This window comes from Castanea sativa, chromosome 4 (assembly GCF_040712315.1).
Source record: "Castanea sativa cultivar Marrone di Chiusa Pesio chromosome 4, ASM4071231v1".
Classification (NCBI taxonomy): Eukaryota; Viridiplantae; Streptophyta; class Magnoliopsida; order Fagales; family Fagaceae; genus Castanea; species Castanea sativa.
The window spans coordinates 4,212,213-4,284,301 of NC_134016.1; the positions used below are offsets into that span (position 1 = coordinate 4,212,213).

Genomic DNA, 72,089 nt, shown 5'->3' on the forward strand with positions numbered 1-72,089 from the left:
TCTCGTTCTAAATTATATTATTGTGATTTTAGTCTGTATTTATACAAATATTAACTTTTTCCTAAATCTTATTTTTATATCCACTCACATGGAACAAGGTATTATTATTTATCTTTAACAGTGTGCTTTTCATGTAAACTTTTCATTGCCGTGTTTGACTAGAAATTGTTTTTGTCTTTCTTTAAAAAATAACGAAATAGTGGTTGTGGTTTGGAGAAAATATGAATATATCTTGTCACTTTTCACTTGTCACTTGTCACTTGTAACTTGTCAGTCCTCATATGGTGGACCCAATACACATTAGTCAATTACACACTTACATTCTATGGTGGTGAAAGCCCAAGGCCACAAGCACGCATATTGGGATAAAATTATACATACCATATCTTGACCCGCCTTACTTGTATGATAACCCTTTACATTCTATGGTCATGTGGGATTTTGTCACTCTTACTAAATAGTAGAGAAATCTCGGATAGTTTGTTTGGCAGGTTGAGTAGAAATTATACAATTCTCATGCTAGACCATCTTACCTATTCACAATTTAATAAAAATACTTCCACATTCTTAAAATTTCTGACTCAATTTAACAAGAAAGTCAATTTATGTTTAATTTTTTTAATCATAAACTGACTCTGCAATTTTAAACATGTAGGAGTATTTTGGTGGAATAATGATAAGTAACATGGCCACCATAAGAATAGTTTAATTTCTCGTGAGCCCAAGAGACTCCTTGTTTAAGGCTCACACGTAACCAAGGGCATGGGTGAGGACCGTGAGGTACGTGGCAAATATGGTTGCTTTGGATAGTTGACCCCAAAGTGTGTTCCCTTTGATTTCCTTCCCTTGTTACTTATTAGCCACACTTTCATATGCAAAGTAAAAATAAAATCTAAGCTAAAATGCAAAACATACTATTTATACTTCACCATAACTCATTTTAGTTCTTTAACATTGATTTTGTGCCTTTTAGCCTCAAATCTATTAAAACCTCATTTTAATAGAACATGTCTTACCTGTATGGGATATTTGGATTGGCTTTGACCCAATCTAAATTTTACTTCATAAAATATGGACTAGTGATCATCTTCTCAATAAAAATAAAAAAATAAAAAGAATAGGAATGTTATATTTAATTCGAAACAATTAAGGGATTAACAAATATGCTGTATACTGGCCATGTAAACATTTTTCTAGTATAATGCAATTGGGTATTGGCAATTACCATATGAATCCCTTGCATAATTGCATTGAATGTTTGTTTGAACATCCAATGCAATCATGCAAGGGATTTAGACATAATTTTGCACAAGAGATAGGAGAAATTACTAGGTACATCGGAGGATTGCTGAAGTGATCCTCATTAATTGATTGTCCTTGATCCTCCCAACTAATAAAATGTTGTCATTCATGCAGGTGTGACATCACTTGGTGGTTTATTATTTTATGTTGATTAGGAAGTTGACTCACACACTTGCATAGGTAATATCATTTCATTGATTGGGAGAACCACTTCAGCAACCTTCTTGGTGAAACTAATAATTTCTCCATAGGTTGTAGTGGGATTCTTTTTGACTTTTTTCATTGTGGTTGTAAAGTAAACGTTTAACATACATGCCAGCTATAGACTGCATTTGTTGCATTTGCAATTAAACATGTTTTTTCTATCTGTTATGTTTTTTTTCTCAGTTAAAATGTTTGGGATTTTACACTCACTAGACAACCCCATATTTTTATCAAAATCTGAGAACACATCCTCTTTAATTCTTGTACTGTTTTCAAACAGTGGGGAGAAAGGAAGGGTGGGGGTGTTGGAGAGATAGCCATATATGGTACTATGTAACTAGTCAAATTAAACAATCTTTTTTACTTTGCACCCCAAAAAAAGAAAAAAAAAATCTTATGGTATTGAATTTTTGATGAAACTGCCATTGTATTTAAGAACAACCTGAATGGATAACCTCAGTAATTGCCATAGTACTGTGACAATATAATGTTGTAGATCTTGAGGTTTTCTAGTGATAAGGCCTGCCCTCATTTATGATCTTTGCACTGAAATTTTGGAACTGCTCTCATTTGTAATAAGTACATTAAAGCGCTTGCTTGTTTGGTTTGGTCTACAAAATCATAATTAACATACAAAATAGAACCTTCCAAAAAATATTATAGAATAAGTATTATCTAAGTCATTATCAGTTAGAAAGTCAAATCAGATAAGAAAGTACAAGTAGATTATTATTACTTTTTGGACACGTACGTGCGTACTTAAAAATCAACCCAAACAACATCAAGGCCAAGTGGTCAATTATCTAAGTAAAACCAGATGAGAAAGTAATAGATTATTTATTTATTCGGATAAAAACAACCCAAAGTACATCAATCCAACTGAAAGAAAGAAAAACGACCGAAGTACATCAAACCCAACTAAAAGAAAAACAACTCAAACTATAATGTCGATAATACGAAACCTTTCAAAAACCTTTTTTTTTATATAATAATTAGTTAAAATGACAAATTGTGATCAGTGAATGACCACAACGTATCATCCCAACAATTATTATATATATAAAAAAAAAAGTTTTAAAATTTTTGTACAGTATAGACTTATTAAAACCTAAATGCACACCTTGCATATCCTATTAAAACCTAAATACACACCTTGCATTGCATATCCTATCAGTTTAAATTTGATCATCTTCAGGGTCCGGAAGCTCATTCAGATCAGGAATATTACGGACATTCTGGTAGGGCTCCATGATCATCATATCAGCCTCATCAGGAAGCTCATTCAAATCAGGAATATTACGGCAATTCACATGGAGCTCCATTACATTAGTCCTTGGCCTTCTTGTAGAATCGGGTTGCTGCAAGCGGTTGGAATGAATTCTCATGTGGCCATTTTTTGCTTTGATCTTGGAAAACTTTTTTCCACAAACCCCACACGAGAATGAATTCTGATTGCCTTCTTGAACGGCTTGAGGCCTGCTTCCTCCAGCAACAACATCGTTACGTCCACCATTGTTTGGCCAATGGATATGGGAGTGTTGTTGCTGAGAGAAGAATTTGTTATGCTTGATCAACTCCATGGCTGAGAAATGAAAGAGAGGAACTTCTTTATTTTTTGAAGAAGGAAGAAAGGAAACTAGGAGTGTTTTGTGTGACAGACAGTGAGACACTGAGTGTGTATTTATAGTCAAAAAATAAAATGTAAGGAAGGCATGACAATGAAGGGCCTATCATTTTTGACCAAATGTGCCTGTTCATTCATGTATCTTCATTGGAGATTACGTACAATGCTTTCCAAAACCTACATGAGATCTCTATAACTTTTATGTCAAACCACTAACAAACGAACTGCACTTTTTTTAATATATATTAAAAAAAAAAAAAAATATATATATATATATATATATATATATATGGTCAAAGGAGTGTGCTTCTTTTATTAAAAAAGTTGTCTTCTAGATTCAGAGGCGGCTGTACTTGGAGTTGGAGTCCTAATGAACCCCAGAACTGTATGACACAAAGTCATTAAGAAACAAACATTCGTACAAGACTTCATTGCATTATTAAAAGATAGGTACCGGTTTAATGACTGGTATGACCGATACTTATATGGTAGGTATTGACTTCCTTACCAGGGACACTATGACCCAAGTATATCCTTTTCAGCACTAATAACTCCACACTATTTAGGGCTAAGTAAGGACTCAGCCAACCCAACCCGACCCAAATTATTTTTGGCAAGTTTGTTGTATTTAGGGTCAGGCTTTGTGTCCCACTTTCAGGTTCAAGTCAGTTTTGGGTATCTAAACCCGACCTGAGACATGATCTAGGGTTGTACGAGTTTGAGCCATATTAATTCTTCCCCTTTCCCCCGCCCGCAACTACTATGCTCAGTTTTCTTGCCTAACTGTTACGTGCCAGACATACAAATTTTTATGTAATATAAATTTAGAAAAAAATTACATTTGAACCAAATAAATTAGATTCATCACTTTCTTAGAGTGCTTCACATGTAAACATTTCTCTATTTACAGACAAAATTAGAGACTCGTACCACGATTGACTTGTTCTTAAACTTCAAATAGCTAAGAGATTCCTCCCACTGAGAAAGACTTTAAAACCTATCATGATAATAGTCTCTACCATTGACTTTTTTTTTATTATTTTTTTTTATATAAGATAGAAATTTTACTCTAGCATAATCTAATTGTATATGTATATGAAGTTCACTCCTGGAGACTTGAACTTCGGCCTCCCCCCCTCACACCTCACACCCCACAAGTACTTAATACTTGTTGAGTGACTATCGCATCAAGGGTGCGCAGTGATGAATAGTTGTTGTTAGAGTCCGTAGATGATGTAGGAAAAAATCTTCAAATTAATTTATGTAATTTGTTATTTTTGGTAATTTATGTAATTTTCTTTATTTTAGGTTTAGGGCATTTATTTCCTTGTTTTTAAGTACTTTTAACGCTTTTTAGGTTAAACTTGATTCTTGTTATGGTTAGATATTAATTAGGAGATATTAATTGATGCTACTGTCTACGATTGGGTCTACTTTCCAACAGTGGTGGATGACTCACTCACCCGACAAGTTTAGTGGTTATCGTTTAGAATAATATTTCTTGATGCGTAACTTGAATAAGGTGCATTATCGCAGAGTTGTTCAGATTACATTAACAAAATTTATTATCTTTTCAAAAATAAAATATATACCTGCCAAGAGTCATGTAACTTAATTTAAATTCAGTTGTAATACAAGAGTCATGTCATCCTATATGCTCGTTAACTAGTTTCAAACTATAAAAACTTCAATTTAAATAATTTATTAATGATATAGTTATTGATCTTTGATTATTTTTAAGTTTTATAAGTATGGAGAATATACAAAAATAATATAATTTGAAGGTAGGTTTATCAAAATTTACATCTATTTAAAAAATATTTAGTATATATATATATATATATTAGACTTAAAAGTAGGCCAGTACCCTAATTCCGTAACCACATCATGCATCAACCTTTAACCAATATTTGACTTTTTAGCGTACTATATTGGGTGCTTAAATCTCTTTATTTAGAAAATGTTACAATCATCAAATCATATCATAAATGGATCATAAAAAAGTCCAGAAAGAGAAATTGACAGGGTCCCACTTTAATGTGATCTTTTAGTGACATTATGACTGAAAGTGCAAAACGCATGATTGCATGAGATTCATAAGATTAAATCATGTCACCATTTGCAACAATAAAATCAATGGACACATGGTCAAAGATGCCATTTGATCTTAAGACTAGAAAATTATATCTATGTTGAATTGTTGATGACTGAAAAGATATAGCACCTCTTTATCTCACTGGGATCAATTTTCAATTATATTTGGGCTAATGTTTACGACTGTAATTATATACATATATTATTTCTAAGTAGATCTTGAGTATATAATTGATTATATTGCCTTGAATGTAACCTAACGATTCTTTTTGCAGTATAGCCTAGATTTGGCTCTAATGCTTTAACCGTTTGTGGCAAATGGTATTAATGCCAAACAGGTAATAATACCGTGTGGTTTGGGGGCACTATAGTACAACTTGAATGCTAACAAGGAGATTAAGTATTTCAGTAAGAAATTATATATAATACCCCCAATTGTGCGGACTTTATTGGATTAAATCGTATGAGTGTATAAATTGGCTAAGTTTTTTTTGTTGCTGTTAATGATATTATATGTGTGTGAAAGAAATTGTCAAACATTATAAATGATGATGCCGAAAATCGTTAGAAGGCTACAAAGTCCTTACGTGCCCGAAACAACACCTGCACACACCAAAGGGAAAAAGACCTCAAGAGAATACCGGTGTGGTACCGGCTTAATACCCTCTGAAGGTTAAGTCAAAGAGATTATCACAACTCTAAAGTGCCAGAGCCGGGATGAATTATGCGTACCTATTTTCTGTGGGTTATGGCATTTTTATAGTGATGAGGAGCCGACCTTGGTTCCTTGGAGAACAGGAATATTTTCTTATAGAGAAGATCTTCATAAACGCACGTGATTTAAGAGACCCTTTCCATATAAGGGTTTGGTTAATCATGGAGCTTAAGTTGTTGCTATTTGAAATTCCCTTGGAGGCCAAGTAAGCCGCGTCACTACCACGTGGCCTATCTCGACACCGTCGTCATCAGTACCTGTCTGTAGCACTATCCATTTACTGCAGGTCATCCGTTCGTTGATGGATGATTCGTCCAGCTTATATCGTCCATGTATTGAAGGTGATCTATTCACCTTAGATCATCTGTCCATTCTTAAGGAGCCGCGTCGTCTCATGTTTTTATCCATTTCCCTAGTAATGCTACCTATCGTAGGTCTTTGCAAATTCTGACCGTCTACCCTAAATATGCCATCATTAGTTGCCCCCTCACTCCATGGATCCGTCGCCTACTTTGTACGGATCCATGGAGTGATAGTTTACCTCTATCCTTGAGAAGCGTGTGTTGATTGACAGGCTAGCCTAGGGTATTAATGCTGTAGGGACACGTGGCTAGCTTTTAATGGTTGTTTGCTTGAACCGAAGCGTCCTTTCGCCTTCCGCGCCGTTCCCTCTATATATATATATATATATATATATATATATATATATATATATATATATATATATATATCGCTTGCTCCTTTCATTTTTAACTTTTGGAAAAAAATTTATTGATCAGAGCACTTCCATCCACTCTTCTTTGGCCGTCACCTCGTTGATTTTGTACTACCGTTCTTTTTAGCCTTCCATCGTCCTTCTCATACCGTCAAGCTGTGAGTATTGTTTCCCTTATCTCAAGTTTCTCTTTAGTTATTGCGTTCGCTTGTCCGCCGTTAGTGTAGACCTAGAGTCTTAGGGTTTTTTATCCGTCATTTGTAGGTGTCAGATGTCTAGTAAGGCATCAAGTGGTCAATCGTTTGTCTGCGATGGAGCGGGCTACGATGAGGTGTTTCCATCAGGTTAAGTAGACCCCAGCACCTCCAGTGAGGAGAGGGACTCGTCAGCCAACTCTCCTCCCAATATGGAGGATAAGCAGGATGAGGACGGGTCAAAGTATGACTCAAATGATGACCTAGACGGTGTACACCCTCCTATCCAATCCGCCATAGGTCTTGATGGGTTTAGGGAATTCATCATACTTCCTTTGTGAACGGTAAATGACTTCGTCTCTACCATCAAACTATCGCACTTCAACACACTTAGGGAGAAGTACCAGATACTTGACAACATATCTATTTGTCTACCCTTTAAGTCAAAGAAGTGCTACTATAGGGGTCTTGAAGATGTCTGGGTATACAAGCAGATGCTGAAAGCTGGGCTTCGCTTCCCGTTGAGTGCCCTTCACCATCGTCTTCTCCAATACCTAGGATTGGCTGTCTCCCAGATCTCTCCGAACGCCTGGAAGGTTTTCCTGGGTGTAGAAGTCTTGTACGGGGTAATGTCCAATGGAGCGCGACGGCTGACAGTGGAAGAATTTTTTCATTGTTACTGTCCTTCTGAGATTGGGCAATCCAAAGGGATGTATAGTTTTCTTCCACGGAGTTTGGTGCTTAGGCTAATGTGCGAGACCCCATACTCTAACAGGAACTAAAAGGGTTGTTACTTTTTCTCCGTGGGGATAACTGGACGTGTCATCCAAATGATCATGAGTACATGCCTGTTGACACGTCATGGGGTATAATGCCCCCGTCTGGTATGTGTCCGTCCTTATTAGGTTTAATCCTTTTATATTTGTTCAGTTGTCCTAACCGCCTTCTTTGCAGCTTGCGACCATCCACAAGTTACGACCGAGCAATTCGTTTTCCTGGAGAAAATCTTTAAGACTACTAGGCCATCGAAGAGGACTTGGATAAAGCTCGTTACCTTGGATACTCTCCACTGGTACTGTGATGGTCCAGAACCTACCACTACTGCCCGTCGATACAACGCACAAATTCACAGACGTAAGTTCGTTGCTCATTGTGTGTTTGTATTTTCGATTACATCCTTACCCGTCCACTTTTTGTAGAGATGGAGGAAGCTAGGAGAAGGGCATACATCAAGCAGCAGGCTGCTGCTAAGAAGTAGCTAAAGGGGAGTCTTCCCCCCAAGATGAGCTCGACTCACCCATCCACAAAAAGGCAACCGTTCGAGAAAATTGACCGTTAAGGCAAAAAGCAAAAGGTGGTGACGGGACTTGTTGCTGGTCAAGCTTCCGGTGGTTTTAAGCTGCCCCCTAAGCTTGGCTTGGGGAAAGGCAAGGGTCTGTTGGTCAACCCAGACCCCGTCAAGGAGAAACCTCTCGTCCTTCTCCGAGAGGATTCCCAGTACACCTTTAAGCAAATCACCTACACCATCAAGGACAAGGACTACGAGGACCTAGGCAATCACTATACCGAAGCAATGGGGGAGATGACACTGTTCAGCCTTACACAGGTTTGTATCCGTCACTACATGCTCCGTCATATTTTTATTGTTTCGTACTTACCCTTTGTTGCTGGTGTAGGGGGTCCTGATGGCGAAGGGATTGATGGAGCATTGCCTTTCTCATGAGAAGACGCTGGAGCGCATCTATGCAAAGGCAAATGCAACGGAGGAAGAGCTAACGGAGTTAAGGGCCTGGAATGACTTCAAGGCCTGACGAACTGATAGGCTAGCAAGAGTACCTATTTTTGTCATCCATTCGGGCTTGGTGTCGTCAAGGCGCACCTCTTCGATTCCTTTTATTGGCTCCGCTGCCGCCCACCGTTCCTCTATACACATTGCTGGTAAATGGTTGTCCATTTTGAGCATGGCAATGTAGCACTCACGTGCTGCTATCTAATCACCCTGTACCTCCCCTACCCCGTATTCAGTCGGGAACTTAACCATTAGGTGGTAGGTAGAGGTCACGGCCTTCCATGAATTGAGAGTAGGGCGGCCCAAAATAGCATTGTAAGCAGATGAGCAGTCTACTACTGGGAATGTAACATCCTTGGTGATTTGCTGGGGGTAATCGCCAACTGTAACGGACAAGGTGATCGCGCCTGGTGGGTATACCCTTGTACCTCCAAAGCCAACGAGTGGCACGTCAGTTGGGATCAGCATTTCTCTCCCAATCCTCATTTGCTGAAACGCTGGGTAGTAGAGTATATCAGCGGAGCTACCGTTATCTACCAAAACCCTGTGCGTGTTGTAGTCGTCAATCTGTATACTTACGACAAGTGCGTCGTCATGTGGGTGGTGGAGGCATCGAGCGCCTTCTTCCGAGAACCCGATCACCGAGTCGTCCATACGTACCATCCTTGGGACCAATCCTGTCAGCTGGACATTTTGGACCAATCAAAGGTACATCTTGTGTGCTCTCTTGGTTGAACAAGGAGTTGTTGTGCCCCCTACAATCATTCTTATGTCCCCGATGGGTGACTTGGGGCGCTTGTTCTCCCTCCGGGGGCCTTGCTCTTGTGGCGGGTCTCTCTTCTCTTTGCTTACGAACCTTTGCAATTTTTCCTGCCTGATCAGGGCTTCTATCTACTACTTCAAATCGAAACACTCGGAGGTATCATGGCCATGGCCACAATGGAAATGGCAGTATTTATCCCTGGACCTCTTGTTGGGATCACCCTTCAGCTTGCCTTGAAACGTTAGCGACCCTTCGTCCTTTATTTGCATTAGTACCTGATCGATTGGAATGTTCAGCGAAGTGAAATTTGCAAATCTCGTCGAGGGGGTCTTGAAGCGTCTATCTTCTCGCCCGTCACCAGTCCTCATGACCTTCCACCCTCTCTGCTGTCTTGCATCTTCCTATCTTTCTCTTTTTCTAGGCTTTTCTTCTCGCGCAAGTAGTGCGTCTTCCGCGTTCATGTATGTGTGTGTGTGTGTTTTTTTTAAAAGTGATAACATGTAGTCTAATCGGTGGACCTACCATTTTTAAAATATTTACAAAAGTGTCATTGAATAATGTTATTTGAAAACTAAAACTTGGTAAGAAGAGTTTTCTAAATTCAATGTTTAAACACCCTAAAATGAGAAACGTAACTCAAATACTCTTAAGAAAACACTCATACCAAACGTGTTTCTATTGTTTAAATTACGTTACCAAACAAGCCCTGAATGTTTAAAAGCAACTGTTCAATAAAAATAAGAAATGAAAAAAGAAGAAGTAAACATTCCTACACACATCCTATTATCCACAATTTTATCCAAACCCATAAAATACACTAGCCCCATCACACATGCTACGTACGTGCAATGAGGCACTTTTTTCATTTTGAGTTTAATGTGATTTTTCAATTTGAATTTATCTATTGTTAGTAAGGTTACGCAGGAAGGAATTTTTAAGAAACTTAAATTTAGGATTTGAAATGGAGTAAACTGCTGGGTTTAGTGTGGGCTAGTTTTTAGAAGAAAAAAAAAAAATATATATATATATATATATAGCAAACATGCGTGAGATATATTTAAATAAAGAGTGTACTAATTTTAGGAAAAAATTTCTCTAGTAGCTTTTTTTTTTAATTATGTTGAATTACAATTGATTATGCGAAGAAAATCACTAGACTGGATGTTTCGGATTTCAAAGATCTGGTGACTGTCTTGAAGGCCTGAAAAAGAAAGAAAAATTATCAAAGGTGACCGGGGTTGCCAACGAAAAACCCTCCGATACCAAAGTTAGTTTTCTCTCTTAGATTTTGGAGTTCCAACTTTTTAGGAATTGTAAAAACATACCTTTGTCTGGTCTGAATTGGCATTTATATAGTGCGCCCCAGAAACGGTTATTGGATTTGTAACTTCCCCTATATTTGAGGAGGTCTATGGGTTCAGAGATAACTTCCACAACCGTTTCGGAGTTACTCTTTTTCATATAACTGTCATTGGAAGTTATGCCTGTGATAAGGAGTTGTAGCAGTGAACCTGGATTTCACTCATGTCCTAGAACACTAGCATGTAGGCAAGTTCACGCTTGGGTAATTTTCCTAAGTGTCAGGAGCTCGTCTAGGAGCCTTCCTGACGAGCGTACCTTGTTCCCACAGAAGGTTGTCCTTCTATGGACGACCTTCTCATGGACAGTCATCCTTACATGGACGACCTTCCTATGTGGGATGTTCCTTCTGTTCTGGACGCCTCTTTTGGATGAGATGGAGTTGGTCAGAGTTTTAGTTCACCATCAACAATTTTAACCCAATTTTTTATTTTTTTAAGAATAACGATTATCTAATTAGATTAAAGTCATTTTTGACATTTTTAGAAGTCATAATTAACTTTTTTTAATCCTCTTAATATATAGAGATTAAAATTGCAACTTCAAATCACAATTTTATTGTATTTTATGGGTTGGGAGGAGGCTCTTTTGAATGAAAAAAATATTTTGTATTAAATTATATTATGTCATCCATATTAGAAATCAAATAAAGGGAATATATATGTGCAAAAAAAAAAAAAAAACTACCTACTAACATATGTTTTCATTTGCTAATAGGATAGTTATTTTTTTTGCAAACATGTCTCTCACTTATTTATTGAATTTTTTATACTACTAAAGTAATAAGTGACATGATACGTGATGTGTGTAAGGTGTTGTGAAGTGAAGTGTTGTGTGTAAGGTGTTGTGAAGTGCAAGTACTAAGAAGTGCAAGTGCTGAATTAGATTGTTGAGCTGGAGTTAGTCAGAGTAGTTACTGAGAGCTAGTTAGTTAGTTGCTGAAAGTATTGTAAGAATTGAAATATAAGGATCAGTGAGAGGATTGAAATGGATCTTGGAATGAATAAAGTTTGCAGTCTTCTCTGTGATTTCCCCTCTTCCTCTTATTTTTTTTTCCTTTTTTTTTCTTCTTCTTCTCTATTCTACATTCTTCTAACCTTGGAGGCCTCGTTTCCCTCGAAGAAAACTACCAAATTGTTCTTCTTTCAATAAGAATAGCTACTTCCTATCACAACAGTCGATAACAAATACCTTCTCATTTGATGCAGTGCAATAGTTTCAAAATACTGAATTGGATATTCCCTCTGATGCAATTCATAGTAAAATGACCGTCTCAAAGGTTTAGAGCATTCACACCAACAAATGTAAAATACAAAAGGTGTCCAACTTTGTATATTTAACCCCAAAATTCTTCTACATCAACTAGACTAAAGTTGTGTAAATTTACACAATTTCTAATTACATGGTTACTATAGCTGTGTATTTCATTATTATATATATATATATATATATATATATATATATATATTTATCTCACCTCCTTTCTTTCTCCATCTGATTTCTCTCTCTCCCTCTCCCTCTCTCGCCCTCTAAAACGGACAGAACTGATCAACTACCCATCACTATACAACCACTAGCGCAACACCACCACCCACCACTGCAACTTGGCATAGTAGAATTTTTGCCTCAACCTAGAAAACCTATTTCATCTCAACCCAACTTCATCTCGAACCATTTCACCTTAACCCAAAAAACCCATGTTTGGGTCATGGGTGAGATCTAGCAATAAAAGCTATCAACCCAAAAAATCTGTGATTCCGTGCAGTTGCCAATCAGATCAAAAGAGAGAAAAGTAGGAGTCTTGGTTGGGTCAGATCAAGAAAAAGGGTAAAGGACAATGGTGGGTTTGATGGTGGTTCAAATTGAGAGAGGGAGGACGATGATGGCGATGGAAAAGAGTAGATAGGAGAGAGATGTTTGAGATGAGGGTGCTAAGAGATGAAAGGATCAAGAGAGTAGAAAGCAGAGAGGAGAGGGACCATTGAGATGAGGATAGAATAGAGAGAATGGAGAAAACAAAGAGACTTGGGAGATGAGAGAGAACCGGAGAAATTAAAGGTAAAAAACATAATTAAAAAAATGATTATTTAATTAAAATGGAGTGTAAAATAGACCGCCTGATATGTTTGTTTTGTAATAATGATTGTGTAAAATAAAAAGTAGGTTTTTTTTGCTAAAATAGACAAAAAAATTTAGACAAATTAATGTGAATGCTCTTACAAGTAACGTGTAAAATGGATGTTTATTAAAGTATGTGGCCCTTGGCGAATGTTAGCTTTGGATATTTGGCGAGTAATGATGAATGAATTATCCACTTTCTTTAATAGTCGTGAATCATAAATTAGGACTCTTCATTTTTCTTAATTTATTTTATTTGAAAGATTTTTTTTCCTCATAAAGCATAAACAAATAAACAACATGGTGAACTTAACATTTTATTTTGGAAAAAATTTAGCTACAAAATAGGTTGTAGCATAATACTATAGACTCACTCAATAAAATAAATATTACTACATATTTTGAAAATCTAGCCGTGAAATTTTATGTTCTTTATGCTCTTAATACACATGTCAAAATTTGTGTTAATCAGATATTATTTACTATATGATCTATAAGCTTATATTTTATGCATAATTTTAAATTATAAAAACTTGCAATTTAAAAAATTTATTGATGATATAGCTGTAAGGACCAAAATTGGACCTTCAACCCACTGACAGTTGATGATGGCCTAACAAGCCCAACACAATATATTTGTTAGAGAGTGAATTTTACAAAAAAGAGTGTTTTAGTGAATCAAATATAGGCCTTAATTGAGAGGGATTAAACTAGTTAGAAAACATAATTTAAGAATGACACACCTCGGTCAAGTCCAATGATGAACTGTTCTTATATTTACTCAAATTTTGTATAAGTACAAGGTGTTATTTCTTTTTCCTCCTTTTTTCCCAAAGATTCCATGCCCCCTTTTTTCTGAGGGCCATCTCCTTATATAGTCTTCTTTTTCTTTATCCCAGTCTTTCACTTGTTGATCTTGTAGGTGATCTATTGGATGCTTGTCCCATCCAAAACTTCCTGGAAGATTTATGCATAGCTGTAAATTGAGATATCACTATTCAGGTGTTATTTACGTATAAATGCAACTAGTTGGTTGGGTGTAGAGTATTTAATGTGGTGGTAGCAGCCTTCTTCTCAGATATTTTTTCCTTTATAGTAGGCTTCTTTCCCCCAAAGCTTATCCTCCAAAGAATGGTTACTTCTTGCACAGTATTCTCTAAGCGTCCGAGTTCTAACGTTCCACAATGCTTTCCAGAGGAAGCTCGGCTCCTTGGGAGGTACCATCAGCTCGGTATCATCTTTCCGTGTCCTCGGCTTATTAACCCTTAATGCTCACCAATTCTTTTGACCATCCTCAGACTCCTACCTATCCTTGGGCACGGCCCAAAACCAACACTCCTGCTCGGCTCGTTTATCCTTACAATAACCCCTCATAATTCCACCTTTTTTCTCTCCTGAAGAAAGCGGGGTTTTGATTTTTGCTTCCAAACTTCACACGCTCAGTGAACATTCCCACGTGATAACGTCTCTTCACCTGCTCTGAACATGCTCTTGACGCTTCGGCATCCGCGACGCCCTATTAATTGCTTCATACGGCGTTCTATCCCCCACGGTCAATAGTGCAATGAGAATCCTATGGTGGAGATCTTCTATGGGAATTCGAGCAGGAAATTTCCCTCTCCTTGTGCCTTCCTATATAAATAAAACGGGTGGTTCATTTATTCCATTTCCTGAATCTTCATAACTTCAAAAAAGCGGTCCGAGGTGCTCCTTTCAAACTTCTCTGTAAGTACCACTTAGAGCATATAGTGACTTTAGGTTCCTATTCTTCCTCGACCTACTATCCCTACTTTTTTCCTTAGTATTTTGCAGTTTTTTTCCCAAACTCTCAGATGGGTAGGTTTGCTAGTTTGGTAGATACTCTCGAGGGCATAGAAGCTTTTAAAACGTGATATAACATACCACTCAAGGTCACCATAAAGCATTGTCTTCTAGGGGATTGGCATGCCCTTAGGCCAGAAGGGGCTATGGTGATCTCAATGATAGCTTTTATTGAGGGGGGAACGCAAATCCCTATGGGAAGGGTGACTAGGGGCTTTTTAATTGCCCATAGACTCTGCCTGACCCAATGTTCACCAAATTTGTTTAGAATACTAGGTAGTGTTGATACCCTTAACCAAAAAATGGGAGTGAACCTTACCCACCACGATGTCAACTGGGTATATAATTGCCAATACCTTAAGGACATAGGGTACTATCTCAAAACTAGGGTCACCTCAGTCAGACTCATTTCATGTCTTCCCGAATCCAACAAGGGCTTGGACCAAGACTTCTTAATTGTCTCGGGTGAATGGCACGATGGCCTACATTGTGCAACGTGAGATGAGCAACCAGGTGGGGTTTCCTAGGCTTAAACAACCCCTTTAGAAAGTAGAAGTTTTCTTGAATCCCCTCTTTCTTTTTAGCTATCACATTTTTTCTTTCTTTCTTCTTTTAATTGTTCATTTGTTTTTGGATTTCCGCAGACAAGAACTATACTGCCCCCAACTTCAGCCTGGTTAACGAGGCGGACCTAACCAGGATTCTTCAGTTTGAGATTTTTCTACACACGGAAAGAAAACTGCGTGCCACTCACATAATCCTTGGGTATAAGCCAATTTCATCCAGTTTTCAGTCTCCCAAGAATGTCATCAAGGCAAAGGATCCTCGGCTGAAGCAAATATACGTCGCAGTACCTGGATTCCTTACTAGTCTACCTCCTAAAGGTACTCATCAAGCCGTGCTGCCCGTTCAACCCACAGCCAAGGAAGGAGCGACCTCTCCGGGTTTAGCGCGAGAGGAGGAAGTGGTCAAAATCATCAAGGTGACAGACTCTGAGGAAGACTTTGAAGTCTTTGACCAACCAGACCTTACAGAGTCTCCAAGCACTACTTCCAAATTTCTACCTTCTGCTCAAATTAGTGTCGACCAAGAGACAGCCAACATTCCCGAAGCTATGGTACTCCAATGTAGGAAGGATATCAGTCTCCTTGAGCTTCTGGAGTCGCACGTAGGAGGGTCCACCCCTGAGGTAGCTATCTAACCTCGACCCCCAACTCCTCTTCCTACTCACACTTCTCCTTCTGAACAACCTGACAAGAAAAGGAAGAGGGATAGAAAAGGTAAAGAAATAACCGAGGAGGGTAAAGTTGTTCCCTCCAAAGACTATCAAGAAAATAATACCGAGGCTTTCCTTTGCAATAGTCGGTCGTAGTAAATTTTAGTTTAACAAAAATACTATTTTCATCTTTATATTTTTGGGTCATATTCAATTTGATCCTTACATTTTAGAAATAATTAATTTGGTCCATATTATTTTCAACTTACTGTTAATTTAATTCTTACGATTATCTTGCTAATGAAATATAGCTACGTGGCAAATGAATTGTATACTTGGCACACTTAAACTAGCATGACAAAGTAAAATATTACTAAAAAAAATTATTTTCCATTTAAATAACCAAAAATTAATTTCTTAATTTTAAAGGAGAAAATTAAAAAAGAAAATTTGAAAACAAAAATCATTAAAAAAAAGAAGTTAACGGATCCTTTTTTTTTTTTTGGGCCACTGTTTAATAAAGAAAAAAATTAACATGGGAGAAGTGTAATTGGCAGTCGTTTAAAGGGTCATCATACAAGCAAGACAAGTCAAGATATGACATGTATAATTTTATCGCAATATGCGCGATTGTGGCTTTGTGCTTTGACCGACATAGAATGTAATTATGTGTAATTGACTTATTGCGATTGAGTCCACCATATGAGGACTGACAAGAAAGACAAAAACACGGTAGTGATATTTTCTCCAAACCGCAGCCACTATTTCTGTTTTTGAAAGAAAGACAAACTATTTCTGGTCAAAAACGGCAATGAAAAGTTTACAAGAAAAGCACATTATTAAAGGAAAATAATAATAACTTAATACATCTAAAGTGAAGTAAAAAAAAAAAAAAAAAAAAAAAAAAGGAAAAGGATAATATTCGTTTACCTACCGACCAAAATCACAATACTGAGTGAAATTTATAACGAGAGAACAAATGAATATTTCATATCGATTAATTAATTAGAATAAAAAATTCCGAACTAAACGGAACAGAATTTAAAACAATGCTTTTCAATACAAGAAATAGGATTTATCTCCAGGGTTTATACTATTGCAGCATCTTAAGTAGAGTGATTAGGGGGGCCTTAGAGATAGTGAATAATACTAATATTTTCTGCTGAACGACTTTAACATTGTCCTCTTATTTTTATTTTTATTTTTTTTGTTTTTCCTCGGCAAATTCTGATAACAGATATTCTTAGTCATGAACATGACTTTAAAAATCAACTTTTGTTTTTGTTTTTGTGCTTCACGTGTAAAACAACCCTAACCAACAGTCACAAATTGGAGTCGAGGGTCGATTGACTAATTCCCGAACATCAAGAAGTGGGAGATTTGAAAAAAAAAATTTCTCCATTTATGAAGTAAGAAGTTCTAAGAACCCCTTTGATCTTCCTTTTCTTGAGACAAAAGTTTGGTAAGTACTGTCATGAAAATCTTCCTCTCGGTTGTACTTCATTTGTCCAAAGCAGAAACTTTTTTAGGTTGACCATGTATCGTTGTGCGCGGTACAAATGTCTTTCTTTTTTTTGGTGCATGACAGTATGATACAAAGTCATTAAGAAACAAACATGCGAGAAATTTATGGGATCCCTTTTTCACTTCTTTTGGTTTGGAAGATGTTAATTAAGAAAGGGACTAATAGTGACATTCTTACCAGACTTGCATTGCAGTGGGGTCAGCCTAGTCTGGCCCTTTATAATAAGACTTCACCTATTACATTATCAAAAGATCAACCCTTTATAAGATGATGGAGAGAGACGAATTATTAGGACTCTTCTTTTGTTTAATATTTTTATGGATCCCCCGTGCATGCAAACTTGGCATTTTGTGACATGATAGTGGCTACATGAAGAAACAAAGTTGGGAGTATATTATTTGTTGGATTCTTTTTTGACTTTTTAGGTTGGGTACTTTGTCAAAGTACCAAATGGATTAATCATAACATTCATGCCAGACTTGCCCCCTGTAAACATAGGCATGTATAGTCCTATTACATTTCATCATTTCATGTTTGTGCTTGCAGACCAAAAATTGTTATAACGTTTACTGCTGCGTCCACCCTTTGGGGATTTGATTTATATATAGGGCATCTACTACACATTAATTCAGTAACTATATATCTTATATGTGAATACCATAATAGTCAATGTTTCATTTACAGCATTTGATGTAAAGATATATGTGCTTCATCATCAACAAAGACACAAAGCTTATATGCCTGACATTTATTTTTATATTGAAATTAAGGATGACAGAAACTGTCTCCAATCAATTAACTTATAACCACACACAAATAAAATCATTGATCTATGATGTGACCGTGTTGGTGTAATTGTAGTCATCATCATGTTTGGTGGACTCTTCACTTGTTTTTTTCTTGAGAAAAAGGATTTTCCGCTTGTGATTACGAAAGGATATTGTCATTGTCTGCCGACACAATTTTCTTTAGACACATACTTCCAAACATTTATGTCACATGCTACTTCTACAATATTTTCACAACATGATAATGTTGTTGTTAGGCTACCCTTTGCCATGATGTTGACTATGTTGTAATACTATGTTTTTGTTTCAATGAACTTCTCTAAATAATCAATAAAAAAAATAAAAAATAAAAAAAAGGTGCCAAATCGCTAGAAAGTTTCACAAAGAGTTTCATTTTTATTCTTTTCTTTTGAAGTTCAATATTAAAGGAGTCATGCCGTACTCGAAAGAAAACAAAAGGCAGTACTATAGAAATTTCACTCTTTTTTATTTTTATTTCATTTCTCTTTTGAATGATAGAATTTTTTTAGATAGAGGGTATTATAGAACTATTATATATATATACACACACACTAGCTTCATTATGCGCAAAGCGTGTGCGATAAGATTTTTTTTTTTTTAGAGGAATTAGGGTCATAATTTTTCTTTTATATCAATTTGAAGTTTACATAATTTTTTATTAATATTACATATTTGTGAACCATTAGTACATCCAAAAGTACTAACTCCAAAAAATAAACACTGAAATGGCATCAAAAATCATAAGTTCCTATGAGTCATAACATTAAGATAATCATAAACAATAAATAAGAAACTAATACATCATCCTTTTCGAATGCACATGGCATTCTTTTTAACTTAAAAATTCGATAATAAAAAAAAGAACAATTTAAACCATAACTCTCCTTATAAAGGAGTAGATAACATGACCAAATTGTAAGACTCTTAACCGCACACAATATACTGATTTGAAAAAAAAAAAAAAAAACACACACACACACATAGACAACATACTTAGAGAAGCCAAAATCGCAACATTGTGACCCAAAAGCGGCAGTTTCAACCATCAACTCAAATTACAGAGTCCCCATCCTCAGGGTATTCATTTAGATCAAAACGCACCACATTTGATCGAGGCATTGGCCCCCTCCACGGACGGTAGCGATGCTTTCTCATGTGGGAACATATATCTTTTAACTTATCAAACTGCTTCTGGCAAACAAAACAGTTGTATGGTACTAGATGCAGATTCAGATCATTAGCTTTAACATTGCCCCATCTAGCAACAGTGTGACCCCTAGTCTATTGACCCCTAGCGCTCATGGTGTTTTCAGCACTGGCAACTCCACATTAAAGCCAAGGTAGCCACAAGACCACCTGACCTGGAAAAAAAAAATTATTATTATATATAAAATTTAAAAATTGTATGATTTTTTTACCCTTAAAAAAATGTGAAACAATCTAAAATTTTTCACAGTACAAACAAGCGAGACAAATTTGTCTCTCTCACCGTCTCACGCACTATAAAATGTCTCGCTGCATGTGTACGTGAAAATTTAAAACTTGAAAACGAAAATTATAAAATAAAGTTGCATGTAAAAATATGACCGTACGTATAGGTATCATTTTCCGATAAAAAATTGACGTTCACAAGAAAAAGGAACGTATCACGTGTACGAGCCTGGTACGGTGTTACAACTGGGACCACGCATGTGAAAGATATGTTTTCTTTGCAATTCAACCCACACGTCGTACGTACATGCTTTCAAGTCCATCATATGTCAAGCGAAACAGAATCTACCTCTTTCTTTGGGTCCAAAATTCGAATTCCTATGATCCTATGACCTATCCCAAAATAATGTAACATATCTGCATAGACCAGAAAGCACCTCTACTTAATCAGAGAACATTAATAGGTTGATGTTTTCAACCTTGTTACTGTTCAAAAAAAAGACTGTTCCCAGAATTACTTGTTTTCTAAAAATTGTTTACGTCAACATACAGAACATGCCCTATTTCTTGATGTTAATAAGTTTTCAAACTCCAACCTCATGCATTTCGATCTATTTTTATTGAATTTTTGATCCATTAGGAAGTAACAAGCAGAATTTCCAGATGTTAAATATAAATATTAAAATATTTGAAACTAGGATAGTCGTAACCCAAGACGAAACTAAAAATCTTTCCTCAAGCTTGGGAGGCCAACCTCTAGTAACAAAATAAAATTGTACAAAACTCAAATCAAACATGCTCATATTTATTTATAAGTTATTACCTTGTTATTTTTAAATTGTGCTAGAACCACTTAATAATTTTCATGTATTATTTTCACAAAAATTATAAATTTGAGTGGGTTTTTATTTTATTTTACTTTATTATATATATATATATATATATATATATATATATATATATAAATTGAATGTTCTATTTGTAAGCTTGTAAATTTTATGAGGTACTACTTTTTTTTTTTTTGAAAATTTCACAAAAGATTAAAAAAGTCTAATTTGTGGGGCCGGAGGGCCATGGCTCCCTTAGCCTAAAGGGATATCCATCCCTGTTCCTAACCCACACCCCTAATCCTTCCATTGCTGGGGCTGCCCTTGCCAGGGTACGAGCACAGCGTCACTAAGCATAGTGTATATGTCTATAAAACTCTATTCTTAATACTTGAAATTTAATTTTTGCCCCGCACACCTCATAAGTACTTATTCTTATGAAGTGACCATCATGTCAAGGATAGTCGACGATAATAGTAGTATTAATATTTGATAAATCATGGGATATGAACGTAAATTTAAGGGTTTTTTTTTTTTAGTTTGACAATTTTACCTCTTACATTTTTGTATTTATTTTATTTTGTTTTTTTAATCGTTTGTAAAAAGAGATGAACTTTTTTTTTGAAGAAGAAGAAAGAAAGGAAACTTGGAAGTGTATGCGTGAATGTGAGAGTGTATGAGTGGTTGCGAGATTGAGGATAGGAGAGCATTTTATAATTAGCTAAAACTTGTTGCTAAAATGTATACATTATTGGTACTCCAAGCAATGCCCACCCCTCATGTATGAGAGGGAGCGTTGCTCCTACAGTACAGTACACTCTTCCCCCTTTTATAACAGGAACTGCCAATGCCTGATATGGTACAAACTCCCAAAAGACAGTTGTTCCTCTTAATGCTATGTAACTACATGAGATCACTAAAGAAGCAAACACATATTTTGGAACATATAACTGCACTTAGGGTAATTGTTAATAAATTATTTTATGAAATTTTTAATACAAATTTTATGAAAAATATGAAAAGCTACCAAATAATTGTTTGGACAAGCTCAAAGCCATCAACATATTGAAGCAATGGCTTACAGTGGCGACGCCACGTTATGGTCAAGGTGTTCTCAGGAACACCCTGATTTGAAATATATATATATATATAATTTTTTTTACCCTTAAAAAAAAAAATAGGAACACCCTCAGTAAAAATTAGGAATACCCTCAAAAAAATTATTTGTTCTACTTTTAAGCAAACAAAAAAAAAAAAAGGCCAAAAAAAAACAAAAAATTTGTAACAAAGCAATATATATATATATATATATATATTTGTAAGAGCAAAAAACAACGGACGGCATCACGGCAAGCCTAACATCAAGCCCACGGCAAGCCCAACAAATGACAGAGGAAGCAAACCCACGGTTTCTAAAAAAAAAACCCATATACAAACCAGAAACCTCAAATCAGTGAAATCAGTAGTAAGTACATCAAAAATCACTAGAGCTTTTCTCAACAAAAAAAAAATATCACTAGAGTTTTTCTCAAAAAAGTAAGCTAAAGCAAACCTAAAAAGTAAAAATAGAGAAACAGCGCCTCCGGCCTCCCCTTAGAAGTTAGATCGGACATCATCGCCGTTGCTCCAGTCGGACATCGTCGCTCATCGTCACCGTTGCTCCAGTCGGACATCATCGCTCATCGTCACCGTTGCTCCAGTCGGACATCGTCGCTCCAGTCGCGCATCGCTCATCACATTGGAGACAGAGATCGGTCCACCGTCCACATCATTGCAATCGCAGTTCCAGTCGCCGTCGCACATTGCCACCGTCACACAAGTATTTCTCTCTCTTTTTCTCTCTAACTCTCTCTCAGTTTCTCACTTTCTTTTATCTCAAATCTGAAATCAGTGAAATGAAATAGGAAATGAAATAATGAATGGGTTATTTATGACTTATGGCTCTCTCTCTCTCTCTTTATTAACTTTATTTGAACTAGTTAGTGAATTGTGATTGGCTGAAGGCTGAAGCACTCGGTGAAAAGTATAACTTTATTAATTTTTTCACTTTTCGAATTTGGCATTTTGGCTTTATCTTATGATTCTTATTCGTTGGTTGGTGTGTGTTGGTGTTGGTGACTTGTTGGTTGGATATATATTGTCTTTTAGTGTTATTGTGATTTGTAAAATTGTGATTGTGAAATTTTTTGATTGGCAGTTGGCTTTTGTGATTGGGGAAATTTTCTTAATGATTAATAAATAATACATAATAATTTAATTAACCAATACATTATAAAAGACAAACAAATTAAATTATGTTAGGCTAAACAACAATTAATAATTTAATAATTAATGAAACAATAATACAACAAATTATAGTTTATAAAATACAAACAAATTAATGAAAGAACTAAACAACAATAATTAATAATTTTAATAATATTTCAAATGAACTTATAGTTTATTGTATAGGTACCTTTGTTCATTTCTTTTCTTTTCATTTTTTTTTTCCTTTTGAGGTTTTTCAGTGTACAGAATGCAAATTTGTTTTGGTTTTAAGATTTTTTTTTTTAAGCACAAACTCCATGCCGGCCAAATCTTGAATTTCGGCCAGTATTTTCCGAAATACCCGAAATAGACCGAAATGACCCGAAATTTTTTCAAAATAAAATAGGAACACCCTGGACAAAATTCCTAGAGTCGCCACTGATGGCTTATCAGTGTACTCATCAGATTTCTTGAACTTCTCCACAGCTTCTGCAGCCTCTATCCTAGCCAACTCAAAATTTTAATTTGTTCGACCTGCAGAAAAAATTGAGTAGTTGATTCTAACCTATGGTCATATATAGTTGCCTGAATTTGGATTTATTTTCGTTATTATGATAAAATGGGTATGGGTTTTACGTACATACAAACCTCCTAGTAATTTTTTCTTTTAGGAATACCCTAGCCTCATTGTCATCCCTCACTCTTTGTTTCCTGAATCTTTTATATATATATATATATATATATATATATATATATATATATATATATATATATATATATATCTTAAGGTCTTTTCTGGTCAATGGCCCACAACCTTTAGAGATACAATACAAAATATACTATAACCATCCTTGGGGAGAACTAATACAAATATTAAATTTTCCTCAAAAAAAAAAATTACAAACATTTAATAAGAAACAAATACATCGTCTTTTTGTGCGCATGGAATTCTTTTTAACTTAAAAACTAGATAGTAAAAGAAGGATTAAATCATAACTATCCTAATAAAGGACGAGATAACACGGCTGAACTTTATTAAGACTATTTAAGTCTTTACCACACATAGCATACTGAAAACAAGCCAAATCGAGTACTGTGACCCAAAAGCGGCAGCATATAACATTAGCTCAAATTTCACTAATCCTCATTCTTTGGGATCTCATTCAGATTAAAACTCACCACAGTTGAAGTAGGATATCTCCCTACCCATGGACGGTTTCGATGCTTCTTAAGGTGGCCATCTAAAGCTTTTCCCGATTTGAAAGATGTTTGGCAAACGACACATTCAAACAGTATTGGTGGGAAATTAAGATCAGGGACACTAAATTGAGACCTGACATTGTCCCCTTTAGCATCAATGTTACCCCTACTCTGCTGAGCCCCAGCCCTCATGGTGTTTTAAGTCTCTGGTAAAGTTGAACCAGTGCGGCGGGCATTGTTAGGCCCACGGTTGTGCTGTGTCTGATTGGCTGGGTTTTCCATGGAGTTCCTGTTTGATGGTTTGGAAATGGAAGAGAGAAAATTAAGTGTATGGAGGAATGGGAGGCTGTCTGGGTATATTTATAGCCTAGGCGAAGCCCCAAGTAAAAACTATTAATGTATGGCCAAATGGATTTTCTTCCGTTTGGAGCCACATACTTTTCTGCATTTCTTTTTGGAGAAGTCAACACTCAATTTGAAAAATAAATTTTAGACTCAATGAAGTTTACAATTCTATGTCCATTTTATGAATTCAGAACACATCGGGCCACAATCAATGAAAAAAAACAAAGAAGAAAAGTACTCGACCACCTAACATTCTATCACAATGATTTGATAGAAACACCACATGTAGGATAGTCGATCGCCCTTATGTCTTGCGTTTGGTTAACATATGTTTTATGACGTATATTAATTATTTATTTTTAAAAATATATTAATAAAAATTGAAAAAATTGTCTAAGAAATTAGTAATTTAAAAAAAAAATTTATAAACATAAATTCTAAATAGTTTGCTGATATATGCTTTAAAAAAAACATGTCAATAAAGTTTTTTTTTTTTTTTAAAGGATTAACCATAACATTCTACCATATTAAGAGCATTTGCAGCAGTGGAGCTAAATAGTTAAATAGCTATTTTAGCTCCACCAAAACATAAGAAATGACCTTCCAGCATTGGAGGTATAGGTATTTTTTTTTAGCTTTGAGCTACAGTACACATGTATCTCTACATGTGCATTGTAGCTCAAAGCTAAAAAAAAAATAAAAAAAAAAAATTTATACCAGTTGAAGAATAAAATAATACCACTTGCTCAATTTTTTTTTCTTTCTTTTATCACCGTGCCTCTCTCTGTCTCTCATTCACTTTCATCTCATCTCTCTCTCTCTCTCGAGCTCACTCTCTCAACTCCGGTCTCCTCACTGTGTTTACCGCCGCCGGACTAACTCATTGTCAACGTCGCCGCCACCGATTAGCTCAGACCCACGCCGTTCCAAGCCGTCGATTAGCTCAGACCCATGCCGCCGATCCTTCTGAGTTTGATCTGGGTTTTTGGTTGAGTTTAACCGCCGATCCTTCTGAGCTCACCGCCGATCCTTCTGGGTTTTTGCTCCATTTTTTTTTCCTTTCTTTTATCACCGCGCCTCTCTCTGTCTCTCATTCACTTTCATCTCATCTCTCTCTCCCTCAAGCTCACTCTCTCAACTCCGGTCTCCTCACTGTGTTTATCGCCGCCGGACTGACTCGTCGTCAACGTCGCCGCCACCGATTAGCTTAGACCCACGCCGTTCCAAGCCGCCGATTAGCTTAGACCCATGCCGCCGATCCTTCTGAGTTTGATCTGGGTTTTTGGTTGAGTTTGACCGCCGATTAGCTCAAACTCTCAACAAAAAAAAAAAAAAGAAGAAGCAAACATCGGAAAGAAAAGTACAGAAGAAACTTAAAGAAACTTAAATAATGATGAAGCTCAAGCTAGCCATGGAAAGAAAAGTACAGAAGATTGAAGAAATGAAGCGGTGGAGATGGGAGGTTATTGAATAATGGAGAAGGAGATGAGGAGAAAAAGTAACAAAAGATAAAACAATGAAAAGAAAAAGAAAGGGTTGAAAGTTAAAAGGTGTGGCTGAGGGTGGAAGAGATTAAGAGGAGTACGTGTGTGGAGGAGAAAAACAAAGAGGAAAAAAAAAAGTGTATTTGGATGAAACCAACAAATAAGATAAATAAGAAAAATAAAATAAAGAATAATAAGAAATTAAAATTAAGAAATGTTCCATAATATTTTTGCAATAAATTTTAAGTGGTAGATTATTACTATTTAATATTGGTGAGAAAAAAATAATTTTTTTGATAGTGGCGGTTGCAGTGGTAGTGGCAGTTGCAATGGCGGTGGTGGTAGTGACAGTGGTGATGGTAGTGGCTGTGATTGTTGTTTATTGTAGAGAATATATTATTCTATTACGTGGCGGCGGTGGCGGTGGAAGAGTCGGTGGTGGCGGTGACAGTGGGCGGCGGTAGCGATTGCGGTGGCGGTGGAAGAGTCGGTGGCGGCGGCGATAGTGGTAATGATAGCAGTTGCGGTTGGTTGTGATTGTTGTTTATTGTAATGAATATATTATTTTATTATAGTAAATATATTATTTTATTGTAGTGAATATATTATTTTATTGTGAGGTTTATATTATTTTATTGTATTGAAAGTTAAAATAGATCCGCTGCAGCAATATGTTTTGTAAAATGTGTAGGTAAAATAAATAAAGTAACTTTTTGTGGAACTAAAAAGTTAAATTTTTAACTCCATTGCTGTGGATAATCTTACACTAGCTAGTACCGCAGTGGAGTCAGCCTAGTCTGGCACGCCCTTTATAAGATAATCGAGAAGGACAAATTATTAAGGAATCTTCTTTTGTCTGTCTTCCTTGTATGTAGGACTAGACTTACAAAGAGTCAAACAAAGACAAAGAGTCAAGACATGCCTTTTCAATTTTCATCCTCTCACAGCACATGTAATACCGATGATGTACAGTAAAGATTTCTGGGACTTTTTTTTTTATAAGGGGTTTGAATGAGGTACTTGTTTTATTTTTTACGTGTAGAATGTATGGATTTTTTTTTTATAAATGTGTTATTTAAATAAATGTATTATTCAAATGTAAAGTTTTAGTAATGTAATAACAGGTTACAGGTTAATATCAAAGCCATGAAAAAAATAAATCAGAAAATAAGTTTTAGTGATGAAATATTTCGTCACAAAATGTAGCAAAATTTTGTAAGAAATGGTTTTAGTGACGAAAATTTTCGTCACTATATGTGCATGGATTTTTTTTAAAATAGTTTTAGTGACGAATTTTTTTGTCACTATATGTACCCAAAAATAGTTTTAGTGACGAAATTATTCATCACTACATATGATTTAATAAACTAAATTGTTTTTAGTGACGAAATATTTTCGTTACTGAATGGTGTTTTTAGCGAGGAAAATATTTAGTGACGAAAAGTTTTCGTCTCTAAAAGTTTAAAAAAAAAAAAATCAAATCAGACTTTTAGTGACGAAATTTTTCGTCACCAGGACTTTTAGTGACGGGGTTTCAGCGACAAAATGAGTTTCGTCACTAAAGGTTCTTAGTGACAAAAAACTGGACTTTTAGTGACGAATTGTTTCGTCACTGAAAATACATTTTATTATAGTGATAAGAAAAATGTTACACACTTACTCATTTGTTAATAAATTATTTTAAGAAAATTTTAATATAAAAAAATTAATATTTTGATAATTATTCTTTTTTTTTTTCATAAAAATAGAGTCAAAAACTTTTCTAGAATGATTTATTAATAATTGCATTAGAAGCACTTGTTAACACTATTTTTTTAATAATCCCCTCTATGATATGATTTGATGATCTATCATATATAGGAGTCGCTTTGTAATTGTAGAGAATCTTTTTCTCAATAAAGAGAGTGAGAAAAGTTCTCAATCTTTTTCTTTTGATCGAATAAGGTACACTACAAGAAATTTGGTCTTTAGCGACGGCATATAGTCGTCGCTAATGCATTAAATATCGTCGCTAATTATATTAGCGACAAAAAATGTCGTCGCTAATTTTCGTTAAACAAAAGTGGTAACAAAAAAGATTTTTTGTGACGATATTAATCTCGTCACAAATACAATACTATTAATGACGACAAAGTCGTTGCTAATAGTAGCAATTGTCGTCATAAATAACTCGAGATCTCAAGACGAAATGTCATCGCTACTAGTTTAATTAGTAGTGATGAATTTTTTTGTCGTCGCCATTAGATTATTATTAACGACGAAATTCTTGTTGTTGCTAATATGTCATTACTAGCGAGGACACTTGCTGTCGTCACAGATAATGATATATAAGTGACCACAAACATGTCATCACTAAAAATTGCATATTAGCGATGATATTGTTTGTTGTCACTAATGATATGATAAAATATTAGCGATGACACTGTCGTCGCTAATAATATTTTACATTTTTTTTATTTTTCTTTAAAATTTACATTCTGAATTTTACATGGGTACCTGTTGGGAAATAACAAAGCACAATCCTATGCACATAAAAAAATTTCAATCACAAATACTCATATAAGCATAACACCTGCTCAATCAATAACTACTAATAAAGGAAAATAATACCCAAGTTCAATATCATATACATAATAAAAGCTCCAATCTATTCACTCAAATACTAATCAAATGATAACGAATTCCTCATGAAGATATGCAACCAAGCTGAAGCTTGTTGCAATGAACAAATCACAAAACAAGAGCCAACAATGAACAAGACAAAATTCCCTATCCAATTTCTCAGTATTTCCAAACTAGTCTCCTTTTAAAAAGTACTCCATAACTCAAATTAAATTAAGACCCCTTTTACAATTCACCAATTAGTTACACCCAAACCACACAAAAACTCCAAAATCATTCAAAACCCATGAAACTCACAACTTGTTTACCAAAATTAAGGAATAGTCAGAAGGTATAATAAAGAGAGATTACCAAAAGTACCTCAATTTAACACAACCAGGAAATATGTGAACTTTGACACTCCCCAAAGTTTCAGTGTCAGACTTTGAGTTTAGTTTCTTCTTCAATAAAAAATAAAAATAAAAACATTGTTTCTTTCGCAGTGTTTGGTAAACCCCTTGGACTTACAAGTTGAACAAAAGAGTGAGATTGTGCTTTTTATTGATCACGTTTATGCCTTCAAGATGAGCCACCACTGGTACTTTCAACATAACCTTCAAAACAAGACCCAACAGAGATTAACTCTTCAGCAAATGACTTGGAGGCAAATAAAAAATGAGAAATAGAAATTTGGATGCGATGTTTAATTTGTAAGTGTAAGAAAATTAGGGGCAACATAGAAGTAAATGGTAAGCATCCTAATAAACAAGAATATGTCAGGATTCTTCATAGTTTTACAAGGAAATGGCATCCAATGACACCTTTAAAATTTTAGATTTATACGAAATAATTTACAATAACATTGAATTATAGAAGTAAACACAAAAGGAGGGAAAAGAAAGGGAGACTACTCACAGCCTTTGAAGACCAGGAGACTCGAAACCGAAATGTTGGAGGGCTTTGACACTTCACCAACCAAATTGTTCAACTCCACAATAGCAAGCAGAAGCTAGTTGTCTTGCTTAGAAAACCTCTTCAACCAATTTTTGATTCTACACACATAACCCACTATTCTCCTCTGAAAGCTAAACATGTTCCAACTTAAGTTTCTCATTCTTAATCCCCTATCCAAACAAACAAACACAACAATGAGTTCCAAAAGTTCAGGCACTTGTCAAAATGTACAATGACACATAAACAATGTGCTTTAATACCAGAAAATTGTGTAGTATATTTTGCAGATGAATTAGGAAGTTTCACAGCATGAGTGGGTCAAGCAGCTGGATCTTCTACAAGGATCACATGCTAGCCATTTGTGAATGCTAAATGGATTGCCATGATGTAGAAGACAAAGTGTTATTTGCACGTTATAAATAGGAGTTTTAAATTGGGGCAAAAAAGAGGAACTCATGATAAGAACAATCAAGTCACTACCATAATAATCCGACTTTAATAAACCACAATTCCACACATCACAAATTTCCAATGACAAATACTCGTATAAGCATAACAACTACTCAATCAATAGCTACTAATAAGGAAAAACAATACTCAAGTTCTATATCATATACATAATTTAAATTCAAATCTACCCTCTCAAATAATAATAAAATAATGACAAATTCCTCAAGAAGATATTCAACCAAGTTTGCAATGAAAAGTATCACCTCTCAACATCATCAATAGCCCAAGGCATGTGACATTTTAACCTGAAATAAAAAGAATAAACCAATGTAAAGGTGAACTAAAGTAAATGACAAAATTGTGAACAAAATAGTTTTAACATCCAAGTAAAATTTTAACATTTTTATTTTTCAAAAAAACCATAGCTAAGAAGATATGAAAGCTTTATGTACTTAACAAAACTTAACCTGCTTCAAAACTCAACTTAATCTTCATCCCCAAGATCTCCACTAGATTCATCATCGCTAGATAAATCTTTTTCCTGATCTGAGCTTGAAACATCGTCATCACTATATGTTTCTTCTTCATTGTTAGAAATCGTATCCCATTCCTCATTAGACAAGTCATCATTGATGAACATACTTTCATCAAGTTGCACATATACATTATCAACGGGAATTAAGTCCCCCAAATCTATTGCTGGCACATCATCTCTATGTAACAAAGTTGAGTCTTCATCATTTTCTTGTTGAACTGTTGCTTTAACCCCAATACATTCACTTTCTTGGTATACCGCATCACCATTATCTTCTTCATTTTCTTCATGCACATACTCTCGTGCCTATGGGAATATCATACATGTTTCTTTGCGTCATATGTTGCACCACGCGCCAACTACTACCCAATTTAGTATCATTCAAGTAAAAAACTTGTGAAGCTTGGCATGCTAGGATAAATGGGTCAGAATGATACCATGTACGAGATGTATTTACACTTGTAAAATGCTCATCCCTTTGCATTCCTGTTCCATCCCTAGTATCCCACCAATCACACTCAAATAAATATACATGATTATTGCCCAAGTAGGTTAGCTCCAAAACATTCTTCAACTCACCATAGTAGTCGAGTTTTGTTCCACCATCTTCACCCGAAACAAAGACTCCGCTATTTTGAGTACGACGAGTATGTTCACGGTCTTTTGTGTGGAACCTAACACCATTCACAATGCAACCTTGGTAAATGGCAACTAGAGCATCAGATCCGCATGCAAGACTATATAATTCTTTTGACACATTTGTTGCATTACTCCCACATACACGATTGTGGAACCAATTTTCGAATTCAACTTCATGCTTATGATCAATGTCAATGATGCCTTCTCCTGGATCTCCAAATAATGCTCACTACATTATAAATACATAAAAACACTTCATTTTTTTTTTGAGTAACATGAAAATTTTCTTTAAAAAAAATCACCGGATCTTCGTATAACGCTTACTACATAATAAAAACATATAAGCACTTCATTTTATTACTAAGTAACATGTAAATTGAAAGAAAAAAAAAATCAATGAAACACTTACGTTTTGTACGAATCAATTTCTGAACAATTGCTAAGCACATACCATCGAGCCCGTGTGAGACGCGTATCATCAAGTCTTACATATTTTGGTGCTCCTAAAGGACGTACTGGTTGTGAAAAAACAGACAAGCCTACATCCCTTTCCCCCTGGCACCAGTCGCTGTTCGCTCCTCACAACTCCATACTGTCTCAATCTCATGAAGATACATAGAACAGAATGTCAAACATTCAATAGATAAATATCCCTCAGCAATTGATCCTTCTGGGCGTGCTCTATTTCGCACAAACCGCTTTAATTTACCAAGAAACCTTTCAATTGGATACATCCAACGAAATTGAACAGGACCTGCAAGCTCTACCTCTCGAGGTAAATGAAGAGCTAGATGTACCATTATATCAAAAAAAGCAGGTGGAAATATCATTTCCATTTTGCATAAAATCACAACAATGTCTTCCTTCATTTGATTTAAGACATTTAACTTTATTGTTCGTGAACACAAGTCCTTAAAAAATAAACACAATTCAATCAATGTTGTACGTATATTATCATTGAAATATCCACGAACTGCAACAGGAAGTAATCGTTGTAAGAGTACATGAAGATCATGGCTTTTCAATCCTGAAATTGTACCCTCATTGGTGTTCACGCATCTACTAATGTTAGATGCATACCCATCAGGAAACTTAACATTTTTCAGCCAATCACAGAATCTTGTATTCTCAGCTTTTGTCAATGTATACTTTGCTTGTGGCATTTTCGTAGATGTACCAATTTTCTGTAAGTGCAAATCTTTACGTATGCCCATATCTTCTAAATCCTTTCGTGCATTAGAAGTGTCTTTATTTTTCCCTTTCCCACGATCATTCATCAGTGTACCTAAGACACTGTCACATATATTCTTCTCAATATGCATGACATCTAAGTTATGTCTCAGTTTCAATGTTGACCAGTAAGGTAACTCAAAAAAAATACTTTTCTTTGTCCAATTCAACTCGATCTTCGTGCGCTTTCTTTTTCTTGTAGCTTCATCATTTCCAAATTGCACTTCTGGAACATTCATTAGTTGTTGTAACAGTTGATCTCCTGATAATTCATTAGGGGCTATCCTATGCTCTTCAGTTCCATCAAAAAATTCTTTTTTTTTGCGCCAATTATGCTCCTGAGGTAAGAATCGACGATGACCCATGTAACACAATTTGTGACTAGACTTCAAATAACTCGACTCTGTATTCTCGTTACATATGGGACATGCTAACTTTCCCTTAGTAGACCACCCAGATAAGTTTGCATATGCAGGAAAATCATTAATAGTCCATAATAATGATGCATGCAACTTAAATGAATGTTGCATTGATGCGTCATACGTCTTGATGCCTTCATTCCATAATTCTTTTAAATCATCTACCAACGGCCGCAAATACACATCAATTTTGTTTCCAGGTGCCTTACGTCCAGGAATAAGTAAGGACAAAATCATATACGGATCCTTCATACACCTCCATGGAGGTAAATTATACGGCATAAGTACTACTGGCCACATGCTATATGATGTACTCATGTTACCAAATGGATTGAACCCATCGCTTGCTAAACCAAGTCGCACATTGCGAGAATCTGCAGCAAACCAAGCATGTTTTTTATCAAACTCTTTCCACACTATTGAATCGGCGGGATGTCTAAGGTAATCTCCATCTTCAAGTCGCTCATCTTTGTGCCACCTCATGTCTTTAGCTATATCTTTCGACATAAATAATCGTTGCAACCTTGGTTTAATTGGGAAATACCTTAAGACCTTCCAAGGAATTTTTTTACCTTTACCGTTGTCATTTTTCCATCTTGAAGTATGACATTTTGGGCATTCTTCTTTATCGGCATGTTCCTTCCAAAAAAGTGTACAGCCTTTTTTGCATACATGTATCAACTCATAGCTAAAACCCAAGTCTCGCCTAAACTGCTTTGCTTCATAATACGATTTTGGTAATGACTCCCCATCTGGGAGCGCTTGCTTTATCAAGTCAATCATCAAATCAAACGACTTATCACTCCAATTGCAAAGTGTCTTTATATGAAGCAGCTTCATACAAAAAGAGAGTTTAGAAAACTTCTTGCAACCTGGATAAAGCTCACGTTGGGCATCTTCCCACAACTGATCAAAGGGTCTTGCTTTGTAATCATTGTTTGATGAACCTGGAGAAGTGGAGGATTCACCTATATTTGCATCTGGAAATGTCCCCCTATAAATGTCATCTAACATTTCCCCAACGTCATCAATGTCCTCTGCTTGTGAATTATCATCATTATGCTCAGCTTGCACATGTTTAAAAAATGGATCTTCTTCCCCATGAAATATCCATTCGGTGTAATTCAAATCAAATCTATTCACAATCAAATGAGTCTCTACCGCGTCTATATGGTGATAATACCGATTTGTGCATTTACGACATGGACACTTAATCCTACCAACTCGATCCGCATGACCACGTGCCATGTTAATGAACTGCTTCACACCTTCACTATATCGTGTACTAGTTCTATCAGTTTCATGCATCCAACCTTTATCCATCTTGATGTCCCTATCATAATTTCAATAAACACATTCTTACTTGAGATGCAGTGGGTTGATGAGTTAAACAAGTTCTCTATTATGATGTCTCTATCATAATTTGTAAATATAAAAGAAGTGAACTACTTACCAAGCATAACCCAATTTTCTTCAGAAATAAAATCAATTAAAAAAATAAGCCCTCTTCTCTTTTACCTTTCATTCTTAAGGTGTAAAAGTCCCACACTGGTAATTTACATAACAATGACTAAAAAGTCTTTATAAATCCCTCTCCTCAGATCAAAATGGAAAAGAATCTCTAAAAATATTTGGGCTCACAAGATAATAAATTGAGAAACACATATCTAATTAGATTTATTTATTTATTTATGAGATGATACAACCATTGATCAAACTCTAATCCGACCACAAAACCGAAATCACCGTATCTGGTTCTCTGTTCGTAATGGTTTCAAAACAATGTGACAGCCAAAACTCATACCCAATTCTTAGTAACTGCCTCATTTATGCATCAAAACTTTAAGCCGAGACTACCAACTAAACAATTTAGAAACAAACAGAGAGCATGAGATTTTCCTCAACAAAGCCTTTTTCCCATGTATTTGATCAGTTTAATGAAATGCATTTAGTCATTCCATCTAGAAAGCACCAACTCAAAACATGGAACACAAGTATGATAAAGATATGGACACAGTACAGGTAGTTCTTCAAAAACTAGGAACACAATTAACTCTTTTAGGTCTACTTTATGTTAATTTTAGGATTAGAAACAAACAAATATAAAAATATTTGACAATATTTCAGGAACAAAATCAAAAGCAATAATAAATATAAGATAGTCCAACTAGTGTAATTGAACTCCCTTCAACCACAAAATAACTACAGAGATAAAAACAATACGAATATCTAACCTTTACACGCGTTGTAGCGGCAACCCAATTATGTTTCCCAAATCACTAACCTGCAAAGTACAACAGTAAAATTGAATCTCAATGCTCAATTATGTTTCCCAATTACGAATTCAAGGGTTGAAGGCAAAGAAGCTGAGGGAAATAACTCATAATTAAGTAAAAAAGAGAACATACCCAAAATAAAGAGAGAGGTGGAGAAGCAGCGGCGTCCGTGTCACAGAGAGAGAGAGAGGAGTCTGTCTTGGGAGAACAACAACAGTTGAAGCGAATGAAAGAAAGAAAAGAGGACGACGTAGTTTTGATAAATAACAACAGAAACCCATAATGATGTAGGTTTAATTTGAACGATGTAGTTTTGATATATAACAAGAGAAACCCAAAACGACGTAGATTTAATTTGATATAAGAAGAGAAACCCAAAACGACAAGAAGAGGTTTCTCAAACAAAAACAAAAAAACAAAACGACAAGAAGAGGGGAAGAAAAAAAAAACATACACTTTCAGCAGATCAAAACCAAAAATAAAAAGTAAATAATATATATATATATATATACACACACAGCAAAAATAGTTATACTAAAAAGAACATAGATCAATCACAGGCTTTAGATAATAGAACTAACACTTCATTTCTTACTCAAAAACTTCATCATCTACGAATTCAAAGCCAAATTTGATTCACATAGCAAGAACTGATACGATTTTTACGAAAGCTAACAGTAACTGAAAATTTAGAAGAGCTACAGAGACCGATCCATACCTAAAAATCAGAGAAACGATAGTACAAAAGAACAAAAATCACGAAAATCTCACTGTTGCTTGAATCAGTGTTGCCATTTGGAGCGAGCTTCAAGATCTGAGCTCCGAAGCTGTACAAGTTGTGTGCACGCTAAGCAGAGACAGAGTGCACAGGTTAAAAGCACTTCTAGACTTTGAAGTCTAGAAAATTGAATTCAACTCTGCACAAACAGTAGTGTGGTAGTCAAATTTTTAAAAGAAATTAGGGAAAAAGGAAAAAAGAAAAAAAAAACACCGTGTGATGGTTTATATTTTTTTGATGGGACCGTGTGTTGGTTTGGTGCCATTGGTGAGAATGAGAAGGAAGAAAAAGAGTGGGTGTGATTATGGGTTAGGTGTTTGACTGTGGGTCCGTTCTTAATTTTGTCTAAAAAATCAAATTCTAATTTGGCCACTAGTTGAGCTACCCTATCATATAGCTTAAGAAGTATAGCTGTATCTTTTTGATTAGCGGGTTTTTTGATTGAGACCATAGTCTTCTAGAGAATATATATATATAGCTAGTGGCCACCCTATCATATAGCTTAGAAGCATAGCTGTATCTTTTTGATTAGCGGGTTTTTTGATTGAGAATATATATTTATATATATATGAAAGTTTGGCTTGCTTGTCCTGTGTCAATGCTAACTTTACAATATTCAGGCTTTATCATTAAGTTAGATTGAATATTATTATTCTTAAGGAGGTCGAACAGTAATTGTTTTTGACTTTATTTTTAAGACGAAATATATGTTCCACCTGTTTTCTAATGAGAAAAAATATATATATATCGGGGTCCTCCAGCTAACAACTTTTGGGCAAGTTTCAAGGACAAAATGACTAGAAAGGCTCTTTCTTTTTGAAATATCACAAAAAGGTCCTTTTTAGCCCTAACAGGGTCTTACAAAAAGGTTAGAAATGTACAAATTAGACAACAAAGGACAATTAAGTCGGCCATTTCATCATAGTAACTATGATTTTCAGGGTTCTTACCCTTTTCGAATTAGATTCATATTTAAATAGTTACTTATTTAAGTATCAACATTTGCATCATAATTTCAAACTCTTTGATGATCTTGTATTAAGTATGAGGATTAAAGATCAATTACAAATTAAATCACTTGATTCTAGAAGGAAAACATTAATGAGAAGAGTACTTTTTAAATCATTTTCAAAATTTTCAAGACTAAAGTGGTAGTTTATGACCAAAATTTAATTTGAAACTTAGTTTTTCTTTTTGATAATTCAGTAATTGAATATAGAACATGAGAATTTGAATCTAGGATATTTTTATTACAAGTATCTTAAAGTGCCAGCTGAACTACAAAATTTTTGGCAACTCTAACACGGAATATGAAATACTAAAATCATAGTTAGCAATGTTTATGCTTTTGGAATTGAAAAGTAGTATATTTCTGTCACACTTGCTATATTCTAATCAAACAGCGGACGGTTTCAATTTGATTCAGCCTATAACTTAAAACTAATGACAGAAATTAAGAAAAGGGGATTGCCCAAATAAGTGGCTCGGCATAATGACATTACCTGTCAATAATAAGATATTAATGGAACAGAGCACATTGGACAATTTTTAATTTATTTCAAGTACAATAGACCCTTTTTTATTTTCATTGGAAGAAATAAAAATATTTTCATCCAACAATACTAATGAACCACAATCCACTTGATCTAAATGTTCAGAAATTGTAATAGAAGTAAATAAGTTGTTCTAAATATAAATACGAACTTCAACAACTATCGTCAAAGGCTGAAAATTACAATGCTATTAAGTTTGTTCACTGGAAAGCAAATATATGCCTTTTCAGCTTTTCTTAATTTGAAGCAAAATAAAACAAATAAATATTGCTTCCAAAGCTAATCATAAAGTTGTAGTTACTGCAATATAATTCATCTCTATACTCGATCATATTGTATTTGGTACCCAACAAGAAACCTAGTAATCAGTAACAAAGCTAATCATAATTAGAAAATCTAATCAAAAGTTTTAAAAAATACCTCCTTATTTTCCCTTTAAGTCTTTCAAATTTCAATACTTCTATCAATGGATTTAATAATTAGATTGGTCTAACAAAAAATTGAAAAAAATAAAAAGAGTGATTCCTGCTTCGATGGCATTATAATAGTTATTTAGTAATTTCAAGAACTCATAATTATATATTTACTATACATATTTCCTTTTAAGAAATCTGCAAATATTAATTAAGTGACCATCTATTAGATAGTGTTTCACTGTTTTGTGCATATATTTGACCGTAAAAAAATGGTTGCATGGCCACATGACGTGGCAATCTATCAATATATTGATTTTTCTAAAAAAATAAATCTTAACTAGTAGCAAAGTAGAACGTGTCATTCCAATTAATTTCTCCACCTATCTCAATACTTCTTTCTATTTTGCTGTTGACCAACTAGTTTCAATTTCAATTCAGGATATACAAATACTCATGAAGATCTAAGCAAAAATATAAAATTCAGTAATCGGAAGTAGATAGGTTTTCTAGTTTAAGCATGATGCACCGTTGAACATTAATACTCCCTATAACTTAGGGATGGCATTAAAATGATTGTGAACTGCAGGCATGCAAAAATCCCTTTCAAAAACCTCTCAACTCCACTTCTCATATCTACAAAATACTTTTACCTTGTAAACTAAGGCACAAAAGTGAAAGGTTTGTGCACTGAGTATGACTATAAAGCCTCAAACTTGCAAATAATAATAAATTCCAATCCATTGTCTCAAATACTAATAAAGTAATAACAAAGTCTTCATAAAGTAATAACAAAGTCTCAAATACTAATAAACTAATCACCTTATAGACTAGCTACCAAACCTTGCCATCAGTGCAGCTAGTTGTTGACGTTGTTCCTCTACCTGACTTTGTAATTGTGCCATTTGGTTCTGTGTTTCAGCAAGTTTTTGATCCGACTCACCCTGTTTTTGCTCCGCATCAGACAGTTTCAGCATCGTATTGGACAAATCTTGCTTGCAGGTTTCCAACTCCATATTCAAGCTTGACTCATACCGCAAATGAGAAGAAGGGGTTGGGGTCGGAATCACAAATTTTCCCATCCCTCTTACAAAGCCTCGCCTTGTCCCTAGCACTTCTGTAAAAATTTCCTCCTCAGTGCTTTGGTTCTCTTCATTAGCTACTTTTTCTCTCATTAGATTCTGCACAGGTGACATAAAATTTTACTAAATAATTTATGCAATTAATTCAAGATTTACTCTATAAATTATCAAAATGAAACTTTCATAAATATGAATACAAATTGGAATATTAATTACGTAATTTTCTTCACTGGTAGTAGTCACAAAAGAACCATCTTTCTTTGTGCGGGTCATCTTATAAAAATCCACTTTTCCAATCTCTTTACCACCTTGTTTCTTCTGCACATAATAAAGATAAAATTAACATGTATACACTAGCATTATTATAAATAATAAAGAATTAAATTGTTGCAACCTCTTCATAGTAAGCAACAAATGATTTGGATCCACAAGTGTGACCAGTATTGTTCTTTCCTCTGTTGTGCTTATTCTTGTCTGACTTTTTCTAACAAGTATTAGATAAAAAAGAAAAAAGTTAATTAAAACGAAGAGAATTAACAATCATAATAAAAAAAATATCAAAATATACTTGTATTGAAAATTATTAACATTTTAGAATGAACAAGATTTACCTTCCAGGTGGGTGTTTCATATAGATCACATAAAGCATCCCATTTGTCCTGTGTCAAATCTGGTGGAACATTGGCCCTCACTTCCTCCTTACTAAATTTCAAGAACTCCTTGTAAAAGTTACTCCGAACATTATTATAGGTAGTAGACAATGAAATCTCCATACATTTCTTATCCTCAACACGATTTGGGTCCAACGTGAAATCAGCCTAAAACATAATAATTAAAAAAACAGTTATCATTCATTTTTTTACACAAATTTTAAATACCATAGCCTTTGTAGTAACAACTTACCACCAAACGATTCTTCAACATTTGTCGGTGTTCTTGTGGGGCCTTAGACCAAGATTGATAGCTAAGGTTCGCATGTTCACGAACGATGAAGCCCACCCTTCTTGTAAACACACTAGCATTTTCGCCCACAGGTCCTTGGGCCCCAGGAGGGATGGTTATTGGAACAAGTCCATTTTCCCTCAGTTTTTTAAACTTGGTGCATAGATTTCTACCTCTTTTCCGTTTGTTGGGCATAGGTGCTATTAGGAAAAATAAGATAGTTGTCAATATCATTTTGGCAAAGCAACTTTTTCAAAGTCTAAACAATAACAAAGATAACTACATGAAAGATTAGATTTTCACTCACCAGATGCAGTAAGGACTACCATCTCATGCGGTGGTCCATCAGGTGGAGACATTCTCTTAAGGGGGCCAAAAACTAATATATATTGATAGAGAGAGAGGAAGACAACAAATAATATAATTGACAAAGAAAAATAATCATTGTAAAGAAGATAAAGTAAAAGAATTTAAAGCAAATGACAACCATTAACTTAAACGAAATATCACTTATCTAAAAGCAAGTCATTCATAGTGAACTTAAAGCAAAAGAAGTTAAATGGATACACAAACAGATTGTTAATTAAATAAACAAAAAGAAGAAAAAATGGGGAAAAAAAACAGAGACATTCTAATCAATTCATTATTTCTATGAAAGTTTGGAACAATACACTAAAAGACTTTGGCCCTAAATCTTGAAATTTCAAAACAAGTTTAGAACTGTTTTTAGTGACCAAAGAACTTTTACCAGTGAACTTTTCCATCCCCATGAAAAGGAACTAGACAAAATTTTTCTTTAATCATTGAGCCAACTAAATAAAAGTTCACACGATTAACATTTTCGGTATTATCATTTTTGGTAAGAATAAAAAGTAATATTTAGAATTTGGATATTATATTATATTGTTGATCAAGTGATGTCAATTAAAAAGCTATTGTCAGGGATAAAGAAACAGAGATTTTGAAATTAAAATGCCAAACCTGGAGGTTAAAATGCCGACTGCAAAGAAGGGGTTCAAAGGTCCAAAGCCGACTGCAAGGAAGATTTTAGATTACCATTTTTCTCTTAAAATGAAAATTTCTCAGTTATCAAAGACATATTAATCCATTATTTATTAATTTAATGACAAACACTAAGAACAAAACCAGAAGTAAAGAAAAAGAAAATACCTGAACAACGGCAGTGGATCTACAGGTTTAGTGGGTATGTGAGAAAGAATGAGAGAGATGATGGGTGATATATATAATTGGCGGTAATGACTGAGAAAGACATGGGATCATGCTTATCATGGGACTTCAAATTCCGTTATGTTTGGTTTTTTTTTTTTCCCATTTTCCCTCCAAATACAAACAATCCTGACCCATTTTCCCTCCAAATGCAAACAATCATTTCTCTCAAACATCCCTAAACTGCAATAAATAAATAAAAAAAAAAAAGAAAAAGATAAGCACATACAAAAAAGAATTTTGATACGCATTTTCCCTCCAAATACAAACAATCCTTTCTCTCAAATATTTCTAAATTGCAGTCAAAAGCAATAAATAAATAAATAATAATAATAATAATAATAATAATAATAAAAGTAATAGAACCCATCCTTCATGCGGCAGACTCTAATCCAAATAATCCAGATAATTATCACTGCCTATAATCCAAATAATTATCACAAAAGTAAGCTACATCTGAATATTTGAAAAACTGGAAAGGATTAAACTGAAACATACCACAATCAAAACCAAAACACAAAACCCAATCGAAATATTTGAAGCACAAAAACAATCATTCTCATAAGTCTAATGAAATCTGAACAATAAAATAAAACTAATCAAACCAGAACAAAAAAAAAATGTAGAATGCTGATCTCAACTTCTCTGCCTGTGATCTTATGCATGTATGAGAGAGAATTTGTTTGTGTGAGAGAGAGAAAGAAAGAGAGAGCTTCTTCAATGCTCTGGAGTAGACAAAGAGAAGAAAAGAAAAAAGAAAAAAGGAAAGTGAAGAAGCTTCAGTGGAGTAGACGAAGAGAAAAAATGAAAAAAAAAAAATTAAGAGAGCTTCAGTGGAGGAGTAGACGAAGAGAAGAAAAGAAAAAAGAAAAAAGGAAAAAGAAAAAAGGAAGCTGAAGATAGCTTCAGAGGAGACGAAGAGATGAAAAGAAAAAAAGAAAAAAGGAAAAAGAAAAAAGGAAGGTGAAGACTGAAGAGAGCTTCAAAGGAGCAAACGGAGAGATGAAAAGAAATAAAGTAAAGTGAAACAAAGTTCAGACAACAAAAGAAAAAAGAAAAGTAAAGAAGAGATAAGGGAAAGGTGTGGAGGAGAAAAAAAGAGGAAAAAAAAAAAAAAAAAAACGTGAAAGTCAAAGCACAAATTTTGTTAAAACCATATAAATAGTATATGAATCTTAAAACTATAATAATAAAAGAAGTAATATATTTACAATATTTTCTCAACAAATTATAATGTTTAGTTGTTATTAGTTTTAATTTAAATCTAGAATTAAAATTACATTTTAGTTTACCAATAACAGCTTATATCAACTTATTATCTACAATTTATTGTGTAAGTATTGTGAAAATATTACGGATATAACATTTTTTAATAATAATTTTTTTAAAAAAATATTAATATTAATATAAAGTTATAAATTATTGTATATAAGAAAGACTTTGCAGTTAATGAAATGAATAAATTATATAATTATTTTAGCTCTACCAAAACACCAAAAAGAAACATGCAGAATGGAAAGCTAAATCTATATTTTTTTAAATTCATTCTTCTGATCACATCTATCTTTACATGTGCTCTGTTCATGAGAGCTAAAAAAAAATTAATTTTTTATTTTGTGTTCACATTACCTTTTTATTGTGTTGTTTTTATTGTAGTGAGATGTATTATTTTATTGTGGTAGATATATTATTTTATTGTGATATTTATATTATTTTATTGTGTTGAAAATTTAAAATAGATCCATTTCTTGAGATGTGTGTAGGTAAAATAGATAAAGTAACTTTTGGTGGAGGCTAAATTGCTAAATTTTTAGCTCCAATGTTGTAGATGCTCTAAAGAAGTGTAAGTATTGTAAAGTTCTAAACTGCTTTTGGTCCTCACGTGATGGGTCAGAGAAGTTAAATCAATAGAAGACACCAGTTCCTAAAAAAAATAAAAATAATAATAATAATAAAGAAGAAGACACCACCTGTTCCTAAAAAAATAAAAATAAAAATAATAAAATAATAACAATAAAGAAGAAGACACCACCAGTTCCTAAAAAAAAGAAAAAAAAATAAAAAAAGAAACGTGAAAGTCAAAAGCACAAAAGTTGTTAAAACAATATCAATAGTATATGAATCTTAAAACTATAATAATAAAAGAAGTGATATATTCACAATATTTTCACAACAAATTATAAGTATTTAGTTGTTATTAGTTTTAATTTAAATCTAGAATTAAAATTACATTTTAGTTTACCAATAAAAGCTTATATCAACTTATTACTTACAATTTATTGTGTAAGTATTGTAAAAATGTTACTGATATAACATTTTTTTAATAATAATTTTTTTTTTAAAATACTAATATTAATATAAAGTTATAAACTATTGTATATAAGGGAGTGTAAGTATTGTAAAGTTCTAAACTGCTTTTGGTCCTCACGTGATGGGTCAGAGAAGTTAAATCAATAGAAGACACCAGTTCCTAAAAATAATAATAATAATAATAAAGAAGAAGACACCACCAGCTCCTAAAAAAAATAAAAATAAAAATAATAAAATAAAAAGAAAAAAAAAGAAACGTGAAAGTCAAAGCACAAAAGTTGTTAAAATTATATGAATAGTATATGAATCTTAAAACTATAATAATAAAAGAAGTGATATATTCACAATATTTTCACAACAAATTATAAGTGTTTAGCTGTTATTAGTTTTAATTTAAATCTAGAATTAAAATTACATTTTAGATTACCAATAACAGCTTATATCAACTTATTATTTACAATTTATTGTGTAAGTATTGTGAAAATGTTATTGATATAACATTTTTTAAATAATAATTTTTAAAAAAAAATATTAATATTAATATAAAGTTATAAACTATTGTATATAAGGAAGTGTAAGTATTGTAAAGTTCTAAATTGCTTTTGGTCCTCACGTGATGGGTCAGAGAAGTTAAATCAATAGAAGACACCAGTTCCTAAAAAAAATAAAATAAAATAAAATAATAATAATAATAAAGAAGAAGACACCACCTGTTCCTAAAAAAATAAAAATAAAAATAATAAAATAATAACAATAAAGAAGAAGACACCACCAGTTCCTAAAAAATATAAAAAATAATAATAGAAAAAAAAGAAACGTCAAAGTCAAAAGCACAAAAGTTGTTAAAACTATATCAATAGTATATGAATCTTAAAACTATAATAATAAAAGAAGTGATATATTCACAATATTTTCACAATAAATTATAAGTGTCTAGTTGTTATTAGTTTTAATTTAAATCTAGAATTAAAATTACATTTTAGTTTACCAATAACAACTTATATCAACTTATTATTTACAATTTATTATGTAAGTATTGTAAAAATGTTACTGATATAATATTTTTTTAATAATAATTTTTTTAAATAATATTAATATTAATATAAAGTTATAAACTATTGTATATAAGAAAGTGTAAGTATTGTAAAGTTCTAAACTGCTTTTGGTCCTCACGTGATGGGTCAGAGAAGTTAAATCAATAGAAGACACCAGTTCCTAAAAATAATAATAATAATAATAATAATAATAAAGAAGACACCACCAGTTCCTAAAAATAAAAATAATAAAATAATAATAATAAAGAAGAAGACACCACCAGTCCCATCCTCCCACTACCTAGTAAAATACAATAATAAATTTTTTACTTTATTTTTTTATTTTTATAACTTATAAAAGATTTCCATCCACAAATTTTTAATTTTTAAATCATTTTGTACCATTTCTTTTTTAATGTGGTCTTGTCTTTTCTCAAGGTCTTTTCTTTCACTTTTTTTTTTTTAATTACATATATAACTTATAAGTTTATTGGATTAGATATAAACTATGTAGTTACTTTTTTGCTGAATATAAACTAATTAGTTACTATTAGCATTTATAAAGATGCATAACATTTTATATAGATTTTTACAAAAAATTAAATTTATAAAAATTCAAATAATATATATATATATATACACACACGCACTATGAGTTTCATTAATATTATAATTATATAATTTTTTAATTTAAAAATAGCAGTAATTTTGAAACAGATCAAAGACAACAAAAACACACATTTTTTTTATGAGAAGTGCTACGTATAGAAACTAAATTAATTTATTCTAATCCTAGTTTGTATTTCAAGTTTTCAAAGACAATAAAAAAAAAAAAACACACACTTTTTTAATGAAAAGTTTTACATTCACAATATTTTCACAACGGATCATAAGTGGTTAGTTGTTATTAGTTCAAATTTGATCCTAACACTAACGTTACTTTTTTACCCCAACAATAACAATTAGTAATAACCTACCACTTAGAATTTGATGTAAAAATGTTGGTGAAATTTTAAAACAATTGGATAATCAGATTGAGAGAAGTTAAACATAAAGGTACACAACTAGTAATAACCTACCACTTAGAATTTGTTATAAAAATGTTGATGAAATTTTAGAACAATTGGATAATCAGATTGAGAGAACATAACCATAAAGGTACATAACACATGTCCATCACGCGCCATCCTTAGATTTGAAATCTAACGGTTGGATTCAAAGATCATAATGAAAGGTTAATTCTAGTAAATAATGGTCACAATCAAATGGTTGGATTTAGAGAAAGGCAAGGTTAAAGTTTAGTTAAAGTTGGTCAAACCCGGTCAAACTTAAAAGATGGTCCCAAGACCACTAGACTTTGTAAAATTCATATTCAAATCTTGATCATTGCGATTAAAGAGTATGGTGACATATTGGTATTGGTGAAATTTGAGAACAATTGGATGGTCAAATTGAGATAATATAGTCATAAAAGTACATAACATACGACCATCATGCGTCACCCTTAGATTTAAAATCTAACCGTTGGATTCGAAGAGTGTAATAAAAGGATAATTCTTATAAATTATGGTCATAATCAAACGGCTGGATTTAGAGAAATGAGCGGTCAAAGTTAAGTTAAAGTTGGTCAAACCCAGTCAAACTTAATAGATGGTCTCGAGACCACTAGATTTTGTGAAATTCATATTCGAATCTTGATCATTGGGATTAAAGAGTATTGTGACATATTGGTGTCGGTAAAATTTGAGAACAATTGGATGATCAAATTGAGAGAACATAGTCATAAAGGGACATAACATATGACCATCACGTGTCATCCTTAGATTTGAAATCTAACCGTTGGATTCGAAGAGTGTAATGAAAGGACAATACTAGTAAATTATGGTCATAATTAAATGGCTAAAATTTAGAGAAAGGCGCGGTCAAAGTATAGTTAAAGTTGGTCAAACTTGGTCAAACTTAATATATGGTCTCGAGACCACTAGATTTTGTGAAATTCATATTTGAATCTTGATCATTGGGATTGAAGAGTATGGTCACATATTGGTGTTGGTGAAATTTGAAAACAATTGGATGGTCAGATTGAGAGAACATAGCCATAAAGGTACATAACATATGACCATCATGTGACATCTTTAGATTTGAAATCTAACTGTTGGATTTGAAGTGTGTAATGAAAGGATAATACTAGTAAATTATGGTTACAATCAAATGGCTGGATTTAGAGAACGGCACGGTCAAAGTTTAGTTAAAGTTAGTCAAATCCGGTCAAACTTAATAAATGGTTCCAAGACCACTAGATTTAGTGAAATTCATATTCGAATCTTGATCATTGGGATTGAAGATTCTGGTGACATATTGATGTTGGTGAAATTTGAAAACAATTGGATGATTAGATTGAAAGAACATAGTCATAAAGGTATATAACGTATGTCCATCACACGTCATCCTTATATTTGAAATCTAACCGTTGGATTTAAAAAGTGTAATGAAAAAATAATTCTAGCAAATTATGGTCACAATCAAACGGCTGGATTTAGAGAAATGCAAAGTCAAAGTTTAGTTAAAGTTGGTCAAACCCGATCAAACTTAATAGATGGTCTCAAGACCACTAGACTTTGTGAAATTAGGTTCAGTGGGAAGGTTTTCATTGGATTGTTGGGTATTGGAGTAGTTGTTAGAAAATGTTAATGAAGAAATAATTTTGAAAGATGATGAACATCATGTTAATATTAACTTAGATAAAGTTGATTAGGCAAAATGATGAAAAAATTTATAATTTTTGCTCATATATCATGTATTACAACTTTTGATTTTAATTAATTTGAATAAGTATGTTATAAATATATTTTAATTTGATTTATTTACTTTCTTTTGGTAAATATTATTACATAATTGATTATTGAATTGGTTATTGGTTGAATATATTATGAATTTATAATGAATATACCTTTCATATATTTATAATGAACTTATTAGTTTAGTAAATATTGACTAATACCTTTCTTATGACACATGATACAGAAAAATCAAAAATTGATTCACGATACGATTCACATTTTGATAACTATGAGAATTAGTTAGTATTTTGAGTGGAATCGGAACTTTTTCAATTTTTATTATTTTATCGATTTCAAGTTTCAAATGGGTAACATTATGATTTGAGAGTATTTTGAAGCAGCAAGCCCTCCGTTGTCATATTTTTTTCTTCTTCTTTTTTTTTTAAACGGATTTGAAAGTTTTAAGTTACTTTAGAGGTTTTAAGTGTATTTTGGTCATTATATGAGTTTGGGGGTATTTTGGTCATTTTGATGAGGTTAATGGTATTTTTATCATTTCAATTATTTTAAAGGAATTTATGTCATTTTAAATATTTTAAGAGGCATTTGGAGGATTTGATATAAAAAAAATCATATTATATCAAAATTGTTTTAGAAACATATTAGTGACGACAATATTTGTCTTCATTAAAAGATCCCTTATAGTGACAACCTAATTCGTTGCTAATATATAATCTGCTTCCCTCCAATAATTCCCACCACTTTTTGAGAGTGAAAATTTTACCCTCCATAATATTTAGGTAGATATATTTGCGATGACATGTTGTGTCCTCGCAAATAGGCTTCTAATAGCGACCACTAATGTGTCATCGCCGATAAATAAAGCATATATATAATTTACTTATTATATATTTTTGGCCGCATATCTGTGATGAAACATAAAGTCGTCACTAAAGATGATTATTAGCGACGATAGATATCGTCGTTAAAATAAACCTTATTTTAGCGACGTAAATGTCGTTGCAACAAAATTTATTATCGTCGCTAAAAGTTTCCCTCCATTTTCCAAAAGTAAATAAAATTCCCTCCATGACGTTAGCGACAACTTATTAGCGACTACCTTAGTGTTGTCGCTAAAATACACTTATTTGCAATGAACATTTATTATCGTCGCTAATGTATGCCTAATAGTGACAACTTTTTGGTCGTCGCTAAAACATTGGTCGCAAAAGACTAAAATTCTTGTAGTGGTAATATAGAGCTTGTTTGGTACTGTTGTTTAAACAATAATTTTTGTTTAAAAAATAGTACACGTATTTTTATAATACTTTTGACTTACACATATTTTCATAACACTTAAAAAATATTACCAAAAATTTCTTACTAAACGGGCTCCTAATCACTATAAAATTAGATTTTTGGCCACTCCTATAGTTTACACCAGACGCTAAAAAGTCAAATATTGGTTAACAAGGATTCGATCTCACTATAAAAATTTTCACAGTACAGACAAGCGAGACAACTTGTCCATTTTTCTCTCTCACGCACTAAAACGTCTCGCTGCATGTATACGTGAAAATTTAAAACTTGAAAACGAAATTATAAAATAAAAGTTGCATGTAAAAATATGAGCGTACGTATAGATATCATTTTCCGATAAAAAAATTGACGTTCATAAAAAAAAAAAAAAAGGAACGTATCACGTGTACGAGCCTGGTATGGTGTTCTAACTGGGACCACGCATGTGAAAGATATGTTTTCTTTGCAATTCAACCCACGCGTCGTACGTACATGCTTTCAAACTCCATCATATGTCAAGCGAAACAGAATCTACCTCTTTCATTGGGTCCAACATTCGAATTCCTATATATGATCCTATCCCAAAATAATGTAACATATCTGCATAGACCAGAAAGCACCTCTACTTAAGTTGTCATCATCGAATTCCATCAGAGGATTGCTGAAGCGATCATCATTGAGTTTTCTTGATTTTCTCAACCAATAAAATGTTGTCATTTATGCAGTTATGACATTACTTAGTGGTTTATTATTTTATGCTGATTAGGAAACTTACTTACACACTTACATAAATGATATCATTTCATTAATTGGGAGGATCACTTCAGCAATCCTCTTGGTGAAACTAATAATTTCTCCATAGCTTGTAGTGGGATTCTTTTTGACTTTTTTCATTGTGGTTGTAAAGTAAACGTTTAACATACATGCCTGCTATAGACTGCATTTGTTGCAATTGCAATTAAACATGTTTTTCTATCTGTTATGTTTTTTTCTCAGTTAAAATATTTGGGATTTTACACCCACTAGACAACCCCATATTATTAACAAAATCTGAGAACACATCCTCTTTAATTCTTGTACTGATTTCATACAGTGGGGAGAAAGGAAGGGTGGGGGTGCTGGAGAGGTAGCCATATATGGTACTATGTAGTCAGATTAAACAATCTTTTTTATTTTGCACCCAAAAAGAAAAAAAAAAAAAATCTTATGGTATTGAATTTTTGTTAAAACTGACATTGTATTTAAAAACAACTTGAATGGATAACCTTAGTAATTGTCATAGTACTGTGACGGTATATATATTATACAAGAATTTTTACTTGACCTCAGGCCCTTGTCTCATACTTTACAAATATTTATATTTGTGAAATGATCAGTGCATCAAAAGTGGGGTGTACTGTAACAATGTAATGGTGTAGATCTTAGGGTCTTCTAGTGATAAGGACTGCCCTCATTTATGATCTTTGCACTGAAATTTTGGAACTGCTCTCATTTGTAATAAGTACGTTAAAGCGCTTGCTTGTTTGGTTTGGTCTACAAAATCATAATTAACATACAAAATGGAACCTTCCAAAAAAATTTATAGAATAAGTATTATCTAATTCATTATTAGTTAGAAAGTCAAATCAGATAAGAAAGTACCAGTAGATTATTATTACTATTCGGACACGTACTACTTAAAAAACAATCAAACAACATCAAGGCCAAGTGGTCAATTATCTACGTAAAATCAGATGAGAAAGTAATATATTATTTATTTATTCGGATAAAAAGAACCCAAAGTATATCAATCCAACTGAAAGAAAGAAAAACGCCCGAAGTACGTCAAACCCAACTAAAAGAAAAACAACTCAATCTATAATGTCGATAATAAACAAAATCTCATGATCCAAATTCATGGAACATGAATTTAGATGCATGACTAACTTGCTAACCTTACTTAATTTAATAAGCATAATTTATTTAATCATAGTTTAGTAAAACTCCAAATAAACAATGTTACTGATTAATCTCTTACAGTATCTAAAATCCACAATTTATAATAGTCGCCAAAATATTGTGAAGTCTAAATGGAATAAAATAATAATAATAACTAATAATCTTTTCAAAACTCCACAAATTGGAAATAATCTCCACTATATAAAACGTGAATTATAAAACAAAGGTAACTAAAATTCTATGAGTCTTCAAGTAATACTGAAGTCTCCTACAACTTCCACACTCTACCTTGCACCTCACAAAGCGATCCAAGGGTTCTATATTCCCAACTACACTTTAATCTGAAAAATAGTAATTGATGGGGTGAGCCACACATCTAGTAAGTAATTATACAGAATACACAACGGAATAAAGTCAATCAAGGCACGAGTGTTTTGATTTTTCACAAACTCATTCAATGATATCAAATATAATTATTCCAAAATATATAATGAATCACTTAATACATATTTAATCACATCTTAAAATCATTTGTAAACACATACACATAATTGATCAGAGCACAGTGACATATATACACATCACATATTCTTACATACAATCCTGTGAGCGGATACCAACATCTAACTCCTGCTGGTGAGGGATCAACACATATTCTCACACACAATCCTATGAGCGGATTTACACATAAATCTGATCAATTCTAAAACACTCATTTTGGGTCACATATCACAAAAAATAAAGTTTATACAACATATAATAATTTTCTCAATATTAACAATTGTTCCAACAATAAAGGCATATTGAATATCACAATATCAAATTGAAACATAAATCAAAAGATGCTTGACTCTCTTAGGGAACGAATAGGAAATGAAGAGTTTATATAAATATTTTTACAATTTTTGAGTAAGTTTGAAAATCCAGTTTGCTAAAAGAAACGTCTTAAATACCGTTTGAAAAACAAGAATATGACTTCAAAATCACTTGGTTTGAAACAATTTAAAGAACAAGAATCTTTTCAGAAAACTTACTTTGAAACTCAATTATTTTCGGAAAATAATTTAGTTAAAAATCATCTTTTAAATGGGATTTGGACATTCAAAACGTTATTTAAAATTCGAAATTTCTTTTAAAAGATTATTTAAAAGCCAATTAAAATTTCTCTTTCAATAGTGTAAAAATGTTTTTTGATAAACTTTTAAAACGTAAGCTAAAAAAATATAAATTTTGAAAATCTTTAACTTCTAAGAACCTAAAAATCAAAACTTGTGCATATTATGCATAATTACTTACAGCGCTTGAATCACTCTGAAAAATCCAGCCAAAACAACCTCCAAAGAGCCTCAAAACACTCTAAAATAGGACCTATAATCAATCATGAAAATTACTTAATATCCTCCACAAAATATAAATTTTACTAAACTATACAAACTGACTCACTAGTAAAATACTTTGCTGAACTAAATGACAACACTAATGCAAAGTATCTCTACCCAAAATGTGTTTTCCTTGAATTTATCAAAACTCAGAGGCAGCCGCTAATACTTTAGGGTTTAAGTTGATATACATAACCCCAAAGACGTTAAAGCCACCTAAGATATATATATATATATATATATCCACCATAGAAGACCTTACAGCTCTCCTAATATATATTTATATAACCACAATGGCATAGCATAATCTCAAGGAAAGGGTCCTAGAGCCAATGAAAGCAATGGCTGAAATCTTTGACTTCTTCTATATCTATTATATATATATATATATATATATATATATATATATATATATATATATATATATATATATATATATGTACAAATCTGATGTAAGAGTTAAGCCAAAATCATGAATCTCTTGCAATCCGTGGCTCAATCTATGATTATATATATTAATATCCTAATGAAAACGAAATTGTGATGCTTTTGTTCATAGATACATAGCAGCAATATCAATCCGTAAAAATATAAATAGAGTTTTAGGACCAAAATCCAACTTTTGAACAATCTAATATCAACACTGATTTCCAAGTTATTCTTATAAACTGTTAATTCTTTGTTTCTAATTGTGAGAAATCATACCTTGAACAATCTGATTGCCTTTTCAATTGTACATGCTCTAACTCCAAGGAAAAACCTATTAGCCTCTTTGGTGATGAAACCTTCTTATTAAAACCCTAATTTAACTTTTCTTCCACCTTATATTTAACACATCATAGCTGTGGGCTTAGTGGGGTCGTGGGCTGTAGTTAAAACCCACTTAAACTTATTTCTTTAGTCCCCAAAAGGCCCATAAGCATCTTCCTCTTTTATTGATTTATTTAATTACTTTAATTGCCACACCAAATTGTATGCACTAAAACTTTAATTTTCTCACCTATTTGTAGCACCGCAAAATTGTCTACTCCTATTTTACTATGCACACACATATAGTACCTCAACTATATATTAAAAAATGACAAAATATGATGATAATCATAAAAACAAAATTGGGGTATTACACAAGACCTTTCAAAACTTTTTTTTTTTTTAATAATTAGTTAAAATGACAAATTATGATCAGCGATTGCTTTCAAATAGACACAACTATTTGTTCAATGACCACGACGTATCATCCCAACAATTATTATATATATAAAAAAAAAAGTTTTAAAATTTTTGTACGGTATAGACTTATTAAAACCTAAATACACACCTTGCATATCCTATTAAAACCTAAATACATACCTTGCATTACATATCCTATCAGTTTAAATTTGACAGACAGTGAGACACTGAGTGTGTGTATTTATAGTCAATTATACATAGGACTGCTTTTTTAACGTTTTCCTACTCATCACGTAAATGATTAATCACTGGTTTTCATGTCTTTCATGAAAGAGACAAACGCTTTTAGTTGTAATCCCATTCCACGTTCACTATTTTTCCCTCAAAAAATAAAATGTAAGGAAGGTATGACAATGGGGGGCCTATCATTTTTCTTTTCATACAAAGACCAAATGTGCCTGTTCATTCATGTATCTTCATTGGAGATTACGTACAATGCTTTCCAAAACCTACATGAGATCTCTATAACTTTTATGTCAAACCACTAACAAAAGAACTGCACTTTTTTTAATATATATATATATATATATATATATATATATATATATAAACATATGGTCAAAGGAGTGTACTTATTTTGATAAAGAAGTTGTCTTCTAGATTCAGAGGCGGCTCTACTTGGAGTTGGAGTCCTAATGAACCCCTGAACAGTATGACACAAAGTCATTAAGAAACAAACATTCGTACAAGACTTCACTGCATTACTAAAAGATCGGGCCCTTTATATGATAATGGAGAGACTAATTACTGAGGAATCTTCTTTGATTTGTTTTTCTTCCTTGTAGGGCAGGCCGTTTGAAATTTTTATGAATCCCACGTGCATGGACGCTTGCATTTTGTGACATAAAAGTGGCTACATGAAGAAACATTTATTTTTACGTTGAAATGAAGGAAAACAGAAACGGCCTCCAAGGCTCCAATCAATTAACTTATAAGTTATAACCCCACACACACAAAATGAAATAAGATAAAATAAAACCATTGATCTAAGATGTGACTATGTTAGTGTAATTGAAGTCATCATCACGCATCGTGGAGTCTCCTCTTGTTTTTTTTTTTTTTTTTTTTTTTTTTTTTTTCAAAAAGAAGGATTCTCCACTTGCGATTACGAAAGGATATTGTCCTTGTCTGCAGACACAATTTTCTTTAGACACATACTAGTGACACTATTATAGAACTATTTTATATATAGACAGTACTTAGGAACATCATCTAAGTACAATAAATGACAAAAGCGGCCTAAATTTTATTGTATCATGAATAACTAAATTACGAGTTCAATAGTGAAATAACCTCATACCAGAGAGAGCCAGAGATGGAATTTGCGAGTTTAAAAAATAAAAAAAATAAAACCCATAGAAAATGACTATCCTTTATTGATGGAGAAAATAACATAAAAGTACATTGGTTTGACGAGACAGAAAACCTTAATAAGAGAAGCAACCAGAGACGCAAAAGTTATAGCAAAAACATAACAAGACAATAAAACCATGCACTCGATCAGATAGAAAGCATGCAGTGATAGAACTAGAGATCCCATTATTATGAAGAAACCCAAGCGCTTGTCAGGTCTCAATATATCTATATTCACTCCACTGGTGCTGCAGGAACGTTCAAATCTGGTAGAGGGGGCTGGATACCACGCCAGCTACGTTTATGCACTCTCATATGACCACCTAGAGCTCTTTTGTTGCGGAATTGTTTACTACAAACCACGCAGACCTCAGGGCTTGGAGCATTAAGAGCAGGAGCCGGCACTTCATTAATACCCTGGTTGTTCATTGTTCTTACTTGAGATAATCCTCGTTTGAATCGTGAAGGCTAAGAGCACCCCATGCGTCTATTTATAGCACTGGCGGAGCCAGAGGGGGGCGAGGGGGCACCTGCCCCCCTGGCTCTTAATTTTTTTTTTTTTTTGTATTATTCGTCACATGAAGGAAAAAAAAAAATTTTATTGTTGAAAGTGATCAAATCATTGCTTTTGTCTTGTCTACATGTAACTTGCTCCTATTTCACTATTTTTTTATTTTATATCATTATTTACACCATTTGTACTATTTATGATACTTTTTATAGCATTTTATCTTTGAATGATGCTAGAGATATTACAAATTTTATTACTTATGTCTTACAAATTGACATGTCACCAATCACAAAAAATAATTTCAAACATTTAGTCATTATATTTCTTAAGTAACACTAATCATTTTTTTACTCCATCAATATGTAAATTTTTTAGTAGCTATGAATTGTTTGTTTTTGTTTATTTATTTTAATAATATGAAATATATTCATATTTGCTTACAATTGTTTATTTATTTTGTTATTATTGTTGATTAATATTTTTTAGATAAATTTCATTTTTAATATCGTCTTTTAATTTTGCCCCCTCTAAACTAAAATCCTAGCTCCGCCGTTGATTTATAGTAAAACATGCAAATACTGATCCCACTTTTACTTGAGAGAGAGAGAGAGAGAGAGAGCAGTAAAGAAAAAATGCCACGTTCCGTAGTGAACATTGTCGCAATTGATGTTACTGTCTACGATTGGGTGTACTTTCCAACAGTGGTGGATGACTCACTCACCCGACAAGTTTAGTGATTATTGTTTAGAATAATATTTCTTGATGTGTAACTTGAATAAGGTGCATTATGGTAGATTACATTAACAAGGTTTATTATCTTTTCAAAAATAAAATATATAACTCCCAAGAGTCATGTAACTTAATTTAAATTCAGTTGTAATACAAGAGTCATGCCATCCTATATGTTCGTTAACTAGTTTTAAATTATAAAAACTTCAATTTAAATAATTTATTAATGATATAGTTATTGATCTTTAATTATTTTTAAGTTTTGTAAGTATAGAGAATATACAAAAATAATATAATTCGAGTGTGGATTTATCAAACTTTACATCTATTTATAAAATATTGAGTAGTATGCTATATCTGGTGTAATTTGAACTCAATCATATATATATATATATATATAAAAAATTAGACTTGAAAGTAGGACAGTACCCTAATTCCGTAACCGCATCATGCATCAACCTTTAACCAATATTTGACTTTAATGTGATCTTTTAGTGACATTATGACTGAAAGTGCAAAATGCATGATTGCATGAGATTCATAAGATTACATCATGTCACCATTTGCAACAATAAAATCAATGGACACATGGTCAAAGATGCCGTTTGATCTTAAGACTAGACAATTATATCTATGTTGAATTGTTGATGACTGAAAAGACATAGCACCTCTTTCTCTCACTGGGATCAATTTTCAATTTTACTTGGGCTAATGTTTACGACTGTAATTATATACATATATTATTTCTACGTAGATCTTGAGTATATAATTGATTATATTGCCTTGAATGTGACCTAACTATTCTTTTTGCAGTATAGCCTAGATTTGGCTCTAATGCTTTAACCGTTTGTGGCAAATGGTATTAATGCCAAACAGGTAATAATACCGTGTGGTTTGGGGGCACTATAGTACAACTTGAATGCTAACAAGGAGATTAAGTATTTCAGTAAGAAATTATATATAATACCCCCAATTGTGCGGACTTTATTGGATTAAATCGTATGAGTGTATAAATTGGCTGAGTTTTTTTTTTTTTTTTGTTAATGATATTATATGTGTGCGAAAGAAATTGTCTAACATTATAAACATGTAACTTAAAAAAAATATTCTCTGTAATTAGTTTTTATTTTTGGTTTTAACAAATATTAATATCCATACCTATATTTATCACTCACAATACATTTGAATAGTATTCATGAATACACACACACACACATATATATATATATATTAAACAAAGCATGTTATGAATATCAACAACATATTTCTTCACAAGATTGCTATTAGCAAGTAATATTAAATCTACACCATGAAAAGTAATAATTTTCCTTATCAGTTATTACTATTCATTAAAAAATATTATTAGGGTGTATGATAAAATTTAGTTTAGTATAAGTTATCCCAATCATTTAAAATATTTTAAAAGAATATATCTACATATTGTTGTGTATTTTGAAAGTTTAGAGTTCAAAGTATAATTTAGAGTATAATTTAAAGTGATAAAGTGTAATTATCTCATTTTTCACCTTACAACTTCAAATTATTACTAACAAAGAATAATGAAATACTACACTAAAAAAAAAAAGGAAATTGAAAAAAGATTTTCTTGTCCCACCACCATGAGAATTTGCATAAAGTAGATTTTAAAGGTTTGGGATTGTGTCATTTGTGTCCAGTGCAATAATGCACCGGACACTAGCCATGTTTGATTGTGAAATGCCAACCCTTAACCAAGCATCTTTGTAAGCATATTCCAATTCTCAAGGAAAAGAAAAAAACAGAGGAGATAAAGGAGAGTCTAGGTTTGTCATTATTAATAACTGACAGCTTTTAGGCACGTGCAAGTCATTTATAAACTATAAATTATTCTTGGATAACGTATGCGTATGCATTAATTAATTATTTTATGAAATTTTTTATAAAAAATTGTCAAATTAATCATTTTTTTCAATTTTTTATAAAAAGTTTCATAAATAGTTTATTAATATATACTCTAAAAGCGTACGTTAGTAAAACTGTCAAACCCAATATTTAATATAACAACAATATGATGATGATTGTATGTCATACTCCTTTGGCTATAATTAAAAGAATAAGGACTAATAATATATTCCCAATAAAATTAATTCTCAAGAGTTAGTCCATGTGGATGCTAAAAAACATAATTAAAAGTTTATAGTCCGTGTTTTATAATGAGAGTGTATAATCTTATCTCAACCAAAGCAAATTGACCAGTCACGGTAATTAAAAAAATATAAGTTAATTTTTAGTTGAAACATCAAAACTAAAAAAATAAATAAACAATTCATTAGTTGAGGAAAGATTGAAAGTTTAGGAGCATTACAAAGATCACTTTTTGAGAACGTCATCTTCATATTTGGTAAAAGTTTATTATAATTACAACTTATAATTGTAAATATATATTAAAAAAAGAAATTAAGTGAATTAACAATATTATCGATATTATTCAAAAATAAAAATCTTATTGATAGAAAGATAAACGTTTGTAAAACATGAATAATAATTTTGCATATAAAAGAGGTATCAATTTAAATTTTCGCCATAAGCCTAAAAAGGCTTAGAGATAGCCCTGTGTCTGTGGAGAAGTGATAAGTAACAAAAGCATATACAACTATACAAGTAGAAAGTAATGCAAATGAGGCGATGTCTCTATAGTAAAATTATAATTTATTAGTTTCATCAAATTATAAGATTTCAATCAATACTTAACCCATGTCGGGCAAGCCCAAATTTATGCTATATATTAATAGTTGTGTTTACAATTAGACAATTAACAAAAGTGTAGACAAGGGGAAGGCATTGGCATAATGCACACACGAGGGTTGAGGGACATGTCTCTATTTTAAAATAGGAAAAACTTTCAAAATGCCATGAATAGTACAGTGACAGAGCCAGGAATTTGTAGTTGGGAGGGCCGAGTAATAAATAAAACTATTAAATTTTTTCTTAATATATATTACATCTATACTATGTACAATTATCTAAAATAGTAGTATCATAAACACAGTTCAATAGATAATGCATTTTTTAATACATATATACAATACAGTTAAGTGGATTACTTTATAACTCAATATAGTTTTCATAACTCAATATAGTTTAATTTGCATATCGACTTAGGATTTCAAGTTAAATTATAACACATTAATTATAATGATTAAGAATTAGACAACAATCATTGAAATGCATAAAAATAAATTGAATCAAAATAATTAATAATATATTTTGTCAAATTAATAATAATTTATTATATTTATATGTTATATAATATATTTATCGATTAAAAAAAAGAATGAAAGAACACAAGCCACACACCACAGTGGTTTTAGAACCATAAATTATTTTACAACTTTCTGTCGCAACTCTAGCATGATAAAATGTAAGTAGTTGCCTATTATTTTCATATAAACCCACTATTTTCTTTTTCCACAACTCACATTCTACTACATCTAGTGGCAAAAAAGTTGTGAAATAAGTTGTAGTTACTAGTAATATATTTTTTACACACCACAGGAGTAGACTAAATTGATATATCGTGATTTGCTCTTCATGTGTATGTTTTTTAACCATACATGTGGTCCTTTCTTAGTAGCTTTATTGTATTGGAATTGGAGCAAGAAGTAGTGTAGAAGTCTTGGAGTCTTGGAGTTTGTATCAATTACTTGAAGTAAAGAAGGGAAGGAAAAGGCAAATGGGATAGAGAGAGGCAAACGAGAAAACAAAGAGATTGTAGACTGCAAATCTACAGGTGGCAGTGGCATAATTTTTTGAAGATGAAGAAAAAACAGTGAGTGAAACACAGCCTCCTTCAACTATCAATACCAAAGTAAGCCAAAAGAGGTTTTTTTTTTTTTTTTTTTGAACAAGATAGGGGCATTTTTTTACTATTTTTCTTTCTTGAGAAAATTGTTAAACCAAAAGAATTTCTCTTAACAACAAACAGAGGATGGAGGGGCCAAAAAGGTACCTTCTTTGAAAAATATTCTAAAATTTTGGGATATTTCATTTATGAGTATATATATATATATATATATATATATATATATATATATATATATATATATATTTCAATTAAAAAAAAATTGGGGGGGGGGCCATGGCCCTCTTCGGCCCCAACGTGGCTTTGCCACTGGAATAGTAAGTAAGATGTAGAAACCCTGGTACAAGATGAATGTTGTTTTTTGACAAAAGTGATATTAATATATCATGCTTAAATCCCATTTAAAAAAATTATGCTTAAAAAAAACAAAACAAAAGCAATAGTGATTTCGTTTGGCTAAAACTTAAACAGAATTACTACGTCACAGCATGTTCCCAGATCTCTTATTTTTATTTTTTGTTTTTCCTTAGCACGCCATAATACTTGATAACAAATATTCTTAGTCATGTACATGACTTCAAAAATCAATTTTGTTTTTGTTTTTGTGCGTCACGTGTAAAACAACCCTAATTAACAGTCACAAATTGGAGTCAAGGGTCGATTGACTAATTCCCAAGCATCAGGAAGTGAGAGATTTGAAATTTATTTTTTCCATTTATGAAGTAAGAAGTTCTAAGAACCCCTTTGAAAATTTTTTCCATTTAAAAATAGACAAAAGTTTGGTAAGTATTGTCGTTATGAAAATCTTCATTCCAGTAGTACTTCATTTGTCAAAAGAAGAAAATTATTTAGGTTGACAAAGTGTCGCTATGTACGGAACAATTTTGGAGCATGACTGACTGACAGTATGACACAAAGTAATTAAGAACCGAGAATGTGAGAGACTTACATTGCAGTGGGGTCAGCCTAGTCTGGCCCAAGACTTCAATACATTATTAAAAGATCAACCCCTTATTCTAATAAGATAATGGAAAGAGACAAATTACTATTAAGTAATCTTCATTGTTTGTCTTTCTTGTAGGACCAGCCCTTTTAATTTCGTATTGGAGATCGTTTTGGTTATAAAATATTTCGGGGGTAGTAGTATTGGTGTACCGTTTTAGTATTATAACTATTATATATTTATATTATATATTAGATGATTTACCTCTTTTAATCATATTTTTATGTGGTTCAAAAATATCTTTATTAATGAAGCATAATTTTATTTAGAAATAAAGTCATAAATGTCAAATAACAAATTTCATTTTGAATTCAAAAAGAGAATCCCTAAAATTTAGGAATTTTCTCCTTTCACGTTCAAAAAAGAAATTACAATTATTGCTTATTTCTAAATTTTATCATTTTTATTTGCTTAAAAAATAAAAATGATATATTTTTAAATTATAATAGATGCAAATTATTAACTTTTACTAAAAAAAAATATAAGAGCCTCTGAGCACGCGCGTGAGCGTGTGCTCAAAGACTAGTGTGTGTGTGTGTATATATATATATATATATTTTTTTATATATAAAATCTGTATATGAATGCTTAAATTTATAATAGCATATTTCTCTAAATTAATTTCTTTTTAAATATGATTATTTCTTGCTCAAGTATCAACCCATTAATAGCATATATAAGGGTTTTTTTTTAGCAAAAAAAAAAAGAAAAAGAAAAATTCTATGTTTTTATTATATATATAATTTTTATTTTGTGAATCTAATTTATAAGTGGATAAGGTAATTTGAAAATTAACAAGAGAGTACTTTTCTTTAGCCAAAAAAAAAACTATGTTTTTCTTTTATATATATAATTTTTATTTTGTAAATCTAATTTATAAATGGATAAAGTAATTTGAAAATTAACGTGATCCTATTTTTTAGATAATGTTTTAGTGGAATTTAAAATTGCATTTTTACCAGATTATCCTTTAATTTTGTGTCTACTAAATATAGGGGTGTAGGGGCATTTTTGAACTAAAAATTGAGGAATCTAAACAAGGAAAACCCCTCAAATAGTAGTATAGAATAACTTGCCATATTGAATGGTAATAAATTAATAATAATAAAAAGATAAAATTAATTATTAAAAAACACATAAAATTGTTTATCAAATGTGAGTGGCAACCAACCTAAAATGCCTAAGTGTATTTGAAATTTAAAATTGGTTTTACACTTTAATGAGTTCACATGGGATGTTAGAACTCACACAAAACAAGAGCCACACACACAACTAAAACAAAAGGAACAAGAAGAGAGGTGCAGTCTCAGTCAAAACTGATGATGAAGAAGAAGAAGAAGGAGAAGTAGATGGACAAACAGAAGGAGGAATGCTGGGGGAAATGGCTGACAACATGGGAAAACAACCAGTGATGACAACGATGTGAGCTTTCTGCTACAAACTTCTTCCATTTTCCTCAAGTTTTTAGTACCCCCGATTTCCATTTCTTGGCCGAGATGTTTGATATTCGGCTGTACGTCTGATATAGTCCGGTAAGGATCGGTATTTTTAGTTCTATAATACCCACAATAAATAATCCTTAACATTTCTCATTATATTGAAATTAAGGATGACAAAAACTGCCTTCAATCAATTAACTTATAACCCCACACACACACAAGATAAAATAAAATCATTGATCTAAGATGTGACAGTGTTGGTGTAATTGAAGTCATCATCATGTTTTGTGGACCCTCCACTTGTTTATTTTTTCCCTTGAGAAGAAGGATTTTCCACTTGTGATTACGAAAGGATATTGATATTGTCATTGTTTGCATCATCTCTCTCTTTTTTTCTTTTTCTTTTTCTTTTTTCCTATGAATAAAACAACTTTTTTAGATTAAGGATATTATAGAACTATTTTATATAAATAAATATATATATATATATATATATATATATATATATATATATATTAGTCCCATCACACACATTTTGTAAGTGTGATGAAACTTTTTTTTTTGGAAAGCTTAGTGTCATAATTTTTCTTTTATCTTAATTTGAAGTTTATAAATTTTTCCATTAATATTACACAGTTACAAACTATTGATACAGTTAGAAGTGTCATGAAGTTAGCTCCAAAAAATAAACACTGAAATGGCATCAAAATCAAGATAATCACAAGCATTAAATAAGAAACTAATGCATCATCTTTTCGGAATGCACATAGCATTCTTTTAATTTAAAAATTCGATAATAAAAAAGAACGATTTAAAAAATAATTCTCATTATAAAGGAGTAGATAACATGACCTGATTGTAACACTCTTAACCATACATAACATACTGATTTGAAAAGGGGAAAAAAAAAACCCCATTTGGAGGTAGTTTCAACCATCAACTCAAATTTCAAGGTCCTCATCCTCAGGGCACTCGTTTTTATAAATACACACCACATTTGAAGGCGTCGTCAGCCCCTTGTATGGACGACAGTTATGCTTTCTCAAGTGGGAACATATAACTCTTAAGTTATCAAACCGTTTCTGGCAAATGGAACATTTGTACAGTACTGGATGCACATTCAGATCATTAGCTCTGTCATTGTCCCATATAGCAAGAGGGATACCCCTTGTCTGCTTAGCCACAACCCTAGTGGTGTTTTCAGTCTCTGGTAAAGTTGAACCATTGCGGCGGACATTGTTAGGCCAACAGTGGTGTTGTGTTCGATTGGCTGGGTTTTCCATGAAGTTCCTGTTTGATGGTTTGGAAATGGAAGAGAAGAAGTTAAGTGTATCGACGAATGGGAGGCTTTCTGGGTATATTTATAGCCTAGACTGTTTGGGTATTTTTTTTTTGGAGAAGTCAACACTCAATTTGAAAAATAACTTTTAAGGTTGGTTTGGATAACGTTGAACACGTCCAGCGTTCAGCGTTTTCCTTTTTTTTTTCTTTTTTTTTTCCCCTGTTGCCCGTTTCTACTTTTAGGGGACAAGTCGCTGTGCGTGTACAGTACGCGCACTATTCACATACTTTTCAGTAATTTTTTAATTAAAAGTAAATCCTACCGTACTATTTACATATTTAAAAATTATTTTTTAATAATATTTTCACCTTTCAATTTTCAATTTTTAATTTTAAATATTTGCTATTTAGATACAGACCCTTAGACTTGATGAAGCGTACAATTATGCGTCCACTTTATGAATTCAGACCCACGATCAATGAGAAAAAGAAAAGAAATCGACCACCTAACAAGTGAACGGACAAGATCAACTTACATAAAAAAATTCAAAAGGAGGGCCCTACCTACACACATGATTTGATAGAGTCGGTGGATCAACTTTATGTGTTTTTTTGGAAAGGGACTAATTTTAACATTCGTACGATACTTTACACTGCAGTGGGGTCAGCCTAGTCCTTTATAAGATCATGTTGAGACAAATTATTAACGAATCTTCTTTTGTTTGTCTTTCTTCAACGTAGGACCAGGCGTTATAATATTTTTATGAATCCCACGTGCACGAAAACTTGCATTTTTGTGACATGATAGTGACCCGGCTACATGAAGAAACAAAGTTGATAGGATATTGTTTGTTGGATTCCTCTTTGGGTTGGGGGATTATTGTCAAAGTACCAAATAGATTAATCATAACATTCACAATCTACCTTATTTTAGTAAAACGCATTCTTAATGATACAGAGAAAAGTCCCATCAAAAGTCTCTTCATGCTAGACTTGCCGTGTAAACATTTGTATGTATGATTAGTTATAAGAATATGCTGACTGATATTCTTAGAATAATGATTAATAATTTATTTAAAGAAAAGTTTTTATGAAAAAAAAAATTAATATTTTGACTCTTTTTTTCATTTACCATAAAAGTAATATTAAAATTTTCTTAGAATAGATAGTTGACCAACGCCCTAAGAGCACCTATTAGCAGAACCCTTAATTCTATTACATTTCATGTTTGTGTTTGCACATCAAAGATTGTTATTATGTTTGCTGGTGTGTCCACCCTATGGGGATTTGATTTATAGGACATCTACTACACATTAATTCAGTGACTATCTTGTATGTGAATCCCATAATAATCAATGTTTCATTTACAGCATTTGATGTAAAGTCAGTAAAGACATATGTGCTTGATCATCAACAAGGACACAATGTTGATATGCCTGACATTTATTTTTATATTGAAATTAAGGATGACAGAAAATTGGAGTAGTGAGTAGTGACTCGTGAGTAGTGACAATATAAACTAAAGAAATAGAAAAAGTAAGATTATACAAAACGGATAGAAGAGGGATTAAAGGGTGTATCTTGCAGGCTCTAATACATAAAAGTGGGGCATTGTCAATACAAAAACAAAAAATTTGCAAATGGTGTTCAAACTTGGAGGTTTGTGACAGACATTTTAGAGTGCATAAATAACTCTGTGTTTTTAAAAGGCACTCTGTATTTTTGTCCACTTCACTTCTCTTATCTTTTTCGCCCACTATCCACGGTGGCATAAATAACTCCATAAAAATCGGTCGCCATTTCTTCTTCTTCCTCTTCTTTAACTTTCTCACTTGGTCACTCTAATTCCCAATACAAAAATTCTCACTTTTCCACTTTTTCTCCCCTCATAAAAAATCCAACAGATTTTCTTTTCTAAAATTTCTTGTTTTTAAATTATTGTATTCTTCAAGTGGTTGTTTCCTCCTTGCCTCCTTGGAATGGCCGAGGAAATTTTATATGAAAGAAACACTTTTTTTCTTTTATACACTATCACTTTGCCTTATATTTTGAACAAAGTTTCTCTCCAAACTAATTTGGAGAGAAACTCTATAAACTCCTCATATATTTCTATATTGAGTGTGAATTTTGAAAATCTAACAATTGAATTTCATGCTCCTTATGTTCTTAACATACATATCAAATTTCGTTCAAATTGGATATTATTTACTATTCGATCAATAAACTTATTTTTATACACAATTTTAGATCATAAAAATTTGAAATTTTAACATTTGTTTGATGAGATAACAATTGATCTCTGATCTTTTTGAAATTGTACATGCATGAAGAATATAATAAGAACATGCAATCTAATGGTTAGATTTTCAAAATTCACACTCAATATAGAGATACAGGAGGAGTTTATAAAGTTTATCTCCAAACTAGTTTGGAGAGAAACTTTGTTCTTATATTTTTATTAGTTTTTTACTTTAATACCTGAGAGTTAGTTTGTAAGCCGATCTCTACAAATTAGTTGTTTTGGTTTAAACCCAATCCCCAAGTTACAGGGATTTTACCCCATACAGTCATTCTTATTTAGGTCACAATATGTTCACAGTATTGCTATGTCACAACATGTTCACAACACTTTCATAGTAAATTTTAGGTCGAAAATTATTACTAATTCTAATTTGAATTCACAATTGATATTACTTTTTTTTCAACTAAAAACAACTTGCTACAGTATAGGCTTTGAACCTCTTGAATACACAATTGATAGTACAGGCTTTGAACCTCTTTAACTCATACTCATTTTTTTAATATTAAAGCCTTTTTAGATATATATCATTATCAATTTTTTTAAGACATTCTCCTCTCTCTCTCTCTCTCTCTCTCTCTCTCTCTCTCTCTCTCTCTCTCTCTCTCTCTCTCTCTCTCTCTCTCTCTCTCTCTCTCTCTCTCTCTCTCTGTGTATGTTAAAAAAATGCAGAACAATTTTGGTGCATGTCAGTATGACACAGTCATTAAGAAACAAACATTCGTACAAGACTTCACTACATTATTAAAAGATCAGATCCTTTATAAGATAGTGGAGAGATAAGGAATCTTCTTTTCTTTGTCTTCCTTGTAGGACCAGGCCATTTAATATTATTATGAATCCCAAGTGTATGGACACTTACATTTTGTGGCATGATGGTGACTACATGAAGTAACATTTATTTTTATATTGAAATTAAGGATGACAGAAACTGCCTCCAATCAATTAACTTATAACCCCACACACACAAAATAAAATAAAATAAAATCATTGATCTAAGATTTGACCGTGCTGATGTAATTGAAGTCATCATCATGTTTTGTGGACTCTCCGCTTGTGATTACCAAAGGATATTGATATTGTCATTTTCAGCATCATCGCTATCTTTTTTTTTTTTTTTCCTATGAATAAAACAACCTTTTTAGTAAAGGGTATTATAGAATTATTATTATTATTATTATTATTATTATTATTATTATTATTATATATCAGTTTCATCACACGCATTTGGTAAGTGGGATGAAACTTTTTTTTTTTTTGGGAAAGTTTAGTATCATAAATTTTCTTATATCTTAATTTAAGATTTACAAATTTGTCCATTAAATGTTACACAATTATGAACTATTGATACACTTAGAAGTGTAATGAGGTTAGCTTTATAAAATAAAAACTGAAATGGCATCAAAATCATAAGTTTCTTCTTATCAAAAAAAAAAATCATAAGTTTCTTTGAGTTATAACATTAAGATAATCATAAACATTAAATAAGAAACTAATGCATCATCTTTTAAGAATTCAATAATAAAACAGAACAATTTAAAAAATAATTCTCATTATAAAGGAGTGGATAACATGACTGGATTGTAAAACTCTTAACCATACATAACATATTGATTTGGAAAAAAAAAAATCACATTTGAAGGAGGCAGTTTCGACCATCAAACTCAATTTTCACGGTCCTCAAAACACACCACATATGAAGGCGTCGTCAGACCCCTGTATGGACAGCGGTTATGCTTTATCAAGTGGGAACATATAACTCTTAAGTTATCAAACCGTTTCTGGCAAATGGAACATTTGTACAGTACTGGACGCACATTCAAATCATTAGCTCTGTCATTGCCCCATCTAGCAAAAGTGTTATCCCTTGTCTGCTTAGCCATAGACCTCACAGTGTTTTCAGTCTCTAGTAAAGTTGAACCATTGCGGCAGACATTGTTTGGCTGACGGTGGTGTTGTGTTCGATTGGCTGGGTTTTCCATGGACTTTCTGTTTGATGGTTTGGAAATGGAAGAGAGAAAGTTAAGTGTATGGAGGAATGGGAGGCTGTCTTGGTATATTTATAGCCTAGGGGAAGGCCAAGTATCAACTATTAATGTATGGGAATGGATTTTCTTCCGTTTGGACCCACATACTTTTCTGATTTTCTTGTTGGAGAAGTCAGACTCAACACTCAGTTTGAAGAATAAATTTTAGACTCATTAAAGTGTACAGATCTATGTCGACCATATGAATTCAAAACTATTGGACCCACAGTCGATGGAAAAATCAAAGAAAAGTACTTGATTTGATAATATGATAATCAAGTATGGAGTCAATTAATATGTGTGAGGCATATATTAACTATTTATTTTAGAAAAGATTTTATAGAAAATTGAAAAAATTGTTAAAATAATTAATTATTTTTTATAAATTTTTTTTAAATAATTAATACTAATGTATACCTTACAAATAAATTCCATCAAATATTAGTACAATTCTGTGTCCAATTCAGAACACATGGAGCCGACAATCAATAAAGAAAAAAAAAAAAAAGTACTGGACCACTTAACAAAGTGAACGGACACATCATACTTCATAATGATTTGATAGAATCAGTACGTTGGGTAGTCGATCAACTTCATTCTTTTTTTTGGAAATTGACTAACCATAACATTCGTACCAGACATTCACTAGTACTGCAGTGGGATCCACCCTCATATAAGTGGAGAGACTCACACATCTGAAATATATTGTATTTTTTCCTTTAGAAGATGGGTATGGTTAACACATGCACTTAAAACAAATATTAATCATTTATTTTAAGAATTTTTTTTATAAAAAGTTGAAAAAAAAACTAACAAAAAAAATATAAAACTCTTTCACTGGTAAAACCTTATAAGATAATGGAGAAACAAATTATTAAGGAATCTTCTTTTGTTTGTACGTAGGACCAGACTTACAAAGAGTCAAATTAAGACAGAGTGAAGCGCCCTGCTTTTTCAACTTTCATCCCCCACATGGGCATGTGTACCGATGATGTATGTGCATCTTTCTGGCTATTTTTTAAGAATTTTGTTAATGTGTCTTAAGAACATCTACATCAGTAAATGCAAAAATTTTATAAATTTACACATCTAAAATATTTTTTTTTTATTTTACATATCCACTTATCCAAAACATCCACATCATTTTATCTATTATACACACTATTTTCTTTAAATAATCATTTTATATTATATATATATTTTCCAAACCTTCTAGTCAAACCCACATTCTCACTTTTCTTTTCTGAAAACTATTCTCTCTCTCTCTCTCTCTTTCTCTCACACGGCGAGTTTCCTTTCTTTTTCTTCTTCTCTCATCTTTCTTCACTGGTCAAGTTTTCTTCTTTTGCCAATTTCTTCACCAAAAAACTAAATTAACAAATCAAAAAAATTCCATAAACAAACCAAAAGTCTTCACTTCAACACAAACCCATGTCAATCTAAGTCCATTTGGGTTGGATCTGGCGGTGGCAGCAAGGCGGATGCGGCGGCGGCAGCAGCAAGGTAGTTTTGGCAGTAGATGTGACTGATTTTTGTTGGGTTTTTCATGTGGATTTCTGTTGGATTTTTCTTATGGGTTTTCTGTTAGATTTAGTTTTTATTGATTTTGGTTTGGATTTGGAATGAGTTTTTCGGCTGAGTTGGTGGTTGGAAAATTGTCTTCTTCTTCTTTGCTGAGTTGTTGTAACCGTTAGGAAAGAGAGAGAACTTGAATGAGATGGAGAGTCAGACCAGAGAGAAAAAGAGAGAGAGAGAGAGAGAGAGAGGTGGAGAGAGAAAATAATAATAAAATATCAAATATACGAGCTACAGTAACCGTACATATATACACGATTACTGTAACATTTGTATATTTATGCATAATTATACACAATTTTACACTCATTGATGTGGGTGTTTTTTTGGCCAAAAATATGTAAAATGAAGAGATTTTTGTATTTTAGAAGATTATACACCCACTAATGTGGATGCTCTAAGGGCACACAATAATTAATCATTTTTTGATTTTTTTTTCTGGAAATTGAAAAAGTATTTACAGTTTTTTCAATTCCCGAAAAAATGTTTCCAAAAATGGATATTTTAATGTGTACCTTAAGGGCACACATTAACCGGACCCTTTTTTGAATGATTACCTGTATGATCTAATATGATGATCCTATTATATATAGGAGTTGCTTTGTAATTGTAGGGAATCTCTTTCTCAATAAAGAGAGCTATCAAAGTTCTCAATCTTTTTCTTTTGATTGAACAAAATAATCTAGAGGTTTTTGGTACCTGCTTTTAAACAACAATTTTTAGTATTTAAATAATAATAATATTTTTAACATGTATTTTTATAACACACAAATACGTATTTTCACAATATTAAAAATTGAACAACAATACTTAAATACTACTACCAAACAGGGCTCTAATCACTATAAGATTAGATTTTTGGCCACTCATATATTTTACACCATATGCTAAAATGTCAAATATTGGTTAACAAGGATTCTCTCTCACTCTCTAAAATTTTTCACAGTACAAACAAGCAAGAGATTTGTAATTTTGTATAAGGGAGAGAGAAAACTTGGCCATTTTTCTCTCTCACTCCCTAAAATGTCTCACTACGTGTATAGGTGAAAATTTAAAACTTGAAAATGAAAAAAAATGCATGTAAAAATATGAGTGTGCGTAAAGGTATCAATTTCTAGTAAAAATTTGATGTTCATCAAAAAAGAAAGAAAGAAGGAATGTATCACATGTACAAGCCAAGCAAGGGCGGCTTTAGGGCTACTCCAGGGATTCAATGAACCCCCTAACTTGAAAATAAAAATTATGTATATAATATTTTTTTTATTAGTTTATTTTTTCATTAAAAATATTATTGCACACCCTGACTTAAATCTTGCTCACTCTAATCAGAAATCTCTCTTTCATGAATCTCATCTCGTCTCTGTTCTTTATTTGACTATCTCGGTATTTTCTAACTATAAGATTAAAGAGTACATATTTGTGAGTTGTAAGTGTCTCTCTATTTATTATAAATTTCCTTTATTATAAATTAATTTATATTATATGTGTGTGTATAATATAACTTTATATAATTTAATAATTAGAAAATATAGAAGGTTTGTCACACTTGTGTATATTGTTATCATGTTATATTAACTTTTTATTATAAAGTTAGTGATTGTTCAAGAATTTGATTAGCTAAATAAACATCTAGTGTATTATTTATGTATGAATAAGTGTGGTTGTGTTAATCAATAAATAATATAGTGCAAGTGAATTGAGTTTTGTCATTTAGATTAAAATATTTTTATAAAAACAATAAGAAATAGATAATAAAAATTGCATAATATATATATATAAACTTAACAAAATACAATAGTCACACTCTAATTTAACAATAGATAATGATAGTGAATAATAAACTATCATATAATAATTTCTTTTAAGGAGAATTATATAATGATTTTAAAATATAAAAATTGACAGAAGTTGTGTTCGAGCTATGCTATTCAAGATATGAAAATGAACAACAGTTAAACCATTGCGGTGGGCATTGTTAGGCCCGCGGTTGTGTTGTGTCCGATTGGGTGGGTTTTCCATGGAGTTCCTGTTTGATGGTTTGGAAATGGAAGAGAGAAAGTTAAGTGCATCGCCGAATGGGAGTCTGTCTGGGTATATTTATGGCGGAATGGATTTTCTTCCTGTTGGACACACATACTTCTGTAACTTTTCTGCTTTTCTCTTTGGAGAAGTCAACACTCAATTTGAAGAACTTCTACAATTCTCTTCTATGTCCACTTTTTATGAATTCAGAACACATGGACCCACAATCAATCAAAAAAACAAAGAAGAAAAGTACTGGACCACGTAACAAGTGAACGTGATTGACCAACACAAACCTGTACGGTACACATCATACTTCACAATATGGTAATTTTACGCCTCAAGGGAATAATCGTAATGATCAACTTTATGTTTTTTTGGTAAGGGACTAAGTGACTAACAATGGGGTGGGGTCAGCCTAGTCTGGCCGGACCTTTATAAGATAATAATGGAAAGAGATAAAGCATTAAGGAATCTTCTTTTGTTTGTCTTCCTTGTATTCGTGGGACAAGGAGTTTCACTTGTTGGTATTATTTTGGCTAAAATATAAAATCGGTCTTCTAATTTTTTTTTTTTAGATTTTATTTCAATCTTTTAATTTTATTTTTGTTCATTTTAGCTCTCTAAATTTCAGATTTTTTCAATTAAGACATTTTTGTTAATTTTTGTTAAAATTTTTTGAAAAAAAATCTGAAAAATATTTTTCAATCTGAATTTTTTTAATCTAAAAAATTTGATTTTTTTTTTTATAAAATTGAAAAATTAACCATAATATATAACAAAAGTTGATGGAAAAGCTTTAATTGAATAAACTTAAAAGTTAGAGGACTAAAACGAACAAAAGCAAAGTCAGAGGACTGAAATGAAATCTAAAGAAACTGTGGGGAGTAAAGATACCTTGATGGGAATATGGGCCGATGGGTCATGCTAAGGAAGGCCGACCTGCTCTTGGGTTTAGGGCCTGTTAGTACTACGGGTCGGCCCATAAGCCGAGAATCCGAAGATCCAGCCGAGGATGTTTTTCCCCTCGGATTGGCACCAGAGAACCCGGGACTTCATGGTAAAGGTTAGGGAATGACACGGTCAAGATCAATGGTTAAAGGGGGTGAACCCTTGAATGTCCTAGAAGTACCGATGTTGGAAAAATGTCAAAGGTAA

At 32.5% G+C, this 72,089-nt stretch overlaps 3 protein-coding genes across 12 annotated transcripts; all 3 read right to left on the reverse strand.

Annotated features, from left to right (window-relative positions):
- Positions 1–8,838: 8,838 nt before the first annotated feature.
- On the reverse strand, positions 8,839–9,291 carry LOC142632331 (uncharacterized). The gene has a single exon (XM_075806769.1). The coding sequence runs from the start codon at positions 9,289–9,291 to the stop codon at positions 8,839–8,841; it is 453 nt and encodes a 150-aa protein (XP_075662884.1).
- Positions 9,292–28,359: 19,068 nt separating this feature from the next.
- Positions 28,360–35,872, reverse strand: LOC142630653 (uncharacterized). Of its 9 annotated transcripts, XR_012843389.1 has the most exons (7): positions 35,605–35,824; positions 35,019–35,080; positions 34,845–34,894; positions 30,051–30,092; positions 29,598–29,705; positions 29,299–29,507; positions 28,360–28,997 (listed from the first exon to the last, which is right to left on the reverse strand). XR_012843389.1 is itself a non-coding variant. In XM_075804681.1 (3 exons), the coding sequence occupies exon 3, from the start codon at positions 33,931–33,933 to the stop codon at positions 31,501–31,503; it is 2,433 nt and encodes an 810-aa protein (XP_075660796.1). In that variant the 5' UTR covers positions 33,934–33,943; positions 34,845–34,894; positions 35,019–35,120; the 3' UTR covers positions 31,326–31,500. The 9 variants fall into 9 exon arrangements, 1 of the variants encoding a protein (XP_075660796.1); XR_012843387.1 differs by lacking the exon at positions 29,598–29,705 and having other exon boundaries at positions 28,361–28,997; positions 35,605–35,821; XR_012843386.1 differs by lacking the exons at positions 34,845–34,894; positions 35,019–35,080; positions 35,605–35,824 and adding an exon at positions 30,255–30,612 and having other exon boundaries at positions 29,976–30,092.
- A 2,455-nt stretch (positions 35,873–38,327) lies between these two features.
- On the reverse strand, positions 38,328–41,895 carry LOC142632289 (uncharacterized). 2 transcript variants are annotated; one of them, XM_075806726.1, is made up of 8 exons: positions 40,825–41,895; positions 40,636–40,687; positions 39,962–40,033; positions 39,616–39,854; positions 39,324–39,530; positions 39,107–39,196; positions 38,929–39,030; positions 38,328–38,811 (listed from the first exon to the last, which is right to left on the reverse strand). In XM_075806726.1, the coding sequence occupies exons 3-8, from the start codon at positions 40,011–40,013 to the stop codon at positions 38,461–38,463; spliced, it is 1,041 nt and encodes a 346-aa protein (XP_075662841.1). In that variant the 5' UTR covers positions 40,014–40,033; positions 40,636–40,687; positions 40,825–41,895; the 3' UTR covers positions 38,328–38,460. The 2 variants fall into 2 exon arrangements, with proteins under 2 accessions (XP_075662841.1, XP_075662842.1); XM_075806727.1 differs by lacking the exons at positions 40,636–40,687; positions 40,825–41,895 and having other exon boundaries at positions 39,962–40,150.
- Positions 41,896–72,089: the final 30,194 nt, after the last annotated feature.

What these genes read in the sequence shown, in the direction of transcription:
- LOC142632331 (XM_075806769.1), bottom strand. Translation starts at nt 9,291, where the DNA reads ATGGACGACTCGGTGATCGGGTTCTCGGAAGAAGGCGCTCGATGCCTC.
- LOC142630653 (XM_075804681.1), bottom strand. Translation starts at nt 33,933, where the DNA reads ATGGATAAAGGTTGGATGCATGAAACTGATAGAACTAGTACACGATAT.
- LOC142632289 (XM_075806726.1), bottom strand. Translation starts at nt 40,013, where the DNA reads ATGTCTCCACCTGATGGACCACCGCATGAGATGGTAGTCCTTACTGCA. An exon ending in GGTAGTCCTTACTGCATCTG is followed by an intron (nt 39,855 to 39,961) that starts GTGAGTGAAAAT and finishes TTTTCCTAATAG; the next exon opens with CACCTATGCCCAACAAACGG. An exon ending in TTGTTGCTTACTATGAAGAG is followed by an intron (nt 39,031 to 39,106) that starts GTTGCAACAATT and finishes TATTATGTGCAG; the next exon opens with AAGAAACAAGGTGGTAAAGA.